This window comes from Homalodisca vitripennis, chromosome 5 (assembly GCF_021130785.1).
Source record: "Homalodisca vitripennis isolate AUS2020 chromosome 5, UT_GWSS_2.1, whole genome shotgun sequence".
NCBI lineage: Eukaryota > Metazoa > Arthropoda > Insecta > Hemiptera > Cicadellidae > Homalodisca > Homalodisca vitripennis.
In genome coordinates this window covers 111,383,600-111,455,688 of record NC_060211.1, presented here as the reverse complement: position 1 = coordinate 111,455,688, position 72,089 = coordinate 111,383,600, and the positions used below count along the sequence as shown (strand labels likewise).

The following is a 72,089-nucleotide window of genomic DNA, read 5'->3' as shown; positions in this document are numbered from 1 at the left end:
AGCTGTACACGTTTGTACGTGGCCGTCCTGATCTACCAACTTTTCCAGATTTAAAGGTTCCCGTCTCGCTTAGCCTTCTATGAATGGAAGAAAACATTTTATGAGTCGGTAACTGTCTATGAGGAAAATGTTCCTGATAGAGTCGTCTAGCCTGACGGCTGTTGCAATGTGCAAGACCGTACATTAAATGCATGTCTGCCATTTCACCATTAGTGTACATAATATGTCATATTACCTGCCATGATGAATAAGATATTATTAGCTATCAAAAATTAACTTCAACGGCACTCGCACTAACTTGTATTAAAGTACAGATCAACACACGCACTTAATGAGCAATGGAAAAATAGCTGCTTGTAATGTTTATTTAAATTATTATAAACAATGTTACATTGTTAAAACATATGTTTTTAAATAGAAATTATTTTGTTTCTCAATCAAATATTTTATATAAAACAGCTGTTTTTAATTTCAATATTACATTTGTAGAGAGCTTAACAGATTTTGTCTATTTTTCATGCGTTTTGTATGTAATTAAGGATTATTTTTTAAAGTTTGCGTTTGTCTATTATAGACTTATTTTACATCTTTCTCTTCGAAATTTAAATTTTCTACAAGTACCGTGAAAAAATATTTTGTGTGTTTATTGTACATTTAACATAGTAAATCTGCTTCAAAAACCTAAATGTAACTTGTTTTTCGGGACCAAGTTTCGCGTATTTCGTCACATATCTTAAAAATTACTGTAGCTACAGGTCTGGAAACGGTTTTATTCAATTTTTCAGTTCATTTTACATAAAGTACGCTAAATTGTACATCTTAATTAACAGCCAACAAATACCCGTAGGGCTTCGTTGCAGCAGGGGAACTTGAAAATTCAGACGAAATCTTTCACCCTGTATAACTTGGTAACTAAGCATTTTCGGACCTATGTTAATTAGACCTTTTTTTCTTATTTTGATGTGAGGAATCACGCCCTGACTTATGGGCAACCTTTTTCAGAACACCCTGTATAAAGTACAAAATCTAGTTAGCGAAATCGATAGTGAAATTTCAATTAAAGTAGAAATCGATCATTCGCTTTAGTTATGCTGTGAGTTGAAATGGGAACGTAAAAAGGATAAAAATACCAGATTAATGATACAATTTTTTCGTACTTAACACGTGGCTTAACACACGTAACTGTCAGACAAGTTGTGTGTTAAGACATAATGGTCGGCCGTTCCACCTCAACCGGGAAGAAACCGGAAAAGACCTCAAAAGTTAGCATTTTCAGTCTCATATGGATTGATATCCAGTGAAAATTAATGGTATAGCGGAATTAACAGCAGCTGCTGGTAAAAGTAAGAGTTTTGTTTTGGCTGGCACAGTATTTACATTTACCAAGATGTAAACTCAATGATGCCAATTATAAATTAAATCCTGAAGTTAGTATTACGTTTTCAACTCGATCACACAGTAATAGAGTGGGAAGGAAAACATTCTCTCACTTCCGCTTGCATAATGTATTCTCGCACGTCACTCCAGTCACTGTTATCTCTAACACAGATTCACTTCCTGTTCTGACCTGAAACAACCAATAGTGTCCACAGGATTTCTATAATACAATGAATTATTAGCAGGCCATCTTTATTTTAGTTCCATAAGAACAATGTTAAACTTCTTTGATGACTTGATTTCTAGTTGTACAATCATGTGGGATGTCTCATTTTAAACATATACCGAATATGGATTCAAACTACTTTCAGTTTTCTCAATTTTTTTATTGAGAAGTCATTCATAAAAATAATCTCATAGCCTACTGTTTAGTTCTTAGTAGTTTCAATGCTCAACAAGTATGGATTTGACAAGAAAAATCAAAGCCTTTGTATTTGCGTGTTAATCATATCTTTAAAGTGAGATATTTCTCTTGATTCTAAGGTTATGGCGTAAAAGTGTTTGAAGTTTAACATTACTCTTATAGCGTAATGCTCAAGATAGCTTCATTACAGCCTGCACACAGTCGAGTTTTCAAGGATAATTCAATAAAAAGGAGCTCACAGCAGACAGTGTACAATAATTTGTTAGAGTAGTAAACCCTTCACTTGTGTACCGTGTTACCATCTGATTTTTTTACAAACCTGCAAATTAATCGTTATGTAACTTGTGTTTTTATCTGTCAGTCGAATGTTTCTTTAGGACCTGTTGGGTTGGAAATACCCGCAATTAAGATGGCGATCGACGGCGGCTGCTCGGAGTGGCGTGGCGTGGCGCAGCTTCCAAGGTGAGCATCTATTCTCGGGTGAAAGGAGATCAGAACAACTACTAACTGCAAGAATATATACCTTATATAGGTGCTATAGATAGCTTTGATTTGTAACGATTCCAGTGCCCTTGAAGGCTTCTAATGAAGTTTCCATAACAGTAATCCAACTTTTGTCTGGCCTGTGTCGGGGACTGTAGAGTGATGTACAGATTAAAAGGGAGCAATACCTGAAAATGATCTTTTAGTGAAATATTTTAGATTCTACGTTACTCTTAGCGAGTGAGAAAAAGGGGGTTTGAATAAATCATTACGTGTCTGAAAAAATGTATATAAAAATAAAAATTCAATGTTTGTTTCGATACTAGTAATACAGTTTTGAAAGGATAATAGGATTTCGAGCGTTTGATAACGCTATATTATGTTACTTTTGGTAACAGTCAGATACGATATACGTATTTTCTTTAGTAGCAGTCCATTACCAATTTTTGATTTAAGTGCATATGAATGTATTAAGTTTTTAAAATACCTTAATACAAGGGGAAATTTCAATCCTCAAAACGTAGTGTTATGTAACATATCAAGATGACAAAATTCCGAATCATATTTTCCTTACAAGCCATCCATCGAAAATAACAAGCATGAAACAAGGAATACATTTTGTTACCTAGCAGTTTTTTTTTGTTCACGGATCTTCTTTAGGGTTTCTAACTCGTTGTGGCAGCGTAAATATGGTCAAAAATGATGAACTTAGATTCATAGTATTGAACAAGGGGCGAAAGATACATTTGAACTATTACATAACTTAAATTAGTTTAGCTGACTTATACCAGGAAAGAGAAGCAAATATTTATGGAATAGACTGTTTTTTTGTAACAGTGGGTTATCCTCAAGTGAAGTTTGAAATATAGTTTGCCAAGGTGGTTCATTAACATTTGGTTATGGTATCAATAACATGCCGGCAATTCTACCAAGAATGCAAATAACAGGTCACCAAAAATAACGTACAACTCAATATTGTTGTCTTGGCACAATTCTATTCCATCTTTAAACTACGTGATTTAGGTCTAAATTCTATGATAGCATATGTATAACACCATAATAGGTTTTTATAATAAATAGTTTTGACGTGAATGCTGAGTTTTGCTCTAGTTTACCTTTCTCTTAGTGCAGCGTCTAATCTGATAAACGTCTGATTTATCCATTATGAATCAGACACTGTGACAGACTTTACTCCTGAAATCTGGAGTCATGTTGGTCTGAAGAGATCTTAGAGGTTTGGCGACGAAGAAGCTGAAAATGAACTCTTTACATTGTTTGAATATCAGATCCACATAGTCTATAACGTATAAAAATACAGTGTAATCTTAGTGAAGAGGCGTTCTCACTGCCTTATCAGGTGGAGAGTTGAGTGCACTGAGATGTTTCTGAGACGACCTCAGAGCACGGTGGAGCAGCCGAGTTGTTTACACATAACGTAGCTATAGTAGGAAGGGTTTATTTAATGTGAATGTCGAGTTTAGCTCCAGTTCACTTCTCTCTAAGCGCACAGTCTGGAGTCTGACGCTGTCACAAACTTGACTCCTGAAATCTGGAGTCATGTTCGTCTGAAGAGACCTCACAAACATGACTCTTGTGCTGACATTGACGTCATATATTCAAACTTATATTCAATTCTTTTAAAATAAGTTTGAAAACGTTGAGATATATGTCGACGTATTTGCAACGAAGCTGGTGTGATCCCAATCCAGTAATTGAGGAGTTAACCGTGAAGAGGTAAATTCCCGGTCCGAACTTCAGGTTTGCGTTGTAAGGTTATTGTTGAAGATGTGAATTCCCAATCCAGTCTCCAGCTGGCGAGATAGTGTAATCTGTGTAGAAATTGCATTCTCGATGCCCCCTTCAGTCTGATAAGGTTGTCAACGAAGTCGTTGTATTTCCAATGTCAGTGCTAGACTTGTGAAATGAACTTGTGTTGGATTTAACTCTAGAGCTCGTGTTTTAGTATTGCAGACGTGAGTCTAGCAACACAAAGTTTCCAGTGAAGACGTTGTTTGGTCATTATTAATCTGAAAAATGAAACCCCTGATGAACAATAAGTTTGAACAAAAGTTATCAAAACCTGATTACCTCTACTTTTATCAGACTTAATAATGTGGTTTAATATAAATTAATAAAGTTTGACAATGTGATGAATACTTGCTCAATTTCAATCTGATAATTTTCCCTAGTTCTATAATTTTGAACAATTTGATCGTAACCTTTGATTAACGAAATTTTGCCGGTATATACGGTATATTTCCAATACCACCGCGATTCTGGTGGGATTGGTTTGGTGGTCAGTGTATTTAAAATATCATCTGTTGAGAAAGTTTGTTGTATGATATTAACTATTATGGTATAATATACCAAATTGTCTTTAAAGTGCCGAAATGTGTATGTGGATTCAGTATGCCCAGTACAATTTTGATTTGAAATAGAAAGGTATCCGGCAAAGTTCATGTATTCTATAACCTCATTTTTGTAATTACTTCCTACAGGCTGAAACTTTTCAAAAGGATTATGTATGCTAAGTGAGGTATAACCGAGAGAGTTGAAGGAATTTGTTTTAGTTAGCTTATTAGAAATGCCTCAAACTCTACTGAAATACCTTTATTTATTGCCTCAGGTTCAATGTAAGGGTTGATTCCGTTTAACAGTGTCATTTATTTATTTTCGCCAAAGATTTAGATGTTGGCCACCAGAAAAAAGCTGACATGTATAAAAACACACGTATTAGGGAAGTAAATAACTTAATACAAGTAAACCAACTCATTGAGAAAAAAAAAAAAAAAAAAAAAAAAAAAAAAAAAAACAGTTTTCACATTATTTCCAAGGGAATTATTCGAAATGTATGACAATTCTGTTTACTGTGATTGATTTCTGTTTTATAATTCTAATCTTCGTTCTGAATATGTTGAAATATTAGTGATACAATGGATTGGGTTGCAATGCATCTTTAATCAAATCAAATGCATCTTTAATAGATCCATACATTTAAAACATCACAGGATCACTTATGATCATAACATATTCATAATCCATAGTTTAAATAATAATAATAATACAAACAAACAATGAACGTTCAATTACCATGCTTTGTGAAGTAAATAACAACTCGTATTCCAATTAAATATACATTTTTATTCATATTGCTTTAGTATTATCGTATTTATGAACAGTGCTATTGGTATTAAAACAGCTACTTAATCATTTAATTATATTGAAACAAATTAGTATACTCTATGAAAAAATTATACAATTGAGTTTATTATTTTGTATCAGTACTACGAGAATATATATTACACACACACACACACACACACACACATATATATATATATATATATATATATATATATATATATATGTAATCAGTATAAGTATAGCATAAACTGTTTTGCTAACAATTATTTAAAACACCCATTCCTTAAAGAGGACGATTCACAAGTTGGAAAAACGCTGTGAGAAATATATAACATAAACCCCACCAATAAGAATGTCCAGCGTATCTATTTCCAGTCCATACGTATTTAATGATGTTTTTGTAGCACCAGAGTCAAAATCATTTACTATAATACTACTATAGTTGTTGTTGGATGGATCTTAATAAAAATTTGAATGCACGTTCTACATGACACAATTTTACCCTGGATGGGATTTCCATAAGTTCTTTTTTTTAGATAAAGGGGTGGAGCCCTAGTTTGAAAAATATTTTATAAACAATTTACGCTAAATGTCTTGTAATTGAACGGATTTCAGTAAAAACTGGCATGAATTCCATAAAACAAGTAACAAACAAGTACAGCACATAACAGACATAAACGACTTTGAGCCTAAGAGGCGAAACCGTCAAGCCAAACTCCTTACATGCACAACCACTATAATAGACGTATTTTAGTTCCACACAATCCTTTTAGTATTTTAACCTTAACTGGTACGAGCATTCTTTATTATAAATGTTAACTAAGGTTGGTTGTAGGGAGGCCTACAATCAAGTCTTATAATATGTAAAATTATTCTGAAAACTTGTAATTCGATGGATTTTACCTCGAATTAACATAAACATTCTATAGAATAAATTGGAGCTAGCTTTGGAGCTAAGAAGGTGGAGGCATAGATTGTTTTATACACATATACTATAAATGTATTGGCGGCTGGATATATTTTAACAAAAAATAGCAATTTGTTGATAATCATCAAACAAGGTTGTGTCAGCGCCTTGAGACAAGAGGGCGGAGCCCTGGGGACAATTCTGCTATATGTACAAATACTTTGAATGCCTTTTGGTTGGATCAATTTCAATCAAAGTTGGCACGTTATATATTATAAATGGTAACCGAGTATGGATTTTTGGCATTCTATGTCAGCGAAATGGAGTCATAGAATACAACTATATTGTACATATGTTTAATCTAAACGCTTCGTGATCGGCTAATTACTCCTACAAGAGGGCTGACAGTGGCCGGAAACTGCAAGGGGACGATAGTGTGAGGGCTTCCACCAGAGTCCGAGAGTTGCCCGAGTCCTCGACTTGACAGCGGGAGGTGGGGTGGCAGAGGCCAAGAAATCCTAGAGATCAAGAGTTCCCATTACTCGAGATATGTTAGAGGCCTGAAGGTTCTAGAAAGAGAGACCTTAAGAGACCGGGAGTATGGCAGGGGCCTACCATAAGCTTAAAAGCTGAAACTTTTCAAGAGGCAGTAGCTGCAAATGGTGATATCCTTTAGATGCCTTGGGCTGTTTTTCCAGAAGCCGGGAGGTCCTAGAGGCTTAGAGCTCCCAAAGGCCAGAAAGTGCAAAATGTGAGAAGCCGGGACCTGTCAGAGATCTGGGGCTGTCTAAAACCGAGATTTGCCAGGGGATGCAAGGGTCTAGGGGGTGAGAGCTCCCAGATGCCGAGAGGTACCAGATCCCGGACTTGCTAGAGGACCTACCTGAGGTCAGGAGCTTATAGAGGCTGAGAGGTCTTGAAGTTCCAAAATTATGAAATTGACAGAGAGCGTAAGCTCTCAAAAGTCTCTACTGTGTTTCAGAGTTAGTTAATGAAATGAAAAATGTCTTTATTGAATACAACGAAAAATATACTCAATTGGCGAGTTTAGGACTATTAAGTCCTTTCTTACACCTAACCATAAATTAATAAACTATACTATTAGTGTAAAACAAGAGTCACAATATAGTCTACATTAGTATTTTACATTAAAAAATTATAATCTATATTTATATAAAATAATAAAATGAAATAAAGATTCTATATGAAACTAAAAATAAATAAATAAAATAAAACTTACAAGGAAATTAAGAGACATTTACCCATCACCATTCATACAAAGCCATCGTCCCATACCCTACGCCACGATATCGTCAACCCGACGCGGCCTGAAACAGATGGTCTCTAAGCATCCCTGAAACCGCTCCCGACTACGAATACCTCTGATATGATCCGGGAGATAATTCCAGAGTTAACAAGCAGAGACTGTGAATGGTTCCCTGTAAATAGAAGATCTATGAACAGGAATAGACAACAGAGAGGCTCCACGTCGAGTATTCCAATTGGTTGTTTCAGAAATGAAAGAAAAGCGTTCAGACAGATAAGAAGGGGAATAATCGTTATACAAATAATCATTAATGTACATTCTTGTGACTTTTACGGAGCCAAGTAATTTAGTGTTCTATTTTTATTATCCCAGCCTTATGAACTGCAACGGAAATCTATCTAAATCAAAATCTTGTGCCCGGTAAGGCAAAACTTGTTGGTATTTATGTTTGTCTTATGTGTATCAGGGATACATAAAGTAATATGGTTACGCAGTGTATAATGGATTAATTATTTGGTAATTAATACACTTCGCAATAAAACAATCTAAATACAAGTTTTGTATTCTTATAATTCAAATAAATTGATATAGATACGATATAACTATAATAAAACTAGTTTAGTTAGCATATAAAGTTATTGTATTGAGCATTTCCATTATTATTTACTACGGTGTGGTATTTGTAATATTCTTGTTTGCTCGAGATTCGTGTGATGTTTTTAGATTAAGTTTTTTGCGTATAGAATAACGAATTCCAATTAAAATGTAAATATTTCAGTGAGAAAGCTTGAAAATACAAACTTTTTAAAACCAACTTCATTGCATTTCGTCAAAAGATTGAATTCGTGGACTGCCTGTCAGCACCTGTGTTTGAATACAAAGCTTCCGTTTTCATATTTAAACCTGTAATTCCATTATTCCTTATCGAACACCTTTTTAATCAAACTTCAGTATTGGAAATAAAAGTTTGTCCAAAGTAAGTTTATTTATGTTTGTAAATTAACTAAGAAAACTTTTAATACGGAGTTGTCTCTTTAATTATTTATGGTTATATAAGAACTTTTTATGTGATATGGATAATACCTATAATATTGTGGACAATACTGAACTGAGAACACAGTATGTACAACTACAAACAATTTAAATACAAATATAGTTCATCCTTTATAAATGAACAAAGTACACAGTAATGTGTTATTAAACCATTAAAGAGGTAATATTATAAGACAATTATTATATAGCCCACGTATTAATTTTGAACTTAAAACCCAAGTGATTATATTAATTAACTAATTGTGTGTGTGTGTGTGTGTGTGTGTGTGTGTGTGTGTGTGTGTTTTTTTTTTTAGAAGGATCCGGCAGGTCCTTCTTAAAATCATGTCATTGTCCGTGTGTACAAGAATTCTTGATAAAAGGGCCCTAGATACGTGAACTTTGATACATGGGTTCCTATCAGTACAAGAAAAACCCCTGTTGATTTTTTGGCAGTCTATCTCTTCTAGGAAAGACTATAGGCCTATATACGCTATATCGTTGTCTCTTTGGTAACGCTTTAGTCTAAATTATTAATTTTTATCTTTGCTGAATTTTATAAGAAATAATACTATACAAATGTAATGACTGATTTCTAGTAAGGATACAAATATATTTTCCTGGTCCCTTGAATATATTTTAGGACGGTGATATAAACATCATGAGTTCGTATTCGTGGCTGAAGCCTTTAGTACGGAATTTATTTTTTTCTTATAGTTATTATGGAGAATTATTACACATTTTAAGGAAATAAGCAGTTTTTTTATCAAAATTAACAAAATAATTTTGAACTAGAAGCAATCAAATGTGTACGGATAGGTGATTTGATTCCCCTGCCTTCCGCACGACAGGAGAAACTAATACCATTAGACCACTGAGCGCAGTGCCGAGAGTGAACTCGGTGATTTTCACCGCTTTACCGTTGCTCTCGTAATTGTTGCAGTGGACTCGTCCATCCATCAAATCTCACTGAAATTTTAGAGAATTTAGGTGCTTTAAAATTAACACGGTCATAATGGAATTCCAGCAGTCTGTTATCACTCTTAGTGTGTGTTTCCATCAGCCAGGCTCCTAAGTAGAGAAAGATTCGAAAGTTTTAGAGCGGACAGGGAATATATAGTTTAGCCACTGGGTTTGCGAGCTCAGACTGCCGTTGATCATGTTAGTGGTACAGTTGAAATCAGGAAAACCAAGTTTGGTGAAGTGAACATGTAGAACGTAATGATTAGAACAACAATGGATATACATGAGTGATGGGATCGTTAACATGTAATAGATTATTGTTAGTTCGCCAAGTTCATAAACATGTAATAGGTTTCTATTTAGGAACAGTAAATGCTAAGCTATGTTCGATTACAATTAAAGGATATCACTACTCGCTTTGTATCCTACCCAGGCTAGAACCAAGATACAATACTACTGGTTTTGTGGCTTAACCCAGGCACGAAGAAAGAGACAATGCTACCCATTTTGCAGCCCTATAAACACTCGAAATAAGAGACAATACTGCCCATTTTGCAGCAGAACCCAGGCTTTAAACAAGAGACAGTACTCCCCGCTTTTCATCTAACCTATTCTAGAACCGAGATACATTACTGGCCGTTTTGTGGTAACACTGGGTTGTACCAAGAGACAATAATGTTCAGTTTGTAACAAATCCAGGCTAAAATCAAGAGACGATACTGCCCGTTTTGAGACCCAACACAAGCTTGAACCAAGAGATAATAATAACCACCTTACGTTAGGTATGATGTGGAACTACCAAATAAAGCTCTCTCAGTGAGCTATCGGCTCTTCGATAAAATAGTTTTAGCTGTTGGAATATACAGGATGTTATAGGAGTAAAGGGTCGTGAGCTATAAACTCGAAAAGTTTAAATGTAATCACTGTCCTACTAAGCACGAATGTGATAACTACAAAACTATTATTTTACAGAGACCTACTTTTGTTTTTGAACTGTTGCCTTTATTGGTAAAATGTAAATGTTTAAACTGCATATGGCGTATTATTTTTCACTAAATTATTTGTGTATCCTTTATTTGTAAAACATATAACACATAAGTAAACGTTTTATGATTGTGTCTTATGTTGAGCCCGAAAATCCCAAGCTTTAATATTGAATCTTTTTTGGATTTTATCTTCTGCATGTATATTTGCGAGGACCATATCTTGGATGAAAACTTGCCAATTAATTTTATTTTACAAAAAATATTGTATCTGCTTTATACGAAGCAAAACCTGTGGTAATTCCATAGATATAACAATTTTGCTTAGTAAAATAAAGATACGTTATTTGAGTACAGCAAAAGACCTATAACTGAGTTAAATTAGACCATATACTTTCAAATGCTAAACCAGAAATAACAATAATACTGATACATTATTTGTATATGACAACAAGAAGAATGCAAATATAAAATATATTGCCTTATGGTTGTACATTTCTATGTTCATTTAGTACTTGGCATGAATAAGTCTGAGTATGAATTATATTAGATAATAAAAAACTTATACAAAACATTTTCATATTATTTATTTCTTTAATTTAGTAACTCTTAACTAACAGAATCAAATCTATTATTACAACAATCATAAAAATAGTTTCTGTGAAAAGTCTGAGAGTTGTGATAACAACAGAAAACTAAAGTTAAGTTATAACTACTATTAGTATTCTTCTACATGCTCCTTTGATATATTTACTTCAACTAGGTCAGGGAACTTTCAGACAATTCATGAAAAGGATTTTCAATATCCAACTTCTATTGAGACATATATTTGCGAACTTCTATCCCTTTACCTGACAACTAAGGTAAGTACTCAGCATAACTTGTAACGAAGGTTCTATTAAACATATCATAGAATTATGTTCTTATTGAACGATTGAGTAATTCTGCCAATAAGGTATTACGTTTCCTCTACCTTTAGAAACATTTTTTTTAGAAAAGGTAGGTTTGATAAAGAAACCCACTTTATAAAGATAATTCACGTTATAATATATCTCGATATTACATCACTCACGCCATAGAAAGAATAGAGGCTTAGGGTTCCGGTTGTGTGACTCCACCCAGTAGAGTTAATGGGTTATTAATGCTTATTTTACAATTATGGAAGTGAATTATGTGCCACTCAGGCGGTCGGTTAAAGCTGCGCAACACAGATCAGGACAGATGTTAATAAACAACAAAAGAAACAAACTGGAGACTAGAAGGACCCCTGCATCGAACAAGATTCTCAGAATACACTAAATACAGAATACACTAGAGGATCAAATGATACTCTAGAAAAATGCTAAACCAATCATAGATGGCCAAATTTTAGATGGCGATTCTAAAAAGTAGGAATTTATCCAGTGAATAAAACTAAGGGAACATCCAAAACTGGTAGCTTGCTAAAAAGGTGTGGAGAAAGTATGTTAAACACTTTTGGGGGTCAATTTGTGTGAAGATGAACAATCGCTCAACTACAGGATCAGCATCTGCTCGATGACTGACTTGCTTACACGAAGAAGACTGCATACAATCTCTTTGAGTATTTTTTGTAAGATGAGTAAAATATAATTTGGTTTTGAATTAGAATTTGGGAGCCTTTTCTTGGGGTCAGCATGACTGTGATAGTTGTTTGGAAGGAAGGAAACTGTCTTCTCAATAAAATCTAAACTTTTAAAGAAACGCGGGAGCAACAACATCGCATAACTTTGATAGTAAATAAAAACATTACATTCCACGTGATAAAGTAGCTTTTTATTATTTTGGACACACCGGACTGCGTTAACCGATACGGTAGACGTGTTCAGTTATTGATCTTCATGCTGATTTTTACCAGGAGTACCAGATGACCGTTCATAACCGCAGCAATACCATGAACCATTTTAATATTGAGTTTTCGCTCACACTATTTAATCGACCTGTCAAAAAATAAGTAACTAAATCAACAACACCAATAGTACCTGAATGACCTTGAAAGCGTAGCTCCTTTTCAGTGACGTCATTTCGTGCAAAAATCTTTTATGGATTTTGAAGATTTTACGAATGAAAACAACTAGGGGAAGTGAGACAAACTACCTGCGCTTCATGTCACTAACTGTCTTTAGTCTTTTGATATGTGTTTCCTTTTGAAAGTTATACTATACCAGGTCTTGGATTCCTAAATTACTTATGACTCGAGGATCATATTCATTCTTTAAATGAAAATCTCTTAAATGGCAAAAAGAGTCGAATTTATTGATTCTGCAGAAATAATTTAGCAGTGGCGTCAGAATATATGAAAAGCTTTCTAGATCTTCTATTCTAAGAGCCGAGAGGCAATTTGGGTTTTATAAGTACACAAACTTGTTTTTGATGAGACCGATAGGGGATCTTTCTTATAAAATACAACGTTTTCAGCCACAATAACTTTGGTATAGCTCAAAATGGGAGATTATAAATGGGTTGGTAAGTGAAAATTCTTCTTAGATTATATTTTTCTTAGTTTGATATATTTCAAACAGACCGTCAGACACAAAAGTAGTGAAGTAGAGATAATAAAAAAAGAGGATAAACCTAATACAAACAGTAAAATATAAAAGTTAACCTTATCACTCAAAAACTAATTTAATTACAGAAACTGATCAGCCTCAAGAAATGAGCATCCCTTCTGAACGTCGGAATATCAAAATATAACATCACCAATATAATCAATGAAGCATAAAAATCTCTTTATCAACTGATTCGATCGTTGTTTTATGGTAAAATACATTTTATACGTTGCATTATTATGTCCTACAAACTATAAAAAAATTGGAAATTGTACAAGATTTACATTTATACAAAACTAGCTGTTAGTTACACCATACATACTTAGTTAAATCAATTATAATTGTGTTCCATTATATTTTCAAATAGCATAAGTTAGATACACATTATTTAAGTATTCATGGTTAAGGGACGAGGTTAAGAGGTTAAGGGACTAACTCATATATCATATTTTGATCTTATAGAAGCATCCCTGGTTTGAATGATTTATATTTCCGATGGCCTTAGTTTGCCTTGTTGCCGTTCAAGAAACTCAAACATAGGTTTCAAAAACCTAATTCTGTAAAAACCCGTTTTTCCAGCTCTTATAATTTACTTTTAATCCGACGTTTCCATTGCCATAGTTGAGATTGCCTCGTTGTCAAATGTATGGAGAAAATACATTTACCTACTTTGGACTGAGAAGCTTATTTTGGCCAAAAAGTGTCTATAACCAGGTGATTAAATTCACTTGTACTATAATCTATCTATGGCGTCAAATTTGCGAGTGCCTAATTGTTTAGACCAAATATATATTTTGATCTTATAGAAGCATCCCTGGTTTGAATGATTTATATTTCCGATGGCCTTAGTTTGCCTTGTTGCCGTTCAAGAAACTCAAACATAGGTTTTAAAAACCTAATTCTGTAAAAACCCGTTTTTCCAGCTCTTATAATTTACTTTTAATCCGACGTTTCCATTGCCATAGTTGAGATTGCCTCGTTGTCAAATGTATGGAGAAAATACATTTACCTACTTTGGACTGAGAAGCTTATTTTGGCCAAAAAGTGTCTATATCCAGGTGATTAAATTCACTTGTACTATAATCTATCTATGGCGTCAAATTTGCGAGTGCCTAATTGTTTAGACCAAATATATATATATATCTATATTTATTTAGATATCAGAAAAGCAGTTCCAGCTCTTGAAAACTTCTTTTATTCTATCATATTTTCAGTGCCATACTTGAGTTGCCTTATTATTCTTATGAAGAAAATATACATACATACTTAGGAATGAGAAGCCTTCTAAGGTAAAAAATATACTTCTACTAGAAGGAGAAATCCTTTTTAAGTTAATGCAATAGTTCAAAAGAACCGTTTTCAATAGATTTTAAGTTATAGTTTGTACAATGGAAGTATTATAATGGCTTTGTGTTATATAAGTACAAACAATGGAAATTGTTTTTAAGACTGTTGTATAGGAATACATGGCAAGTTAAGGAATGTAACGTTCATTCCTCTGTTTTTCTCCTCTGTAAAAAATGCAATGTCAAAGAAGCTAACTTGTTTTGAGCATCTTATGTGTAAAAATTCACAGCTATGCTCGTTAAGGTGGGTTTTATAATAGTGTTTTAACAGTATTTTCAAAAACAAATCTTTTAACAAAGTATTTGAAATACATGTCTTTGAATTCGTCCTATGCACAACAAATCTTGAATAATAGTTATATTGCAGTCTTGTATTTTTTTATTACACTACTGACCAAGCACTCTGTACTTAATATTTTATAAAATTAAACTGTAAACAAATGTTTCAGTTTCTTTGTCGAACTTCAGTTCAAACGTAGAAGAAATTTTAAAAGGGTCAAGGATTATTTGTCATAATTCCAGTGTTACGGTTAAAAAAAAACTCAGAAAATCTTTTCTGATTTGAATCTTTATGTAAACCCCCATTAGGCTTGAACAAATATTAAAAAAATAGCCAAGTTCGACCAACCGTTCTTGAAATTAGCGCATAGAAACATATCCAAGGACTTATTTTTATTTTCAAGATAAGAATATAATGGAAAATAATAATTAAAAAAATAATATACGAGAACGTGATGTGAGTTAAGAATCACCAGATGTAAATCTACGCAACATTATATTATCTATAAGACAGTTAAACCAGATTGTGTTGATGTATTTAACATATCTATCTCATTTTACTAAGTTTAGAATTTTTTTACTTGTAGGTAACATAGTCCATTTTAAATACTAAGGAAGTTTAACGTCAACATCCAACGTCTAACAACACCACAACAATGCGTTACTAGCGTTCTGTTTATTTCAGGGAAGAGACATTTATAAAGTCCTGATACGAATATTTAATTCGTGATTAAAATTTTTGTATTTTCTTTTCTTTTTAGTTTTTTTAGAGTGCTACATACGTTAGGTCAAAAGTTACCACTGTAGATTCCTAGTTTCCTTATCATAGTGGTAACTAAACAGCGTGGCGCGGCGCGGCGGTTGGTTGCAGTCAACTGGTTGTGGTGGCAGGACTGGTGCCGTGTGTTTCTTTCTGGGTCGCCAGCCGCATTCGGTCGTGAGCCTCTGTCAGAGTAGGACGTGTATTACACGTTTTTCTTATCTTTATTTATATTTATTTATTTATGTGAGTTTGCTGGTATCGTGCACTAAGATGACCGACACTGTTGAAACGGTAAGTCTCATATACACGTACATTCATTCTGTTAGGGGACGTGTGGTGTTCCTTGGTTTTTGAGTAGTGTTATATGGATTTAGTAAATTCCCAAAACAAGTTGGTTTAATTTGTTGTTTTCAAGTTTTTATTTTGTTCTCTAATTCGTTTATATTTTTCGTCTGATAATTTATGCGTGCTACAATTTATGTTTAAAATCTTGATGTATGTGTGTGTCTAGAATGCTTAAAACAACATGATCGATAGATGTATTAATATAATAACACAAAATTTATAATGTGTATATATATATATATATATATATATATATATATATATATATATATATATATATATATATAAAATTTGGAACAGGTTTGAATGTTAGTGGTAGCAGTATAATCTTTCTCTCCTGGATAAATTTAGTAACTTGTTATTTATTGACACGTTTCCATTACTACCATGCGTCGATGTCTTTCTTTCGTTGTGAGGACCCATGGATTGGCTTGTTTACTTTGTAAATAATGTTATCATTCAATGGTAAATCTTGTTTATATAACATTTTGTGCTATTCTGTATGGTTGAAGTATATACAGTAGGTGGATTATTTTGTAACATCGACCTTCTAAAACTATGTTGATGCCTAATACTCCACTCTGTTCCCAGATTTTGTTGGATAACATAGGTTTTATGATAGCAAATTGGTAGCAGATACATCATTGTATATTTTAAAATGAATGAGTTAATCGACATCAGTTTTCATTATGTGGTATGCTTCTTTCTAGATAAAGTTGTATTTAGCTAAGTGAAAATCCATCATAGCACTTTAATACAAAACATGAACAAATTTATAATACATAGATTCACTTTCAAAACTAAATATGTGGTTCAAACAAGAAAATATTCCAAATATCTATTAAAAAGTATGAAAGGAATATTTAAAATGTTACCTATTAAAATTGTAAGATGATTGATATATTATTGTTTACTTCGGTAATGTAGGGTGTAACTTGAAACTCATCGGATGAAATTCTGTTCCTGTTCAATGTTTTAGCCTTAGCAACGTTAATAAAACAAATGTCTTGTATTTGAATTTTGAACACTGATGCCTCTAGTACTGCAAGGGCAATCGTTAAGTTATAAAATAAATTATGGAACCCTAAGGTAGTTGTGACGCATAAAGTTGTGGTTTCGCCTTAGTGGCATGAGTTGGCAAATACAAGGCCAACAGGCTTATATTAACGTTTTAGCCGTTGGTTCTGATAGTGCTGCAAGGACTTTCCAGAACCTTTATCAAGATTTGAGTTTGGTAATATCCAGGAATTTAATAATTAGGATATTAATACACGTGACACGTAATAGTCGCTTTTCCACTAGCAACATGAGTTGGTCTTACAAGGCAATCGGTTCTAAGTATATTGTCAGAGAATTTAGCATGATTAAAGAATTTAATATAGGTTTGGCACTGCTGCACACTACCCATAACACTACCCATACCAGCACGAGCTCATCAAATGATGCTTTCAGTCATGTTATTTTAAACGTGTCTGATAGAGCTGTAAGGACCTCTTCAAGGATGATCAACGTATGCATTTGAAAAGATGGAGGAAATTAATGTGGCTGGGACACTAACACACTTATTGTTCTTCCTTTAGCAGCGTGAGTTGGCACTATAACGTTATCACTACAGTTATTGTAAACATCAATCTTGATAGCTCTGCAAGCACCTTTTCAGGGGTTATCGAATATCAGTTTGGCAAAAGTGTGGAGTTCAGTATAGCTGAGCGTGACACATGATACATTTATTTTTTCCCACTAGCAGCAACAGTGGCCACTAAAGGGTTATCACTACAGTTATTGCATACATTAATAAATTATCATTAATAATCATCATTAATAAATCAATCTTCTGCTTGTTTAGAAGAAGTAACAATAATATAGATGTGACCAATAACACACTAGTTGCTTTTCTCTAAGCAGTTCGAGTTAGCCTAAGATGAACAATATTGTTATTGTAAACATAGGGTTTTCAGTGTTACAAAAAACTTGTTCGGGCCTAACAACTAATAGCTTTGGTTGCCTAAATCATGGAATGTAACATATCCGTGACAAATAATCTACTTATTGTTACCTCTTCATTACATGAAATCGCATACAGAAAAATTGAATGACACTAAGGAGATGTTTTATTTTCTTTTATTTTACTTCACAGAACATTTTGCAAGATTATGAAAATACCACTATGGCAAGATTATAGCCATCTTGCTCTTGAATACTTAAACGGTTTCTTCCAAACGAAAACCCAGAATGTTAGCTGCCTCATCGTTTTTGAACATGCGTTTATTTCCCCAGTTAGATGCATTAGGGACTAGGCAGTCCATTGTACTATCAACTGATAAAGTAACATAAAAAGGCACAATAAATGAATACAGAACATTTACTCATAATAATTATTACTAACCTGTTACTACGTTTAAAGATATATAGTTAGTAAATATTGTTGGATATTAGTTTTTGTTTGCGAGATTAATCATTGTATTACTGCAGAAATTTCAAAAAAGATTTATACTAGAGAATCTTTGATTGTTGTAGACTGCCGAAATAGTTTCTTCTTGTTGGACGTAATTCTGGAACTCGGATATTTGTACTTACAGGAGACCTATATATGAGACCCTGATGGACGTGCTCTGTTTCTGTCATATCTATAACTATTTAACCGAGATTGTAACTAACTAATTGTTACTCAGCTTCCTTCAAATTCTTGGAAATTAATAAAAATAGTAGCAATAAATAAACTTGATCATTTATTTAAACAAACACTGTCTAGCATTATCAGTACGTAGGCTGTAAGTAATATATTGGAATGATTAATAAAGATAATAGAAAACTACATAAAAGCTATCATGTGTTTTTGCTACTGTGTTATTACTGAGTCCAGGTGAGATGTAATGTTGCAACACTGCCTAATAGCCGTGTCGGCAGCTAGCAGCAGTCGGCTTGTGTTTATGTCGAACCATCTTTCCTCTTTCCTCGTAGGGACAGTTTTCCTGCATGAAAATATCTCATAGTTTTATTTTCCCATCAAGAATTTCCTCAATAAATCAATTTATTTTTAGCCTTAGCATAGAAAACCATTTGAGTTTTCCTATATTGCAACAACACACCATTATGTTGGCCAATAAAATACTTATAGAGAAAATATGATGAAAATATTGATATTTGAATAGAAGTATTGCAAGCGAATATAAATGTTACTAAAGCTGAGGTATAATTACTGTTTTGTATATAAGTTATAAAATAATTATGGTCCATTCTTAAGTATATTTGTGACATTCAAAGAACAAATATGCAACTTTACGTGTAAACATTTCTGATTTAAAATTGCTTTATGTAACACTGCAAGTATGACTTATCATCACCTCTTCAGAGAGCTGCCCGTGTAGAACTCGATCTCAAATTAATCATAAGTCAAGACTAAGTAACCGTTAAATTTTACGATATTTTTCGTATCAAGAAAATAAATAATGTTCTATTCTTGCTGGCATACAAAATAAGTCAAAAATAACTGAAGGTGATACAAACTAAGGAATTATATGAATTTTGTATAATTACCTAATACAGTATAATTGCTTTCAAGTACAGCATAAAACATTATAATGGGTGATACAAGCAATCTTAATGAATAATAAATAAATAAATAAAGTAATTAAGCCGCGTCTTTATTAAAACTCAAGTCCACTTTCTATAACCTTAGCATAATACACAAGAAAAGATAAATCCTTTATTCGGGATACAATATTGTCAACAAATTACAATGAAGTAAACGTCTACGAGTAATACTATGTCTCGTATACGTGAGCCACAGTATTACTAGTTTATAAAAAACAAATTTGTACTAATTGTTATAGAGATTATTATTAAATAGTCAATATATATCCCTATCATAGAGAAGGGCAATGGTGCAATTGATTTTTTATTTCGAAGAATATTTGTTCACTAATTTCGTAGCCCTTTAAGATACATTTGAATACAGAAAAAATTGGAAAAAAACCATTTTTATCACCCCACGTGAAATTATGCACATGAGGTAGGAAATGTTGGGAAATTTGTTATCAGGCTCAAATAACAACGGATTTTAAAGGATTTTGCTTTGACACTCCTTTGATTTATCATTCAGAGGTTTGTAAAATAAATAACTGTAAATGTACACCTTTAGAAAAAGTAAATTCATTTAAGTATCTGGGGATTATTTTAGATGAGAAAGTTACATGGGAAAAACATATATTTGAACTTCACAACAAGATTAAATTCTCGATTAGAAAGTTTTTTTATCTAAGAAATTTTTGTGATCCATCCTGATTGAGAAATTTATACTTTGCGTTAAAACATTCTCGTTTACAATACGGTATAAGTTGTTGGGGTGGAACTTTTAAAGTGCATATAGATAAACTAAGAATATCACAAAATAAACTTATACGCGTCATAGCAAGTAAAAGCTTCAGAGAGAGTTCTTTTCCTCTTTATTCGCAACTAACAATTTTGCCAATACAACATCTTTATGTTTTTAAAGTTTTGAGGGAGTTTTACTTGAGAAGTGGTAATAGAGGTAACAATTTAATTTATTCTACCAGAAGTATAAATCTTAAACTGTTTAGGTTACCAAAAGTCAATAAATCACAATTCAGACAATCTTTTTCCTACGCTGGTCCAAAAATATTTAATCAGTTGCCTTTGCACATTAAGCAGATAGAAAACTTTAAGGCATTCTGTGCACAAGTAAAAAAGTGGCTTTTTAGAAAACCAGAATTAAGTTGTTTATTTAGAATACTATCATAACTATATCAGTAAACTTTTGACATGTTAATAACTGTATAATTTAATATATTTTAATTAGATATCAAGAAAAATTAGTGTAAATAATTAACTATTAGTAAAATATAATAATTGATTTAAGTTCGAAGAATGGTTGTGGACGCTGCAGAAGCTCATATTTTTAGATATGTTTTAAGAAGCTAGACATAGAAATTTATTTTGTTTTAAACCTGTAAATAGGATATTAATTGTTGTATATATTTTAGATTTTAATTTTTTTTCTCTCTCGCTGACCTCACTACTTGTAAAAGAGGTCAGTGTATTTTTCCTATCATTAAGTTAATTCAATTTTGTAAGTTTATAGGAAAATAAATCATTTATTCATTTAGATAAAAATTATAATTTTTACAATATGTACATGAGTATGAATGAGAGTTATAGATTCTGGGATTGACATGGATTTTATTAATTTATGACTTATGAAAAGTATTATTTTAAGCAATAAAATTTAAGGAGTTGAAATAATCTAAAGTTTTACTCTAAAGAAAATATATTTTTATCTCAAGCCACTTTTAATTGTTCCTGATTACAAAATTACCTTCACTTCTCATTTTAAATGCCAGTATTTCACTTCCAATTATCAAAACAAAAATATTGTTTCTATTTTATTTGTACTTAAAAGTGTTATCTTAAATGGCTATCAACTTAAAATAAAATAGTATTTCCGAAACTCAAAATCGATTATAGCACCTTTTAATGCGACGGTTCGTTCCTTCTAGTGAACACAAAATACGATGGAGGGGGTACTGACGTAAGCAGGGTGGAATCAGCTGCTTGCTGGCAAATTGTAATATGTACCACAATCTCAGTGGAGCATTATGCACAGCGCTATCCGACGGATAGACCTAGGACCTACATTAGCCGCACGTAGCCAATTACTAGCGAATTCTATTGACTGGTTCTGTTCACTAACTTCATTGTTACATCTGGTTTGGTATAGTCGTTGCTCACAATGTTTTATATCTTTAAAGCTGAAATGAAATATCCAACTATAGTTTAAAATGTCCTTCTGTACTTTAGTACATAATAATAGAATATTAAACAAGTTAAAACAATTCATTTATAACACTAAAAGTGTGGTAATGTTTTTTGTCCGCCAGGAAAGTTTTTAAGCGGCAAGTGCGAGATAAATGAAATAAATTGAATTTGTCATCTCGTAAACTTCTATCTAAAACGTGTTACCTTCGAAAGCCGAGCCTTTGAAGGAAATCATTTAATGTTGCCATTTCCGCAGGCCGTGTCACTGTGGTATCAGGAGATACACCGCTGACGCTGTGTCATATATCCCAGACTACTTCGACACATTTTAGAGAATGTAATTTAACTTCAAAACAAAATGTCATTTGAAAATCGCGTTTCTATAACTCGTATTCGTGTTCACACAATTATATACTTTATAATACATGACATGCTTTGTTGCTCTTCAATACAAAAATATAATATTTTTAATTTGAATAAAACGTGACTTTATTTAATAGTAGTAATTAAAATTATTACTTACTGGTTTGTTACATAAAAAAAAACTTTCATGGATCGAATTCAATTTGCGAGATGCATGAATAAGTGGTTTAGAATGTGTCAAAGTGAGAAATGAAAGTCCATTCTTTTGAATGAAAGTAAGTATATTGGAAAAGAGATGACGGATAAGTCTATAAAGGGAAATCTCAATATTCCAAAGATTACATCGCTTTGAGTTCTGCATATGTGTCACAGGATAAGAAACGGTAAATATACTTCCTTCTCAAGCATTATTTTCAGTAATTTCTTCTGGTTCGATAGTCAACTCTTTGGATAGTTTTAATATACATTTTCAACTTTATATAGATATAATTTAATTAAAACAAATCGTTCAATTGTGTTGAATGTTAAAGGCTCTCTAGGATTTTTCTGCTCAGTTCTTCTTAAAATTATTAATAACGTATTGATCGTGACAGTGAAAAGTTGTTGGGGTAACAACGAACAGGAATTACATATTTTATATTGCATGGGAAATTAATACGCATTATTTGAAACGTAACCTCTAAATTGATACATTCGGAATTATAATCTGGAATTTTAAACGCTTTTATACTAATTTTTACATAAACAGGTTTTTATGAACCCTCCAGTAATATTTTGGGAATTTGTTCTTCATGTCAACAAAATGGGTCAGAAATGCTTAATTTGCCGTCTGTCTGTATTTATGTGTTATTTAGATGTTATTTTTATTTAAAAAACCAGTAAATATTAAAAAAACTAAGATTTGGCACAATTATTATTCTTGAAGTCTAAAATTAAACGAAAATTAGCATTATATTACGACATAACGTTTCAAGATGGCTATTGGTTGAACTTTTTAAGCTTAAAACCTTAAAAAATAATAAATTATGAATATTTGTACAAATTTATGAAAGTTGCTAACACATAATTTAACGTTTTGACACATAAATATTAAAAAAATAGTCGGTAAATAATGTAGATGTAAGATTTTAACTGTTGTAATACATGTTTACTAAAGCCGTAAACATGTAGAGAATGGAAATCTTGCACTTCAACAGTTGAAAGCGTGACATAAATTTATTTCTTGACGGGTTTTATGTGTTGGGTGTCAAAATGTATTTAATAATATGTATACACTTTTATTATACTATCTATATTTTAATAATTGTGTTTGTTGTTATGTTATCAATATTTAATGCTTCAACTGACCACCATCTTGAAACATGATATTACAATTAAATATTAATGTTTTATCTAATTTGAGACTTCTAGAATAATAATTGTTCCAAATGTGAAATTTGATTTTTACTGGTTTCTGGAAAGAAAAAAAAAACATGTAGGCAGTATTAGTGAACCATGTTTATATTACATGTTTTATTTACCTTGAGCCGAAGAACAAATCGCCAAAATATTGTTGGAGAGTTCGTAAACACCTTGTAAGTGTTTTAAATTTTCTCTTCTTTGTTGTTTTTTTTTTCTTTTAAAATAATACATTGAATGTAGTAGATGTTTGTCAAAACTCAGTGCTACACGGTATGGAATATTATGAGCAGCAGGTGATCTGAACCTCAGAGTAAGGAAAGCGTCGACTATACGTTGCCGCTGCCGCCTCACCACGAACCTCTGGGTGAAAGTACGCCGTCATCGTGTCTGCCGTCGAGCATATAACGGCAACTCTAGGGCTTCCTTCTTACGCGAATCATTTGACAAACAATTGATGATTGTGCAGACGGGTTTGGAGATTCACAGGTTTGGAGCGTCCGATTTACAAACCACAGCTGAGAACGGGAAACAATGAACTCAGGGTACACATAAAGGCCCGAGCTGGACACAAACAAAGTTATAATTTTTTCTTAAAAATTTGCTGTGGCCATCTCGATTTTAGACCCGTAATGACAATGTTAAAATTTAGTGTTGCAAGTCTTGACTACCTCATTAGCCATACAATTATGGAAGTTGTCTCATTTTAAACACATGACTAATCGCATCGAACCGCCGTTTTGTTATTTGGAGTTTTGGAGAAAAACAATTCTAAACTGTTTGTACTGTCTCGTTTCTTTATTATAAAGTATACATTAAAAAAATACAAAAAGCCTTTAGATGCGTATTATCCTATCTTTAAAATTAGAAATCTATAATTTTACGAAATAAAAAAGGCATCCAAGTGTTTGAAGTTTAGCATTGTTTTTATTTTGTAGATATCAAGGTAATTTCATTACGGCCTGCTCTTAACGACGGCGTAGAGTTCTGTGTCCAGTTACACACTATACATCGTTAATAATATATTCAAACAAAGAACAGACACAAAGTTAGTAACTAATTTAGTGGTATAAATAAATAATCAGAAAAAGTTGTGTTACTTAGAATTTCAAAGAAAATTAAAACTGGACCCACTGCTTACCTCACACACGCAAGTGATGGTTAAGTCAGATTGCATTAATTGTTACTGTTAATTGGTTGAGCGGTGAGACCATGAGTGGCGCTGGTTGCCGAACATGTAACGCATATTTATAAACTCCATCACGGCTCTCTGAAATTGATGGCGTAATTAAAATAGTCGTGATTGAGTCGGGCTAAAGACAGCACAAAGAATCGTGAGGTGGCCTTAACATCGGAGGCCGCCCGGTACAGTCGCTACCACAACTCTCGACGCCCGTCGTGACCTTGACAGTCACTGGAGCTGATAGTGTGCTGATAGTGCGGCTCTCCCGCCTCAGAGCTTGATATATGTGCTGACCACATGTTTTAGTAGATGTGACCTTGAGAACCGTTATGTACACTCTTATCTTACCGCTGCACCCCTTATGCAGATAGCAAGCAAGAAATCCGCGCTTGAATAATCGGGTTGCCTCACGAAGTCAAGTTTGTCTGGCAGCAATTGAAGTTATAAAAAAACAACGTCTTGTATCTCAGAAATGTTTGAGTATTTCGAACGAATATAAGGATTCTAATAGGTTCCCAGAATACACCCATTCCTGCGCTATATAACAGCTGCTTCACCTTGTATATGGCACAATTAGCAATTCTGGGATGATTTCTGATCATTGTAAAATACTTACATGTTGAAAAATCGTCTTAAATCATTGAATGAGATAGGATTTATGGCAATTATTTATGGTTGCCACATTAGCATTTCCTCGCTAATCAAATTTGTAAACGTCTTTATATATGTGTCTCCCAGTCCCTTAAAAGTCAAACGTATAACAATTTGCTGGGAATTAACAAATCGTCGCCTTAAAAAGTATGTATAGGTCATAAAATAGGTTTTAATATTATTATTTTTAAATTTTATTTTATTTTGCATACACATCAGAATTAAACGCTTGATTATATTCGATGATATTAGAAGATTGAAACAATAGACTTACAACCAGTACTGTATTATTGTCTGGGATCAAGTTCTGATTTTCGTCTGATCGTTTTTCCATACCAACTTGATCGATTCTATTGTACCAACTCCAACAGTACTCTTTTATTACGCTTGTTGCAAAAGATCTGCCCCTAAAACTTCGGGTATAACAGGATTAAAGGATGTTGTCCTCAAACTAAAATAATCCTTAAGCATCAGCCCAGCAGCAGGAAAATAACGATAAGAATAATTTCGGAGACTGTTCCTACTGGTTACAGTAGTTGCAGGGGTGGCGAAAATTTTAAATAATCATAAAATTGAAATTTTGTATCTTATAATTACATCAGGTAGCATTAACTACTTATCATAATATGTATTTTGTATATTTTGTACTTTTTAACGGTTCGATAGTGAATCTGATTTCACAGTAATTCTTATATGTTTATGTCGGTTAAACGTGGGTGAAAACTTTAAGGAACTTTCCGCAACTATGAGGAAGGAAGGGGATTTTTACCTGTCTCCTGTGAGAAACTCTTGGCCCAGACTGTACTCGTTAACCACATCGCAATAATGTGGCCTTGACATCTACAACTCCATGACGTGATAGAGTACACTGATAATAAGCTGGTTACACTCTTTCGCTGCGCTCAGTGCCTATAAAACTTCGGTAGACAGATTGTATTACAGGTAAAAACATAACTTACATAATATTCCATTCGGTAGATTCTATCGAGTGACACAGTGTAAGGATAGTAAGAGATACAACTAAGTTATTGAATATTGTGGACCCAGGTGCATTAAAGGAAGCCCTGCCTCTCTGACTTCGCAGTATAACTTAGACAAGTTCTCCAAAATTGATTCAAACTTTCCGCTGATTATAACTTTCGCTAATTAACTTTTTTATATTACGTCGTATTTTTAATAAGGTTTGTAATTATGGTATCACAATGTATTAAAAGTATTAGGAATAACTCTGTGTATTAATAGGTTTAGACTATCGCGTTATTATTATAACGTGCAAAAACGGGATATTTTGTTTACATTGTAAGGGTCTTTAGTAGAAATTATCCCTACAGTTATAAAACGCTTGTAACAAGGTTATAATCAAATAAATGCAATATTTTAATACAAGGAATTGGAAGATTATGTCTTCGAATCAAGATTATTTTAACCCTCAGCGCAGTAAATATTCTCTTCGTATTTGAATTTTTTTGATTCCGAGGAGCCAACGATAAGAGACCCGACTCGACAGGTTTCTCGTTACAACAAAATGTAAGTTAGGTGTTTTTGCAAACGAATAAAAAAGTACCGTAATTCCTGTAAACACTTTTCAATAGTGGCAGGACTCTGTTGTCAAAGACATAATTATACTATATTTCTTCATCTGGAATTTAAGTTACAGCCTAAAGTGATCATATTTTATAGTTTAGTATGGTGTAGATAATCATAAGATAAATTTTCTGGCTTCTCTACTCACTAGTGCTCATAATATGATTCTTAAATATTACCAATATTACTCATGGGCGTAGTTAAATACCAATCTAAAGTAAAAGAGCTTTTATTATATTACAAAGCAATAAAGTCCTAACACAGGAGACATAACACAATTGAGTCACTTTCTTAGATAGAATCTCTCTTAGACAGTTTCAAGCTGTTACGTAGATTGCAGATACACTTCTTCTATCCTATTACTGTAATTGATAAGAAGGGGCGAAATATATAGGTCTACAGAGCGTAACATAAAACAACAGTATCTTGTTAATTCATAGATATATATGCGTATATTTCAATCCCAAATTGTCCAAGAAAACCAAGTTTTTAGCTAGTAATACAATCATAGAGTACATTGTAAGCACAGCAGAGCTCGCTTTTCAGAGTAATACAATTTAGAGAGTACATTCTAAGTACATCAGCTCTAGAGTTAAACCAATGATAGAAGTCGACACTCAGAGATAACACTGTAGTACATCAGCCCTCGCTTTCCAGAGTAATACAATCAGAGTCTTTGTAAGTACATCTGAACTCGTTTTCCAGAGTAATACAATCAAAATAAGACTTGTAAGTACATCAGCCCTCTCGCTTTCCAGAAAAATACAATCAGAGAGTACATCGTGAACACATCATCCCTGGATGCTCAGAGTGCTGGTACACTCAGAAAATCGTAAGCAACATTCACAAGCTTTGTCTTACAATTGATTATAGCTACGCCGTACACTTTGCCTCTTGTGGGCCAGTTTATACTCAGTGTATTCGTTCCTTTCCTCTCCTTAGGATTTTCTCATCTCCTTACGTGTTTAAGGCTTATATCGATTTTGAAGTTTCCCAAACATCGAAAGCCCGGAGATCAAATTATATGGTATCAAATTTATTCTGAACTTGCCATCGTAAACGGATGTCTTTAATGTTTTCCATCAGTAATAATGACAAAAACTGCAGCTGACGTAGTTTGATGATGTATGGCTTTAATTCAATGTATGTAGGCATACACATCAGTGTATAAGAAGGAAGACTCAGTGTTGTAGTGAGCGGCGAACGGCACAGTGCGCAGTGCGCAGGTCTAGGGAATGCTGTGGCCTAGATTTGCGAGTAACGGTACTTACGCTCCTCCCAGCATCCTGCCTCTACCGCGGCCTTGTCTGTCTCGTGGCTGAGGTTATCATAGTATCTAAAAACTGGGATGGTCTTGCCCATTAAACAAACTAAACTATAAGTAAATACAATGTCAAGTTATATGCTGTCAATTACTTTTGTAGCGTTTTACAATTTAGAAATTTGCACTAATTAAATGGGTTCATCCTTAACGTTAATACATATTATTGTAGTTTAACTGTAAAAGTTCTAGAATAAATAAATTCGTTTTTTTAAGTTGCCACAGCGAATGTATGCCTACTTAATGAAATACGTAGGTATTTCAGAACAAACCAAAGCTATTAGATTTTAACACCTGCTTTAGATTTTAGAACAAATCAAGTATTTAAATAATCGACCACGCCAGTGTCACAGTTTTGGATAGATTTTAAAGCCTACTAGTGCTTAGCAAATTAACTGATTCGACTGAATTCAGCATTAGTGGTGAGGAATAGTGGGTAGGGGATTGGGTGAGCACTAAGTTTGTGTACCGATCGGGTCAAATAATACGTAATTGAATTATACAATTTTCTTTGTCCACTCTCAATTAAGGTTTGGTTTATGAAGATCGAAAAAAAAAACCATTTTCAGAAAAACTATACTTAAAAGTAGATATTAAGAAATGTTTACAAAAATAATACGTTTATGAAGATGAAAAATGTTAATAGTAATTTATTTGTTGACATTACTCATATTGAGGCAATCAAATATGTTTTCCTTTAATTAAGCTACTGAATACGTAATTTTAATGCTGTTTAATATTTATTTAATTCACTTTTAAGAATAGGTCATGGAAAAGTTTCGAGATATCCTTAAAATAGACTTTGGAAAAACTGATTAAAGAATGTGAAGAATTGGGTTTTCCAGGTGCATAGCGATTTTATCAAAAATAATTAATGTTTATAATATTAACTTTGAAAAGTATTTTATGTAAGTCTACTATCCAATTTTGTGGGTAAAATAAATATGAACACTGAAGGTAGTAGCGAATTTTAGATCTTTTAAAAACGACCACAGTTTTAGGCCGTCAGCACTGCTGCAGGTCGCCATCACAGATACGCATTGTTGCCTATTTTTATTGTTTTCCTTCCTTCAACAAAAAACTATTAATACAACCCAACTAGGCAAAGTACCCGGCGACAATTGGAAAATACACACAGTTATTTCAAATAATACCAAAAAGGAGATGTTAATAAAGAACCTAAAACATAATATACGTTCTAAGCTGTTATGCATCATAATGGGGAAAATTTACTGTGCTAATATTTTCTGTGTTGGTAAGCTGCTTTGTCTCTTAAACAGTAACACCTCTTTTGTGTGTTGTGGTTTTTAATACACAACATGTGACGTGTAACAGAGTCAGGTACATTTGCACCTCTTGTCCATTAATTCTTTTCTTGCTATGCAATAATAATTTTAACTGTAAGATATATGGTAATTAGAAAGTAACTTTGTTAAAGAATCCCACAAAAAATTCATTTAATCGACTTTATAAAATATACATTTCTTTAGCGATTTCAAAGTCCTATTACATTAGAGTAAAAACATTCATATCTCATTATAGATTTTAATCTTAAACAAGAAAAAAATTACTTATACTGCCAGCAACATAAAAGGAGAAAGGAGAAATGGGAATTGGACAGTAATAGGAAAGGAATGACGTGATAAGAAAGGCTCTGCTACCCACAATGCTCACTTCTTTATAATTCATCCCACTTCAACAAGAGGAATGGCTGAATGGGCTACTCGGCTCTGCAAAGCCTTGCCTTTCTAGTAGCCACCTGTTACACATAGAAAATACATATCATTACCGCAGAGAATTCCAACGGCAATTCCCTGAGCAACCAGAACGTGAGACCAAAATTGACGGATGAACTTAGTTCTCTGATAATTGTCTTTGTGCGTGACGAGGTGACAACTTGTCAGTTTCTTTGCTGTACTCTTAAGATAAAGCCAGCCTCCAAGTTTAGTTATACTCACTTCCTGAGACTCAAAACACACAGGTCGTCGCATATTTAGGTTTAAGATGTCCCTATTCTATGTGAATCAAACGTTCTTGTGCTACTGTCCAGCCCGCATAAAATACAGCCAACATCAGAGTCATTCAATGTCACGACAGCCAAAATAATCAGAGCCCAGCGAACATAAGATAAGGCCTAGTTTAGAGTCCAGCCAACATCATATACAGCCAAATCTAAGTCCAATCAACATCTGAGTCCAACAAAAATAATGTGCATCCTAGTCAAGGTCCAACCAAATCATAGTGAAGCCAAAATTAAATACAGCCAACATGAGAGCCAGTCCATATCAGATGAACCAACATAATTAGAGTCCAGCCTACATTAGATACATCCAACAATACAGTCCAGCCAACATCATGTACAGCCAAATAAAAGTCCAGCCAACATGAATTAAAGCCAATATCGGATACAGCAACAGTAAATACAGCCAACATGGATTCATAAGGATTGTAACATTATAAACCACATAACTGTGTAGCATCCTTATTATTATGACTTATTACATTATTCCTTTGTTTATTCGGTATTAATAAACGAGCTTGTGCTCCATCTAGTTGCGTCATCAGGGCGTGAATTACAGGCTGTGTGTACAAGCGGGGGTTTAGGAATAGAATTGTGGGAGAGCGACAAATCGAGTGTCTGTTCCTGCTACATCTGGTGGACAAGTGATGAATAAATGGCCGCCTCCACGCGTACTGGTATCATTAATAACGTTTTTGTGTATTGACGTCCTCTTGCCTGTAGCGGCACTGCCTGCCAAACGCGGAATATTAACCGCAGATACGCGCGTTTGTTTACGTTTGCAATATCTGGATTTTCGGATAATTGATCGTATAGGATTAAACTATACACTCTGGCTGTGTTGTGTAACATTGTGCTAAGCTGCTTTGACTCTGGCTGTAGTGGAGTGTATACTTGGTAACGAGTGAAGTCACTTTGCAGGTTTTAACAGTGTAGAGAATATTCACCAGATTTTGTCAGAGCTTTTGCTTTAAATAATTCACTTGAATTAGTAATTCTATCTTCCTACTCGGCATTTAGATGCCGGCTAAATAAAGAGACGCTTGAATAAAACTGATACAGAGAAATACTAAATGTTATAACAGCAATAAAGCTTTAAGTTTTCCTGAATAAAATACTTTTAACTTATACGACTGCATTTAATATATTTCATGACTATTGAGAACTGTTGTAATAAAGGAAAAATGTAAATGTAGATACATATCTTCCATCGTTAAATATGTGAATGCGAGGTTAAAACAGAATAGACTAATATCTCTTAAGGAGCAACAACAAGTTTCTATCAATCGGAAAGTTTCCGTGTGTTACTCAAGCGAAGATATCAGGTCGTCCATTTCGGGCACTCTACAGTTACAAATCGATGTGGTTCAATACAGAACCAAACAATAGATGAAGGTTTTATAATATTATCCATTGTTGGAGAAGCATAACTGGTGAGAAACATTAAAATGACACGATGCAATAAACACATTTACGTATATAGCGGATACAGTACGTGGAAGCACATCACCAGTGGCAATATGTGTAGGTGTATGCACTTGTGCTTGGAATGACAAACAGGTCGTGAGTGCAGTTGAGTGCATTGCATTGAAGTTCATATTCTGTCACTAAGAATGTTTTCGCTTGTTCCGTTGGAATAGTTAACATTACCATAAGCTGCTAGAATATTTTTATGTTATCTCCTTTTATAAATCTTGAAATATTCCTAATTTTAATTGAAATACTTAAAACTCTTCCTTTTAAATTCACTCGTGCATTCTAAATTCCTTAATTAGGTTTTATGACGTGGTTTTACGAAATTAATTCAAACACAAACTTGAATATGAATCATGAATATTTAACCAAAATCAAATCATCCCATTTTAGTTCATAATCCAATCTGAAAACTGGAAATATTGTTTGATATAATGTTGTTATAATGGCGTCATATATACACTATATTAAGATAATAACTTTTATACTGTAAAGATTATTTATTAGGAGTTATCTCCGAGCAGATTACCAAAAGTATTAAAATGTTTATTATAATTCTTAAATATAAAAACCAAATCTCAATATTATTATTATAATTGTATTTTTGATAACCTAACAAAATAGGACAATTGCATTATACATCTCAATAATTTTATACTGTGGTGAACTGCAATGGGCATTTACTGCTCAAATGTTACAGACAAAAACATAAATGAAATCAACAAAATTCTTGGTTACATTGTATTTCTATTTGGAACAATCGTGCATACACGGACTGACTAAAGATTGTATAGACTTTTTGAAATATTTACACGAGAAACCTTCTTCACTTGCTTTTAAATCCACACCAATGAAAGTTCAAAGTAGCTTTTACATTGATAGCTTGGCTGAGATTTAGATACCTTTTGGCCTTTCGAACTGGGTGTAGAGTGTTACGTAACGTGTGGCTTATAGCCGTTAGGAAATTTAATTTGAATATATGTAAACAAGGCGCTGTATTGGCAATGAAAGTCTCTATTGGAAATATAACTATAATAACCTCAGCGAGGAAAAAACGTGATCATGAAAGAAATCTCTCATATTTATGTACTGTCATCTATTACTGCGCAATAATAGTATCCTGTGTCATTCTTTTATATATTTATCATTTATTTGTTTATGCATTTCGTTCATGAACCTAATAGGTTGGAACCTTTTACTATGTGAAACATGTCGTTGCCTGTACATAAACATAAATGGTAGGCTATGTTATGACAAATAAAGTTTTGGATGAATACAATAGGAATCTTAAAGTCTCCTAGGTGGAGAATATTGCCTTACAACTTCTGTCGGTAAACAATATAGCTTGTGATACGAGTCTAGAATTTGTATCACACTCAAACACAAGACTTAGTTGTTTATGAGACAAGGTTCCACTGGATGTGGCGAGAGTTCTGCGACTAACGTTGTAAACTGTGTGACACATGGCGTAGTAAACTCCGCAGAGCACTGAAACTCGAGAAGGGTGTAACTCCGTAAATATGCTAAGGGATTTATGTGAGTGAAACGTGTGTTGTCAGCCCTATAGGACGTGATACGAACTTGCAACCGCCGAATTCACTCACGTTCTCGGCAATATTCCGCCCTTTGACAACACAACCTCGTGCTTGACGAATTGGCGACTTTCTATTTCCTTCATAAAAGACAGCGGCAAGGAACTGTTTTTCACGGTGGGAGTTACGTGGTGTTGTGAAACGCAAAGACAAGACGCAGGTGGTGAAAGTGAGCGGTGAGGTGGGTCTCCTCACCGAGAGGCGCTAATGTAGAACTACGTCATCTACAAGATGGCCGCCACAGCGTCGCCGTCCAGGTTTGTTAATTATACGATAATAACCACTCACACTCCCTCATTGTACCTGCCCATCCATTATGGGATAACCAATTCATACCCTCCTTCTGTATGGAAATCTTAAAGATTGTTAACGTAACACAGCGAAAGTGGCGATTTACTCTTGCTTTAAACCACAGATACCTTCGGATATCAAAGACACCTCACGTATCAAAATTTCAATTCTCATTTCGACATACGCCCATGAGTATTCTGCGCAGAGCCACCACAAGGCAACTACAGGAAGCATAGTGTTACACTACTGTGTAGGAGCCCTCCAGATATTCTACGTTATGTTATACAGATGATAAGCCCTTAATACTTTTTCATACGTTTAAGCCTCAATTTAAAGTAAACACTATTACAAAACATTCCAGGAAAAATTATGGAATAAAGTGGTTTGAGGTTGATCTTTCAGAATAAAACAGAAAATGGCTGCCAAGGGCAGCAGTGTTTAGAATTTGTTTTACAAGACATGAATAAGGTACTCTATAACAAAATGTTTACTATCAATCAGTAAGTAACTAGCAAGAGTCCGTTAAAAAAGATTTTTTGAAAGTTTTTTTCTGTTAGACATGTATTTGCACTTGATATGGCAGAGACGAAGAAAACAATTCGTGTCGAAAGAAATTATTTATTTGAATATATCTACATATTATGAGTTTTAATCTTGTATGAGGCATGCATACTGATTTCATTAGATAAAATAAATGCATAAAAATATGTTTTTATTTTTTGGTCTAGATGCATAACTAAATCTTGTATTAAATGTTTTCACTGAATTAATGATTTAAATAAATAAAGTTTTGAATTATCCCAATTCCTCATTTTCAAATCTTCTTTACACGTTTTCCTGTTCGTAGAAAACGAAAAGTGTCCGGTCTTAAGTGAATATATTTAGAATCAGCAATACGTAATACATGCTGAAAGTGTGAAGACTATTTATTTTTCAAGAGTACTTTTTAGCAACGTTAATTATTTACTTCAAACATTTCAATAGCTCTTCAGAGAGTGTTACAAATAAAAGACTACATTACACAGTTTAGGTGTTAAAAGAAATGTAAATCATACAATATTTAGGTGAAAGTGAAGTGTGAACTCCTGGTCATTCATAACATACATAATTCGAATTCCGCTCAATAAGTAGTGTCAAAACATAATAATCATATATGCATACGGCCCAAGGATTTCCAAAGATAGAACATTACAGTGTTTTACGAATAATATTGTAACTTGTCATAAAATAGTGTAAGTAGGTCTACATAAATTATTCTGTATTTTAAAGGCACTTTCAGTATTCTGTCAAGACACGCTATAGGCATATAGTATAATACTCTTATAATACAAGTATCTTCAACGGTACGTAAAAACACTTCTCAAAGAATTTTGAAAATATTGCTCTCTATTCTGATTTCTAGAAATTTTAAGAGTTTTGTGTATGGTAAGAAAGAATAGATGCAATACAAAACGTACCTTTAGGTAATTTCCGCCTTCTACCATGCATAAAGGTGTAGTAAACATCTGATCCAACAATTCTGTTCAGTTTTATGTTTGAAGGGCTGTAAAGTTTACATGAGTAGGTTCGAGTGTGTAGAGAAGCGGGTTTCGTGGCGCTGTAATGTCCTTCTTTTCTTTCATACCTTATTTATACTATTTGCCTACTCATATCCGTTAATTTGTATCGAGAGCGTTTAAAATAAATTATTGAAAATACACTGGTAAATATTAGTACAAAATGTCAAGTAACAGTGTTACAAACTGAACACTAAACAGTAAATTGAGATCTTCCCGTAATGAGTTTTACTTTAATTATTCGTTCACATAAACGTTTATCCTGTTGGTCATTACCGAAGTTGTAAGTCTCCTTTAACGAGTTTTACTTTAATTACTAGTTTAAATAAACTTTGAACTTTTAGGGTGTTGTTGAAGACATAAATGAATTAAACGCCCTTTCAATGCCAATAAATAATGCCCATGAAATGGGAAAGATTTTTAATAACGCCTTAATGAAATGAAACTGCAATTTATGGCTGCATAAGTGGTAGTATAATGAGAAAGTAGTATGGGTACTTAATTTCACCAAGTGATAAATCTAACTAGTAGCTAGTGCTAGTTAATAAGATGTAAATTTAATGTAGTCGTAGATGTCTTGAAATTTGAATGACTAAACAAACATAAAATAAATTATAAAGTTTAACAAGTACCATGATCAACCATACAAAGATGTGAAATTGTATTCTTATTTTTTATAGACATTAAATAAGCATTAAATATTTATATAGACATTAAACATTTGTGGATAGTTATAGATGGGTAATACGAACAAGAACGAGGTGTATATTTCAGTGAATGAATTTTGTATTATGAAAGTTAGCAGATCTGTGTGAATATATGTATGAATATGAGATTGAGTGTAGAAAGATCTGATGTACGTGTGCAGAGTATAATCCTTTGCATCTTGTCTCGGCGATACGACCCTAGTAAGATTGTTTAAATTCCTCTTACTCACACGTGAGTGTAAGCTTGACTGGAATTTAGGTAGGAAAAAGGTAAAATAGCGGCTAGCGGCTAAATAAAGTGGAAGTTGGAAAAAAGTTATTCTTCATTTTTAGCTTAAAATCACACATTAAATCTGAAAGTGCATAGCAAGCACAACCTTTTTATTACACTCTGTATATTCATATACTCATATCTGACGCGAATGTCTAGCTAATAAATATATATTTAATAACAATTTATATTCCCTACCGATTTTGGAATTCCGCAACACCGTATGCAAACAATATTAATGGCTATTGAATGAAACTTTACTTAGTAATGCAAGAAACATCTCGGGGAGATCAAGTGGAAGCCTACTGAATCCTCCGAATTGCTATTGGCTGCTGAGTGATGACATCAGAGCCGAGATATGACGTCAGAGATGACTATTGCCTCACTCTGGTGGTTGAATGCAGAACTAATATATATATATCCTTGACATTAGATTGGATGGTTATGTACGAGAAGAGAAACGTAAAGCACATTACAGAGATACAGGAGGGAATTACTGTAATTGTTAAGGTTAATTGTACACTTAGTAATGTAAGGTTGTTGTGATATTCAGAATAATGTTTTTTATAATATTTTAGTCGGATGTGGGCATGTATAAACTGATATAGTAAATGAAGCTTGCAATTAAATAATCCAGATGTTCAAATCGGATCGTACCTCATTATGAGCGCTTCATTAGTTGTGATTATAACAACATGTTAGTTTAAACCATGATAATTTAACTGGATTAATTAGGTAACAACTATTAGGATTTGTTGAAATTCGGACAATATTTCAATGACAATATACACTTTTACTACTGAATTTTCAGTTTATTATTCAAACTTACATTTATTACAGAGCTTAGCTTGATGTAAGCCAAATTTGATGAGATGTCAATTTTGATGAGGACCCCTCGTTGCTGCGCCTATTGATGTAGGTCAAATTTGATGCGAGTGTAAATTTGATGAGAGTCCCAGGTAATAACACCAATTTGCTATGTGTCACTCCCACGTTGGTTACGATAATTTGCTGAAAGTCAGTTCTTTAGAATTATTCACTCACCATGTAGTTGTACGCGCCTTGTCACCAGTGGCACGTTGATATACCATGTTGTTCATCATAGTATCGGTCGCCATCTTGCCCAATGCTAGATGTATTTCCTCGTATTACTCAAAAATTATTAGATTTGAATGTCTCTGGTGTTATCACCAGAGACAAGTCTGTGTGTATGTCAGGGTTCCAAAATATATTAAGTAATAATTACAAAATTTAACATCACTCCACACTTTTTGTAAAAGGGATATTTAAAGAAAGTCAAAGCAAGTGACCACGAGATTAGTTTATTAAATGTCACACTCTCAACAATATTATAAACTCACTCACCTTGCAGTGCTTTGATAATTTTAAAAGTCTAAACAATATCCCATCCTTGATTAAATTTCAATATACTATACAACAGATCATTACTTTCCAAGGGGAACTAACACAACCTCCTTGCTTCGAGTCTGATGGTAGAAGAACGAATCTCCGTATAATACGACGGATACTGATTCAAAACAACACTCATCACTTCTCTCGTTCAAATCAGCGTCTTCACGAATAAATTTAATTTAATTCTTTCTTATAATTGTCGAAATTTATCACGTTTACTATAATTAATCAATTTAAGTATTTCTATTTTCTTTTTATTAATTTTTCAAAGCTTTTTATTTAAATTTTTAGCAACATGTGCTTTATGACGTCATAAATTTACAAGTCATTCATACCACAATTGGCTCTTCTGCGTAATTCTATTTAATGTTTTTGTAAAACACGAATTTTGGTTATATTTACTTCATTTTAATTAATCAAATCTTTTCCCGTATAAAGTTCAATAAATGTCTTCGTTATTAAATAAATCTCAATTCCGACAACATGTGATTCACTGATGTCACAGTCTGCCGATTCATTGACGTCACAGTCTGCCAATTCCCCGCGAATATTCAAATGTCGTAATTTGACCTGTTACAAGCTACACAGTTAAACAATATTGTTATTACTCAGTCTTCTACACGTAACACGGTGAGAAGGTCTGATTCAGTGCGAATGTTGGTGTAGCTTTAATTCACCTTCGTCTTATGTGCTGCATCTGAAATCTGATGGTTTTCCAGACTTGATTCCTGAAATCTGGATTCATGTTCGTCTGAAGGGATCCAAAAATAGTTGGTGACGTAGGACGAAGGAACTCTAAATGGACCTCCCGCATCGTTTTAATTTATTACCATGTGACAAATACAATTATATGACAGGGATATGCTTCAGTACGGTAATATATTCTTCATTTTACAGATTTTTGCCATGAAAGTATTCCCCCTTTTGCGAGTGAGTCACATTTACAATAAGCTATCGAAAGTGGTACAGTAATACTACTGCAACCATATTGAGTGGTACAAAGTATTTGGGAGGTTAATTATTATGGTAATAACGGAACAAACACCTCTTTCGTTTTGCGTATTGCATTTGAGGTAATAACAAAACAGCCACGACAAAAGCCCCATGCTCCATTAATTTATTATACAATTAATTGTTTCATGTGTGTTTCGAGAATATTAGACCTACTACACATACGCTGTTCCAGCCAATGGGTGAAACTCTTGAATAACATTAATCATGTGTTAAATGGCCAACAAATTAATTATGGTGCAGCAAAACATTACTTAATTGCTATAATTGCTCATTTTAATTAATAACAATTCCACCTGTGGCAGCATTAAATTACGTACATATGAAGTGTTTGTGAACGTCGAATCATCCAGGTATCACTACCACTACAAACCACCGTGACATTCGAGGAACTGTTTCATTGTCACCGGTTTAGACAATTATCAGGCTGTATCTCAAACATACAATTTTAATTTATAATCTTGCCGAAGTTGTTTTATTTTATATTCTCACAACACATACATTGTTGGGTGACTGTGTCATGACTGTAACATCTGATAGAACTGTTCCATTGTCACTGCTTTAGGTCAAATGTCACCGCTAGATCACAGTTACCTTAGTATTTCCAGAATGGTTCGTCCTGTAGTATTTGAACCCATTTTTGTTTTTTCATTCGAGTGCAAGGTAATTACGAACGAATGGATGGAACCGTTATTTGACATTGCTTCTGAGACACGCGTCGCTGTTATCACACAAATAATTTGTGACTGTTTTGTACACTCAGGACAAGAAGAGAGACAAAGAAGTTAATTGCTTTAAGAGAAGAATGATACTCAAGATGGTTAAGGTTGGAACTGTGGGCCGCCTGTTTTCGAGATCCTATGTAGAGAGTAACGGGTACTGTCTTATGCCATGACACATTGGAAGAATGGGAGCCGAGCGCTAACCAGCTTCTTCAGGTCGAAGCGGCCACAGGATAACATTCCCTAGCGTAGCAACAGCCCATAATATTAAAGGAGCCCCACGCACTTCAATAGACATCCTCAGTATTCAACTAGATATATCGACAAGCTATTTTACCCTGATGTATCGTCATTTGTGGTTAGTGATGTGCCACTCCCGGAAATATATACAGGTAGGGCTACCAAAATGTGACACATTGAGTTTTGCAGTGCCCAGTGAAAGTTGAAAAAGGAAGGTATAAATAAGTCAGAAGTGAATCCTTTTGGAGAACTTATAACAGTGAGGGTGGAATCGGTTGGACAGATGACCGCTGTCATAAAATATCAACAACGTATAGAACTGTTACATTTACTGAAACTGTTACATTGTCATGCTATCATCAGAAATTACATTTAATTGGTTGCACATGTCACTCTAGATTCTACTGAATATCGGACACGTCGAGTGGCGATATCATGATATTGCATGCAGATACAGTATACGGTATATCTGTAATTGTACAAATGTCAACGAAACATTCTGACAGTTTGGGCGCTGTACTTGTGTTACGGCACGACAGGTATCTTACCCTACGGACAATTTAGGTAAACATAAGTGGTAAACCTATATTGTTGTAATTAATAAATAAATTTAAAGAAAAAAGTACGTATATTGATTTACAACTATTAAAATCATTGTCTGATATGTATGTATTCAATATTTGATTTTGTTGCAAATACTTTTTTTTAAGAGTGAGATATAGATTGTTTAAATGTCTACACATGCCTTTGGTTAGTTACCTATAATTATAAAACAAGTAACATTTTATTTTACATATTTTATCACAGTTCAAAATCAAGTATAACGAAGACAATGATAACTAGAAGTTAATTATTCATATTAGTACAAATAATAAAACTATTTATAAAACGATAGCAACTACATGAAAATCTAGTTTCACTCAAGGATTTCAATACTGCACAAATTCTCATGTATAAAAATGATGTACATACATACTGTTGCCTGGCGTTCAACCTTGATATACGTGTCATTATCACGTGTTTTACAACAAATAAATGCATTGGATTAGGTTTTAAGCACAAGCTATGAACACTGATCCAATATGTACCTGTATATGCATAATTTAGCCAACAAAAAGAGATAAACCTAACTTTTGTTTATAGATGATACTATGGCAATGCTTTAGGTAATGCAAGACAAAAACTTGTGTCAAAACTTCTCTGTGTACGAAGGGTAGGAAATCATATAGTACAAAAACGATATTAAATACTAGAATCGTAACATAATCACAACGCACATAAGTACTTGCAACAAACAGAGATAGATAAGTTGTTACCGGATGGTGGGATTTACTTTAACATTAGTAAAACAATAGTTGATCTATCCAGTGTGTTTATTACCCTGCCATCAGTTCATTTCCAGTTTGAAGGAGGGAGTAATTTATCCCAGTGACTGTTCCTGGAATATCATCAGCATAACGAGCTTTATAAATATGGATAACGATGCTGAGCAATTAGGAAACCGGGAAACACCTGCAGAAAACTTCAAGGTGTACGTTGGCTTTCGTAATCGGCAATTGTACAATACAGCTGTGCTTGTTCAGTGACGTCAGTGGTGACGTTATAGCGGTTGAGAGTACACCTTCATCAGCTGTTCAATCCATACTCTGGGTGTGTTCAGTTCTCCGTCAGGACTATTCTGACGTACTGACCATTGACGCTGGGCTCCGTCACTCTCTTGACGTTTATTTCCCTTGATGACGTTTAACTTCTCCGAAGGCTGGTTCTGGAAGCAACAAATAAAGATTTGCACAGCACATGTACACTCTGCATCAATGGAGGCTCTCCTCATGACGCAGTTCCTCTCGTTGTTGTCCTTTATGACGTCCCATGACAACTCAGCAAACTCGTTGTAAATAAACGTTATTCCGAGGTGTATACGGAATAAACAGAGTAATACCGTCTTAAACATTATAGCAACTATCTCTTGTACTTACGCTGTTCTACGCTGTTCTTTTCATAACAAAATATTCTCTATTAATACTAATATTTTAAAGATATTAAAAGCAGTGTTATTAACAAATAACGAACACTTTTATTAATTCTGCTGCAAACCAACTTTGGCCATGACGTAACTCGAATACCTAAGATGCTATAGATGAGTACTAAAACTAGGCTCTCAACAAAGATTTACAGTAAAATAATTGATATGAGATATCTATTTATATCTCATTATTTTTATAGTTTATAGATAATAAAGTTTTCAAAAATATTACGCATAGTCTGTAATTTAGTCGTAAAAGATATAATGATATTTTATAATCTAAGACGTATTAAATATAAAGACTCGTAATTGTCTTATAATATTGAAGATAAACAATCAATAAATATGGTATTTCTGTAGTCAATGTATACATTATTATTATTAAGGTAATATTTAAAATTTGATTTAGATATAATGTATTACGTTACGAAACAGATTTTATAGATTGTTTTTGATAATTATTTATTCGGACCAAATCTGATAATTTACTGTGTTTGCTGTTATTTGTAACCGGGAATCCTTATTCCCCCTTTTATTCTAATCTAAGCTGTAACTGTGGTAAACAATGGGTATACATTTTGCTAAAAACTGTAAATATTAAAGTAGTAAACTTGTGTTTAGATGTTAGTTGAGTAATAATTGTTACGTAATTAAGTAAGATTTTAATAGTCCTTATACATCTCAGTCGGACAGATGAAAGTGAGCTTGTTCTTGTTACATAATTTACAAAAGCCATAAATTTGATGTAGAGTAATTAAAGTTGATTCGGAAGGAGAAAAGTGTTATAATGGCGTTCCTATAGATTCTAGCTTTGATGGATAACTTTCATCTCCGGTCTGAAATAATAATTATGTTGAAACAAAATAAATAACACCTTAATAGATGGTCTGCAGACACTGTCAATATTATTTGGCGTTGGTTTTATTTTGCTATGGAAAGTTCTTTTCCTTTGAAAACCCATTTAAAGTTCTAGATGCTCAAATTAGTTTTTGCTTATTAACAGAAATAAACACTTTATTATTTATTTATATATGATTATTTATAGAGCGGCAAGGTCGGGTTCTTTCAACTTGGCCATAACCATCATTGAATGACGTCACTTTTAGTATAAACACATGTAGACATTATTATCTAATGATAATCGTAACATAGTTTTTCTGTTTTTATAATTTCAAGTTTTTTATTGGATAAAAAAAATAATTTTGAAATTCAGCTTTCTTAACCCAGAAACTGATATTATGATCTTTGAATCTTGTTATCGTTAAGAGTGTTAAGATAAAAATCAAACGCAGTAATTCGCAGTCGATTGTTTATAATCGCGTCTACTTGAGTACGGGTTTATCTTTTTACAAAAGACATCGTAAAGAATATATATTTAGCCCCAAAAGTACATCATGTAGCCATCTATAATAAATATAAGTCAACAAAGAATGCATTATCAACATAATATGTAGAATCTTAAAATAGTTACTTCAGTGTAATTTTCGGCATTAAAACAACGAATACTGTTCTCCAATGGATATCATATACGTCACTAAAAAATAATTTAAATAAGTGAGTATACGTATAACATAAAATCCATATATTTTTACGTCTTAAAAGAGACAATCAAATTAAATGTAATGTTGTTTTAATAGTTTTACACTTCAAAGTGTATCAATTTAAAAAGTGTAAAAAAGAGTTATAAAGAGATACAACAGAGTTCCTGTTGAAACACAGCAGTCAAGAAAGATCTCCCAACTTCCAACTCCACAATTACCGACACGCTCTATAGATTGAACGTGAATGACGTCACCTTACAAGAGACTAAGTACATGTCAGTATGGGTAACTCCACTCTATAGAAAACCATACCGAAGACAGATGGGTGTTACAGTGCAACAGTCGGGGGAGGGGTGGGGAAGACCGTGTAACAATGAACCCTTTATAATGGAAGATTACGTGAACGGGAAAGCCCGGAGGAGGCGGTGAGGAGTGAGTGAATGGCGGCGCTCGACCTTGGCTGGCCGACCAATAATGGTGCGCGCCGAAATCACCGCACAAAGAAGGCTACAGGTTAGTTTTATATTCACCGTCAGCAGGGCCGGTTCAAAATTTAATCGCTCATACTTCAATCAATGTGATCAGTGTCGGGTGCCGCGGGACCTCAAGGCGAGTCTAACTTACATACTAGGCCTGCTTATAGTGGATATAACTCTCACAAACCTTCACTACCATTGTTACTACACAACACCACAAATAGCGTACTTTATTACTTGGGGACACTTACACTTTTCACTTGTAACTCTATTACTATCTGTAATTAACCGTTACTATCTAAACTTTGATAAATAATTGACAAATTAAAATACTTAACTACATTAACTATTCAAACAATGAAATTATTCCGGAAAAATTTGAAATCAAAGAAACGAGGGTGTGGTGGAGCTTTATCGAACTGGTAAGTTAGAGTTAACTTTTTCATTAGTTAATGATTGTTGTCATCAATAATAACGCTTTCATTACTTAGAGAGGTAAACGTCTCAGGGCCTGGGGGAGTGTCGTTAAGTCCAGATGGTAAACAAATTAGTCCACCCACCTTGCCTCACGCACGCTCGCACGCACATCACCACGACAATCACCACCACAACCCTACTTCTCTCACTGCCATCCAACACTTCAGCTAGTTACTATGCATGTGTCACGCAATCATACAATTATTGTTTTTATGTTCTAGTATAATAGTTGATCTCCATTGTATAATATAAATGATGAAGTTGCACATATTTAAATTCCTCATGTTTGATTGTAAATTTAAGTAATTTGAATTAGTAAACAAAAAGTTTGATTAATATGATAATGGCTAATATTGTCAGCATAATGTTATTACATTTGTGATGAAATGATATAAAGAATGCGTTTTTTGTTGTTTATGTAATCTTCCTTTTTAAAAGCTTTTTAAGGCTATTAAATATTTTAAAAATTATAGGAATGCTGTCACTGATTAAAATTCATTGTGTTTCATTTTTATTTTAAAACTGTAATATCAGTCTCTTCAAAACGTTTTATTAAAATGATGTAATACACTTCAAATATAAACTCCTGGTTTGGTATTAAATATACATTTTAAGCACATTTATATTTAATTCACATGTTAGCTGGTGTGTTGACTTAAGGTAATTTAATTATGCTGTACATTGTCAAAATGGTCCGTTAACATAAGTTTTGACAACTTCAATTTGGGTAAAATAACTAAATACAACGTCACTTAATATTATAACCACCTTGTTGGCAAAAGCATAGAACACAAATATTTCACAAACAAACACAAACCAAAGTTGGATAATATATATTATGATTCTTAATTACAATTTACTCTTGTTACAGTGAATACTAAGCACGATAAAAAGTTACCAAATAATATTTATGTTTTTTACGGCCAATTAGGTTATAGATTTGTTGTGGATAGTAAAAAATTGTGTATCTAACATAAATTTTACCCAACGCTTACGAGAAAATTAGGAGCAGCTGGTTGATTGATTCTTGATTGATTGAACGCTCTCCAATATTTAATGCGAACACCTGAGCCCCTTTACGTTCTCAGCGTCTTTCGACACAGACGATTTAAAATATTTTATAAAAGCTTTTGAATAAAATATTGGAGACGATTAACTGATCGTTTAAATGACTTAAATGGAAGTGACCATCCGATACAATTGTTCTCTTTTATTTTTCCCCTGAAAATATTATTTTACCACTGAATGTATTAAATCTATTTTCGTATTATTTGTTTTCATAACAGTCCAAATATTGACGAGTATTGTAACCACTAAATAACATCTACTTCTAGTATTGATTATTTGTTGCAACAATAATAATTATTGTATATTTTAAGCCTAGGTATTCATCCCGTCATTTTACATAAAGGAAGAAAGCTGATATAGAATAAAGGTGTACGATTTAAAAATCGTTCTGTTACAACACAACATACCTATCACAGTCCTGAGAAAAGGACAAGTACAGTAGAATAATAGACAATGACAGTCTGTACAGTCTCTATCACGTGGCACGTAGCGTGGCGTCACGTAGCAAAAACAAACATCTCCTATGAGAACACATCTGCCGTCAGTCGCGAGACTGGGCATGACGTCAGAGCCCAGCCGCTAGTCTATAAAACCCGTCTTCTACAATCCTCAAGATCACTATTGGTTATAAACGTCAAAAATCAATCATCATTATCAATTGAAGCACGTATCCTTATAAATTGGTGTGTACTTGTGTAAGTCCTCATATCATGCAATGAATAGCTGAATGAAATGATCAGATTGATTAAACGGTAACGTTATCTGTTTCAGATGCCACAAACTGTTCCATCTCTCTCCTTGGGATTCTCTTCCGTGTGCGACTACAGCGTCGCCTTCGCTGCAGATTTCGACCTCTCATTGTTGCCGACCTGCGACAGCGAAGTGCCCTTTTCCCCTCAGAGCCATCAGCAGCTACTCAGCTTCTACTACGACACCACTTCGCCGCCACCCATGTTCCATTCCCCCTCTGAAGACGAGTTGTTCAAGAATAAGGACGAATACATTCTCAAGAACATCAAGGAAGAGCCTTTCCCCGCGACCCTTGACTTGGGTTATCAGAGTTGGGAGTCGTCTCCGACCCATTCTAACTACTCGTCTCCTGTGTACTGTCCTTCCCCCCAAGAGTCATTCCATCCGGATCAGGTCTCCAAGATCAAACAGGAGATTACAATCGACCTCGAGGAGATTTTGCAAGAGTCCAAGTACCTGCAAGACATCTGCTTCCCGGAACAGAGGAAGAAGGATTCTATAATAAGAAACATCCTTGAGAAGAACGATCTCAAACAAGAGAAGAAGCCGGATTGTGATCATCGACTACTGAGGGAAGTACTGAAGGACACGAGCTTCCAGCGAAAGTACAATTTGAAACCTTTCGATATCGGGGAATTGGGTACGGCCTTCAAGAGTGACGTGAAGATGGAGACAGGAGAGGGTGGGAAGGGCGAGAATTCTGGGGCTGCAGCGGGAGCGGCGGCGGCTGGAGCTGAGGGCGGCGTCTGCGGGGTAGACATTGCTCAAGAGAGGATAGAACCTATGTTGTCTCTGGCCATTGAGCAGCTGAAGGAGGATCTCAATAACACTTGCACAGTGCTCGGCATTGCCATGGGTGAGTCTAGAATTAAGTTTTATGATGAGACATAATTCTTAGAAGTACTATATCATATACTTCAAAGATATCAATTGCACATTTTAATTCTTAACATGGTCAAGAAATGACTGCATAGAAATAAAGTTTCAGAAATTTGTACTAATATACCCTGTTGCATTTGTCATATTATTTTTGTTAGTTTTTCATTATAAGTCCTTAGAACGACGTGTGAGGAACCCATTAAGCTTTTTTCGGATATCAGTGAATAAATCTATATTCATAAATCTCATTTGAATAAATGCTGATGAAAAAATCCCACCTTATGTAACCATAATATTAATTTTTACATTATTTAATGTGGATTTATTGCACATAATTTGATAAACCAGTAAAATCACTTCATTTTCAACGTTCTTATTTTTTTAAAGAATAAAATTCAAATTCATTCTATAAAGGTTGGTTTTTACAGCTGAAGGGTAATTACCATACATACTATATATTAATAAGTAGAAATATAATAAAATCCTTTCCCACATCATTAGGACCTGCCCATTAAATAATCATTGCAAATGCTGCCCAGAAGTTCACCTTGCCTCACGGATCCTTGCCACAGATCGGCCGAGCCTTGGTGGTTGGCAGCCAGTCAAGTCTGCAGGACTTTCCCACCGACCAACTCCACATCTGCATTGCTAAACAACGCGCGTATTTGCAGAAACACAAGATAATACTGCATTACTGATAGCCTGTAACAAGCTCGAAGCTTGTAGTCGCGTTTTTACCCTTTGTTTCGAAGAAAACAATTTCTTATCGTGTCACACAATGTCAAAGACAAGTCCTTATTACCATTCGCTATATTTCCTGAACTCATTCAGTATAGTAGTGTGGATAGCTGGACGACTGTCAGAAGTAGGGTCTTGGAATATTTTGTTTTTATAACATATTGAGTTTCATTCGCGACTACTAACTGATTTCGTGTTTATAAAATATGCCTTGCAGTTTTATTTTTACTTTTAATACATACAGTATTAGTATGCAGTGTCTTTTATTATTAACTTTGATTATTGGATAACAAAACTCCATACAATATTTATTTAAAAACTATAATAAAACCAATATCTGTTCGTAGTTGGAAAGTGTTCAAAGGATGCAGGAATACATTAATTGAACAGCTTGAAGGATGGCAAATTAATTTGTGATTGACAAATAAATACTTCATGAATATTCAGAGCTTTCATGTGGTTTTTGTTATAAGACGTAAAATTGGCTGAGCACGAATATTCTTTTTACGCTTCAAGTGCCTTCTGACTGTAATATGGTTCGATAGACACAAGGAATAAAATTACTTCGTAATTTATTGGGAAGCTCTTGTTTTCTGAAATAACTTAAGTTTTTTATTTCACAGATATTGTTGCTAGCTGCGTTGAAACAATTGAAAAGTAACAAACTTTTAGTATTCGACGTACTTAAGTTATAACAGATTTAAGTTAAGGCAATAGCCTATTGTACATTAGGAACTCACATATCTATCCAACTTTCTCTGAAGACGATTAATATTTATTCTTGTAACCATACGACCGCAGATGTGCAAAATCCTGTTATCTTTTCAAACCATTAATTGTCAATAACACATTTCAAACAAAGAAAACATAAATATTTTAATATTGGTCATGATTTATACTCCATACGTTTATTTCAACACAAATTTTTCTCCGTATACTTATTTTTATTTAAGTAATTCTTTGTCACTTTGTGATTCTTTAACTCCTCCTATTTAATTGTTGAGTAACAATTGGTATAATTTTATTTTGCGCCTTTTATTCTTTTAACCATGTACTTTCTATCCATACTTATAGATGTAACCGGAATGTACTAATAGGTTGCATAGTGTGTTCGTTATCCTTATTTACTCTAGCCAAGCTCCAGCACTATTCCACCTAATATTCTCTTACATGCTAGATAAATGTTGGATTATATCATGTATTAAGAAGTTACTAAGGAAATTTCTTATTTCTTCGCTTGCTCATTTTCCCACCCTGGATATTACAAATTTCACTATTTACTTGTAGGATGGTGTATGGTGTTTTACACTGAAATTTCAGAAGCATCTTTCTAATTCAAAACATAAGTTTAACTTTTAAATTTAAAACCAATTAATGAGAATTAATAATAAAGAATCAGGTAATAGTTGAAATAATAAACCTCGTTTATAATATTATTTATAAACTAAGGAATAAAAGAAGTGATGGTTAGATTTTTGGCTTTAAACGAATACAACAGAAAGATTCTTATTAAGACTTATAATTATTAATGATCTCAAAACTGTGATACCTAACAGATTTACAATTTTATTACTTATATTTCATAGTTAGTTCGTATAAACTATTCAACTAAATGCTGGAGTATAACGTCTTCGTAGTTTCTTACAATTAACTCTCTGGAGCAAATCTTGACATAATCAGTCTACTCAGTTTCAAGATCGGGCAAGCTGAAATGAAACCTTTGACGCGTTTCTAGGAACGGTAAAATCAATAACGTAATCTCCTTCATTTTTCGTCAGCATGAAATATAAACGCCAGCCAATCGATCAATTAAATGAATTAGAAAGTAAAGCTGACGGAGGGATAACGGTTTGGTCAACCAGTCCTAGCCTGTCCGAAGGAAAGTGGGACAAGTAGGCAGTGAAGCCGTCAAGCCAGTCTGCAGTGTGACCAACTGTCCAGCATTGTAGAGGTTGTTTGGGTCAGCCGATTGTGATCACTATTCGGTTGTTGCGTACACAAAACTATTATATTCACCATATTGGTAGTTGGATTTCCAATGTAGGTGTTGAAATGGATATGATTTCTATCACTCCATTGTATCAACACTAATGCAAATTATTTCTAATACTTCAGTCGGATCTATTTTATTAGTGTACGGAATACCTTGCAAAGTCGTATATACAACTCTTTAATAGTAAATAATGGGATTTTGTATTCTGCTGAAAAAGTTTAATTATCCTTTTTTACGAGAATGGGGGTTGGGTAATGGTCATATCTTGTCGTATCTACAAATGCCTACTGTCATCGATGCGGCAGTACCTTTGATGCTTCCCCGTTCTAATGGCGATGAAAGAAACACATTTAAATAAAGCCAGAACTCGTAACAGAATAAAATTGTAATTATGATATCAAATGACTGACAGCAATTAAATATTAGAATGCGTACAAACCTATAGAAAACATTTTATTAGTTCAGTGTGGGGTAAAAATAAGGCCTCTTAACTTTTTACAGTTATTGCCTAAATTTATTTCAGTGCATTTGGTAATGTTAGAACTGGAGGAAACACGACTTGTTGTAAATAACAAAGAGATTTAAGAAGTACGATGGAAGAAGCGGTATAATGTTTACCTCTCATACAAAGAGTAATGAGCTACATGTAACAGGCTTGTAAGAAACACTCTCGTGTTGTTTTCACAAAACATTCAAAAACTCTTCTCTTGTATTTTAAGACATTGCTTTACAATGTCATAAAGAATAAAAAGTGGTTTTCTTTTATGCATGAGCCAGGCAAGTTCGAACTAAACTTCTTTTAGTTTTCTATGCCGATTATTTTTGATGTTGTTACTGTCCATTGCCGTTTTACACATTTTCAGTTAAATCCTTTTTAATGACGTAATGTATCGTTATTGGATCTGGCAGTGTTACTTTACAGATTGAAACCAGTACCGATATTTGTAATTACATCAATTCATAACTACACTTACCTTCATATAGGAATCCTCAGATTTGTAGTTATATGAAATACCATTACAGTCTTAGTAAATGAGTAGCCTAATTCTTCCATCATGAATAAAAAAACGTTTTAAACAATTATTGGGTATACATCAATTTTTCCAAAATTCTTTATCTCGTCAACCTAAACAAACGCCTATTTTATCCGTGCTTTGGTTGGATTTAATTTTAGTTTTCACATGTTTTAAAGGGTAAAGGGTCGAAATCTGTTATGTGTTCGCAACTCTTACACTTTTTCAAATACAGTCATTTAACGCTAACTCAATTTTACAAATTGTTTTACCTTAATAACTACGGCGTTCCCAGCGAACCATCAAATCTCTTATCACTATAAAGATAACGAAATGGGAATTAGCAAGCCGAACTTCGAGGTCCAGCTTTTCTGATAGCCCTCTCAGATATTATGATAGGACTCTCTAAAATTATCTATTCTCTCTTTATTCTGCTATTTTATCTCGAAGGGTGTTTTTTATTCGTTGCAATCGGTGTCAGATCTAAAACTACTGAAATAGTAATTAAAACCAAGCAAGCAGTTTTTATGATTGTTCAGATAAGATTAGAAATCAGAAGATCACAACTGCCTGAAAAACATTGTTTTATAGTGTGTAGAGTCTAATAGTGGGCACATAAGACTTTTAACCAGGTAAAAATATTAAATCCTAATTGATGCATCGTAACCTAAAGTAACCTGAGTAAGAACTCCAAACTCAGTGGAGGACACCACGAAATTAGTGATCGCATGCTGATCTGGAAGGTCAGATTAGGGCTCCCAAACAGGCTTACCGACTATCAAAATGCTTGATGAAGGAATGCTGACAGTCAAGGTGAACAAAATGGCCGCCAAAGCCACCGAGCGAGATGGGACACCTACTCGTGGCCCAAGGACGACCACGCCTGTCTGGTCAGAACGGGTGAACAATAGAAGGACATTAGCAGTAAGACCTTTGTGTACTCGTATGACGACAGCCACCACCCCGCCTGATCTCATCAGGGCGATGCGGAAGCCGTGCATGAGTCCCAGGCATTGTTCAAGCGTTGTTGTGTACTGTGAAAGACTATAATACTCTTAAAACATCATTATCTATTGAATAAATTGTTTATGTGGCTTGAATGTGTGAGTAATTTGAAAACGTCCGTCATCCTCGCACGGTTAATCCTTTTGAAACAATAACAAATCATCGATGCACACATTGTAAACGACATTTCCGTATCTACGTATTAGTTGGGTATTCTGAAAATCGTGTATGGTATTTATATGGTATTATATGTGCCAACAATATTAATACTGTTGCTATTAATACTAAAATCGTAAGTAGTCTGCTCTCTCTCGCTCTCTGACCTGTACATCAATCCAAATTCTCAATGTAAAATTGGTCCTCATCGATTTTATAAAGGAAATCACTAGGATATAGGTTTAATGTTAAATTTAACTCACATCAGATAAACTTAAAGTTATTGTTATTCGACAAAAATATGAAGCTTAGATTTTGAAGTAATAAACAATAGTTTTATACCAACGTCGATTCTTAAAAAATAGTACACGCCGAATTCTAGATAATACCAAACACAGATAAAACCTGGGGCAGGATTAGCATATCCTAAATTTAAATGGCTCTCTAAGTTCGTCTACATTTTTACTCTTAATATTTATATGAAATTAAACAGTTTCTATCACCCTCCAGTTCCTTATTTCGCTGAACATAAAACAAACTTTGAATTATTTACAGATCCCGTTCAGTGGTCTGTGGAGGATGTGAAGTCTTGGCTGGTGTTCAACCTGCAGCAATACAACTTACCTATGTCTCACTGAACATAGAACAAACTCTGGGTTATTTACAGATCCCGTTCAGTGGTCTGTGGAGGATGTGAAGTCTTGGCTGGTGTTCAACCTGCAGCAATACAACTTACCTATGTCTCACTGAACATAGAACCAACTCTGGGTTATTTACAGATCCCGTTCAGTGGTCTGTGGAGGATGTGAAGTCTTGGCTGGTGTTCAACCTGCAGCAATACAACTTACCTATGTCTCACTGAACATAGAACCAACTCTGGGTTATTTACAGATCCCGTTCAGTGGTCTGTGGAGGATGTGAAGTCTTGGCTGGTGTTCAACCTGCAGCAATACAACTTACCTATGTCTCACTGAACATAGAACCAACTCTGGGTTATTTACAGATCCCGTTCAGTGGTCTGTGGAGGATGTGAAGTCTTGGCTGGTGTTCAACCTGCAGCAATACAACTTACCTATGTCGGTGGTCGAGTACTTCAACATGTCGGGCAGTCAGTTAGCTCAACTCACCGAGGAGGAGTTTCACCAGAGAGCCCCACAGGTATGTACTACACATACTCATTTTTAGGTTATTAAAGTCCATGTGCCATTGAACAAGATGACGGGGTGGTCAGAATAAATATGGTGTATATAAATGGAATGTCAGAACATAACATAGTTCAATCAAAACGTGTAAAGTCCTATACATGTAAATCCTCAGTTATCCCACAAAAAGTTAGTTGTTATTTAATGTAACAAAATATCATTTTAAAAATTTAATATTTCGGGTTATTTGTGTGTGAAAAAAATACACAAACCCACCTTAGATATTTTGGTTGGTTAATATCCGATGCTTCTGTACCAGAGTGATTTTGAATGTTGCCTGTAATATTAAAGTTGTTAAATGAAAATTAAAGTGGTATAGAATATAATCTTTATTTAAATATTCGTTAAGTCAATAAAAAACTACAAATATTGACATTTTAACTTAGTTTGTTACAAGTTGTTTTTGAAAATAATAACTTAAAGTTGAGACCCGGACAGGACGAGGTTTACCAGACTCGGGCAGTCATGACACTTTGATGCTTGGGCTGACGTTTTGTCACTGGAACACTCAATGTTCTCAAGAACCGTCACTAATAACCACATTTTAATTAACTCTTATCACGAGTGTTGCAAAATACAATACTGCAATATTATATATATTTTAAAATTTATTAAAAAGTATTGAGATACGAAGCGTTATACGAGTATAACGATACTTTTTATATTATAGTAAAATAATAATTCAGTCATAAAATATCATTCAGCTACAGATCCACGTTTTAAAAGTATTGCACTGAATATTTAGTTAAATTTTAGTAAATTATATCTGGTTAAGATCAAAGTATATTATATGACTATTTGACCATTTATTACACAAAATAAAGTTAAAACGGTTTCTGACCCCAAGTTGAGCAGCAACTTAAACATCTCCCAGGGACCTAATATTGGAAAGCTAGGTGTTGTTGCTAGTAAATAGATTTGCAAGAATGTATAAAAGTAGAATTACACTAATAGTTCTATTGTTATGTTGATTAAGAGGTAATCAATAGTTCTATTCAATATTTTTGGAGAATGAAATGAAAAATGTCTTTATTATAGAGGTGAAGTCCTCATTTCCAAGCGCCTTTCTTTCTCTTCTCAGTTCTCACAAAAAGTTGAAAAAAAGTAATCAGTTCTACATAGTATCGTTCAATTTATGTGGTTATAGCTTTTCTTTGGTGATAAAATTTCAATTGTTGAGAGCAAATTTCTCACCCTTTTGTTTATGGTGTCTTTCAAGGAGCATTTATTATTACAAATTCTTCTATTCGAGCAACTACTTGCCACTTTGTGCGATGTAGTCACTCGCTTATTCATCGTCAAGGAAGACACTTAACCGTAACCTCCAGTAAAATTCCGTCCTTGGGGGATTGCACCACACGAGGAAAGGCGGGTCAAAGACACACATCCAGGGCACCTCGGACCTGGACCCGAGCCTGGGCCACTTTCTAAGACTTTCTCCTCAAGGCCTTCGGCTCGTCAGTCGACTCGCACCCAGCATACAGTATTATGCAATTTGGAAATAGTGTTATGAATTAACCTTGCATTCCTTCCATTGACCTTCACCATTGAAGAAAACAGATCGTAAAGGAAAATTAGTTTTAGAAGCTGATAGAAAGTGAAGAATATGCAATTGTGTAGAAATCTCAATATATGAATGTCATTGTAGAGATTTCGTCACACAACGGAATGTAATCTACAACACAACTTACAACATTGGATTCTTTACCTGGAATGAATATACTAATTAAAACATTATTATATTAGTCTTGAGATATCATAGTAGATATATACATACATACATATACGTATATATTTTTTATTTATTTATTAGAGATGCAATACTTCGTTGTTCATATTATCTCTCATCCATTTACATGCATAAGTCACAACACATCTCTCCAGAATCGGAGAATTTCAGATGCGAAAAAGAACACTTTGTAGAACTGTATCCCCGTTTCATTATTATCAAAGGAAGCTGAATACTAATTCCAGTTAGCGGGTTGCTTTCAGTTCCCTTTGTTGCCTTTGCTGGATTACCAACAAAACCGAATTACTCTGCTTCACGGATGACACATTTTGTAATCTGCAGAACAGCTCTTTCAAAGCGAATTTTTTTATCAGTAATTATTCCAAAGTTGCAACTTATTCTTCAGTTCTATTCACTATCCTGAGACTTTATAATTATTCTATATGTGATGTTACAGTGCGGCAGTCTTCTCCATGCTCAGCTGGAGATCTGGAAGGCTGCTTGTGTCCAGGGACCCAGTGTTGACGTAAGCGGCCTGCTGGAAACCTCCACCCAGTCTAGCAGCTCCTGCGGGGATGCCTCTGAAGGTAAATAAGGTGTAATACAGATTATATAGTTTCCATAAAAATGTAAACAACAATTTTATAATATTTATTTCCTGTGGGCGTATGGCGTTCTCGTACTATATTATTTTTCGTTATTAAGGATCCTACAGTGCCTGTTTAACTCTTCATAGAAATATGCTAGAGACTTAAACTTTGATACATCAGTTCCTCTCGGTCTAAAAAGGATTTCTACTGAGTGTGAGATCTTAAGGTCAAAAAGGTAAAAACAAAATTCCAACATTAGTCTTATAGGTAACCCATAACTGTGGTAAATTGAAGAGTAAACAAACTGAATCATATGACATTTTACCATATACCATGATAATACATGTGATGATGTTGCTTTGGAAAGGATTCTGTCATGTTCTGGCGAATCATATGGTTCTTTATTGTACCGCTTTATTGATTCTAGAATATGTATGTTTGATTTTTCTAAGTATAATGTCTTACTTAATCATACCGATTTATTCCACATGAGCAGTTTGAATTTCGACACCACCTTTAAAATAAATTCTAATAGTATGATACTGTTGAAACAATAACAAAGAGAAACTGTCCATTGAGTACGACGCAACCACAATCAGTAGTGCAAGGCTGTTGTAGCTCCACCCTTGCAGTAGATGTTAAAAATAATAAAATAAGTTATTGATGCTATTAATAGCGGCGTGTACAAGGCCGAGTGGCGGTAGTTACTCTCAAGGTCGAGAGTGGGTGTACAGGTAGAACCCAACCACCTTGAGTGTTCACTCCGCCTCACTCAACTCTACGATAGATCTTGTCGTGACTGGACTCGCTCAGGCTCAGATCCAGTTCTGAATACCAAATTGACGACTCGGGCGTGTCTCAAATTCCCCTCTTGTCACTCGGATCAGAAGAGAATTTTAAGTGGGACTTCCCCAGCATTTATCGTATGAACACACCTTCGGGAGTTGTCTTGTGTATTCATGATGTATTGTGCCATTACAATCAAAGATAATGGTACGATCGGAGTAATGACTGAATAAATCGTAATTATTAAATGCGAGTTCCTACAGGGACGGTCACGTGATGTCAGGAGTACAGTGTACTTATTACCCAAAGACATGTCCTTTTTTTAAAATAATATTACTATTTTTGAATATGCGACTAGTTTAGTCATCAAGCCTGTGTTATATTATGAACTTTAAATTGTAGCTATGACATGAACACTTCAATTGCTACAAAATATATTACGTAAAATAAAAAATCCTTTATTGAAAATTCTTTTTGATACACAATATTTTAGAGTGCAAGTAAATGAATCCAACTTTAGCATTCAGGAAATTTAACTACAGCACGTCTGTTGAATAATAAAAGAATTTACTAAAATATACGTAAATGTATAAGCTGTAAGGGTAGTATAGTAATTCACTTACTGTAAAATTCAGTGAGTTAAATCTTAATCGCATATAAAGTTTTTACCATTTTTCGAAAAGCCTTTGAGACCGAGTTTGGATTACACTGTTAAGCTTAACATCTTTAAGTTGCCAATTGCTTAATATTGTATGTCACTGTATGCTTTAATTAATTTAATATTTTTTCCGAGAGCATACACTATGATCGATGTTGTTACGAGCACCTATATTTGAATTTGTATAATTTTGGAATAAGCTGCGCTTAAACAAAGCTATGGATTGGTGTTACAAATTTTACCGCACGAAAACCCAAACATTTGGCTTGAAATTAATTGTTAAATTGTTTCAAATAACGGCTGTAGTTAGAGATAAACGTTCGGGGTTTGTCGATACGTCCTACCAATTAAATCATAGTTGATTAATTTTTGTAATTGATTTAAAAGTATGTGTGTTAGTGGACACTATTGAGTTAGGGGTTTTGATGTTTGGCTGAATATAGTTAGTAAAGTGTCAGCCTTCTGCACGTGTATATTGTAACCATTACCTTAATTGAAGCATTTCAATAAGTTCAATTACACTTATTGAATGTAAATAAATTGAATATACGATGCAGTAGGAATATGTAGTAGGTAATCACACTATAGAAATGTGAAATGATGCAATTTCTGAATATTCATTATATTTTCATATAACTAAATTCTTATTATTTCTACAATAAATAATTATATATAATAGTAAAATAATTACTTTAATTCTAAGTTTTTTGTAGTGACCAGTAATCAGAATTACGAACATTTCACAAAGTTATTTGTTACAATAATATAAACACGACGTTTTGATATCTGGTATTTACTTTACTCTAAATGTAAATTCCTAAGATATGCTATGAAATGAAAAGAGTGATTGCTTATTTTTCTCATACTTAACTTTTTAGAAGGGTTTGTCGTGTTAAATATAAAACAGATACCAGTTTTTGGAACGTCATGTTCGTACAATTGCAATACGTAACGATGGCAAACAACTGTAATCCTTTTATACTAATAATGGTTCATGGTTAGATTTTAAAGGCTATTGGTTGTTCTCTGTGCAGATGACGAGGATGAAGATATCGCCGACTCCCCCCACACGTCTAGCTCCTCTCCGCAGCCGAAAGGGCGAGGCGGGTCGCACATCCATCTGTGGCAGTTTCTGAAGGAGTTGTTGGCGAACCCCCAGGCGAATGGCGCCTGTATACGCTGGCTGGACAGGGGTAATGGCGTGTTCAAGATTGAGGACTCGGTGAGGGTGGCCCGACTCTGGGGGAAACGCAAGAACAGGCCCGCCATGAACTACGATAAACTGTCCCGATCCATCAGGCAGTACTACAAGAAGGGCATCATGAAGAAAACCGAGAGGTCGCAGAGGCTGGTGTACCAGTTCTGCCACCCTTACTGCCTTTAAGAAAATCAACATTCCTTAACATCCCTTGTTCAATTGGTACATTATCAAAAATATTACCAACAGAGCAGAAAAAAATTTAATGGATTCTTCAGTAAATACTAGTCGACTGGAAAATCGATAAAAGTTTTTTCTCCGCTGATAATTCCAACTTCTCGTCGCCAGTTGCAGTTAGCAATAGTGACAGAGGGGTTTGTATGTAGTAGTTGTAGCAATACTATATTCTGCCGGATACTGGGTGATTTGGCCACTTGTTTCAAGTGTTGCTGTAATCATTTCAGTACCTGTAGAAATCCGTGTATGCCGATTTGGCAATAATTTATATTTAATATGTTGCTGTGTACAGTTTTGTTAACAATATGGAAGGTAATTTCCAGATTGTAAGTGTTTTATTTCATTGTCATGTGTTATGTTTGCTGACTAAGTACGTCGGAGGTTGTGGTTTGGTCGAGTCGCTAGATATATCTGCTAATCTGAACTTATAATTAAACATTAAATATATCAAAAATATCCGCTATACATAAATACGTAAGTTATTTTAAAACTTACTTATTCACCCCAATAAAAGCTCTTTAAATAAATTTTAAAAACTCACACCTAAACCACAAATTAATATAACTTGCTAATCTATGCCATTCAACCGATAATACCACAACCATGAGACGGAAAGGTCAGTGATTTTGGTCCCATATATCTATGATATATACTTAATGTAAGTTCTATGAACAAATGATATAATACTCTTTGTGTATCTATGTTTTTTTGTGCTTTGATACTTTGTGTGTGTATATATTTATTTTAGTAGTTTTAGGAAGAGTCTTAAATTAATATTTTATGTTGTATTTTGTTAAACTTAATTGTGTATTGTTACCAAAAGAATATTATTATAGTTTTATTTAATAGTTTCTATGTTTTAATATCATGATATTTTATTTGCCATAATACGAACAATAACTTTTATTACACTCATTAGGTGATTTGGTCGTTAAATATTACTTTTATACTCAATAATATATTTTTTATATGATTTTAATTGTTAACATAGGTTTAAATATTTAACTGGAGTAGTATTGTTTTTAACATAATGGAACGAAAAATAAAAATATTGTCTTATTTTTTATTGTATTTAGGCACAAAAAGTGTTTTCCACTAATAGACAAGTATTGAATTTATACTTTAGAAGAAAGAGCTCTCTTCTGAAATACACATTCAATATTATGCTATTAACTAAAAATAATGTTTATTCTAATAAAGAAGTATATATTGCGTTATATACAGATGTTTAGAATGTTCTTACCATCTGTCTAAGGGTTTTATTTGAAAAATATGTTAGGAAGTTAGCTTTATCGATTCCTGTAAAAGCAATAAATTGATGCATAATTAGGACAAATGGTTCCAGCAATTAATCTTCGTTGCTCAAATATTTTGCAATTGTAAAGGAATAAAAATAAAATATATTTTTCCCTTATTCTGTCCGTTTTTTCCTGAACCCTAAAATATACCCTGCTGATTCAGTGTAACAAGTATAACGTTATAAACTTGGGATGTGTAACAGTAAACTTTGCATAGTTTACTAAGTTGTTTGCCTTGTAATAGGAGGAAGATGAAAGCTACTGCATATTCATAAGGTAGCGAGAACACGCCGGCTAATCATTTATCCACCGATTTACTTCGCAAATCGCTTTAAATAAATTCCCAAAATAATCAAGAAACTTCATTCATTCAAAATTTAAATGACTTTGAAGAATTAATATTAACTAGTTAGACTGATAATATTTTTACTATTTTCGACAATGTAGTTCTATTATTGTTGTTGGCGTTCTTATCCATCAACAGGTGGTTGGTTTAATAAACCGCTGTCGTAATGAAGTAGGTGTATTGAAGGGGTTACAACGTCCTCCCCTTAAAAGTACAGTTGAACTGAAAAAAGTATTGGAATAGTGTTCAAATTTGAAGTGAACTAAACATTTAATTTATACTTGATTAACTCATTATTAATGGATTTTTCTGAAGTTGTTCTACTCTGGAAATATATACTACAAAACTCCCCCTCTTCCCTGCCTAGGAACCTTTCTAACTGTTAGTATTAACAATAAAAATCTACTAGTAGGAAATGTATCTGTTAAAAGGTTTTATATTCCAATTTAGAAAATATGTACATATATATATATATATATATATATATATATATATATATATATACATGTATATGTATAACAAGTTCTACGTTTTGGTTACAAACTTCAAAATTTAAAATAGAAAATATTATTTGTTATGTGTTTTTCCCCTCAAACTTCAGTAACAAATCAAACAGAAATCAAAACCTTTGGTTGACGTTAGTTAGACTAATTCCAGTTTTATTTTGAACCACTCTCGTATTTTTACATTTGTCAAAAAAGTTGAATTGTTGGGTGGGGGGGGGGATACTGAAAATGTTTTACAATCCGATATAAAAGGCAATCTAATCTTATAGCTCATTACATGAAAGACCATATATAACACTTATAACAAAAAATAATTCATGTTTACAATATAAAAGAAACTGTGGTAATTAAAAAAACGGTACTATACAATGTTTTATAGTTGTGGCAAAATTTGAAAGTTATTATACGATAAAAAGTTGTACAGTGCTCTCCAAAACAAGAGTTATTGAAAATATTTGCTTGAACACATCAAAATAAAATACCTATGAGTGCATACACACTATTTTATTCGATATAATACGACATGTAAAGGATTGAAATGGTTGTACTCTGTCCCATTTCATTCTAGTCCCTAATTTGATGTTTCATTTGCGGTTTTCACCGAAGGGCGGAAATCACAAAATGCTTTACATTCCCTCACCGTGACTCAGATGGAAACCAGACCGAAGAGGTCACGGCCTTTGTTTTTACTCCGAAGGGACAGGCCCTAAGCGGAGTCTAATGCTTTATATTACAACGTTTTCAGAATCAGAACTCTCTTGATGGATCACGACTACAAAGAAATGTATGAAGTAGTCACAAAAATACGAAATTACTTTTTAATACTTTGAGAATAATTTTATCGGCAAAGTAACTTGGTAAACTTACAAGCAAAACAGTAAATGAACTTATCTTATTTGCAGCTGAAGAAATTTTCGAAGTGGTTCAAATGTAAAATACTTATTTACTTCAAATAAGTTCCTTAGGAGACTACCATGAGTAATACCCGAGAGCTAATTCGCACTATGTAAGCACTAAACTTAGTTTTTTCTTTAAACAAAGAAGAATTTGTTTCTAGGAAATAACTCAATTGTTTGCCGTTTTTATATTAGAGAAGGTATCAAAAGGGTTAAAATGTGAATCGAAAGTTTTTTTATCAGTTTATAATTATTCTGTCTTCCTTCACTAAAAAGACCTATAAATAATAGTTAGAAAAAGAGATAAAGGGTTTAAAAGGCTCTGATATAACGTTTATTTACGTGTCTGATGTTTGCATTTTGCTGTGTCAAGCTAAAACGTATTATCTGAGAAAAAACAAATAAATACACGTATAGTAAACAAAATAAAGAGCAAAGCTATAAAAAACATGAATAGCGTATATTTATATAGGATAAAATTGCAAAAGTACATTTACTAGATATTTTCAAATCGATTTAAAAAACGAAATACAAAATAGAAACCACATATTTGTTTACACCACATACATGGCTTTGACTGGTTGCATGTTAAATTTCAAATCTATACATCTTATAGATATTCTGTGGACGTATAGATGGACATACAATCATACAGAAAATAAATGTTTACATCCCTACGGCAGACAAATTTGTGTTAGCCTATTGATTGATAGGCTTCCATAGTTCGTAGATTCCATGGTTAGAAACGCATTATAGAACTCATTCTTATGTATGTAGAAATGAATTTTCATGTACAATTCAAAGTGTACAGATGAAATCTTTCTTTGATATCTTTCAGAGATATCTTGCCATATGATACATTTATATTTTTTCTCACTAAGTTAGATTTGATTTATTATTCTATTTTCTCGTTAGCTTCGTGGTTACCCATTAAACCAATGTAGAAATATTCGGTAACACTTAACCAAATCCCTTGGGAAGGCAGCCAACGTAATCGAAATAGGTATTGTTGATAATAGCAATGAAGCCTCATGCAGAATTTCGTCTGTAGGTCAGTTCGTTTGAGAGATGTCGTGTGGAGACATTGACAGACAGACTGAAAGAAATGAAATTTCCAGTCCTTCGAGTGATAGGCTTCGCTAACTCTCAGCCAACAAGAATGAGTTATTTGATCGTGCATGTCAAAATATGGAATTTAGTGAACGTCGTTTTAGTCTATCACTCACTAGACTGCCACAATTCCTCTTTGTCTGCCAACGAATTGTCAAAAGTAATTTTATACATGATCTGTCTGTCAGCAGGGCATTTCGAGAATGAAATGATCTACAGAGTCTAATTTGTGCACGCAACCTCTCCGAAGCATATTACGCTAAATGAGGTGCGGAGTACTCATACATTTAAATAAAAATATAGTTTTTAATATATTAAAAGTTTTTAGTTACAGGCTATAAAATAAAATTAGAAATATGTGTAGCTTTAAGTAAATTCCTTCCAATTATATTTTAAAATTGTTCATAGACTAGCTGTTACCCGCGGCTTAGCACGCAATTTTTAGAACCGAAGTCTTTATAAAAAGCTAATATGATGGGAGTCCTACAAACATTTTAAAACGTAAGTAGGCATACATCAGGTATATATTATTAAGTTCATTGTAAATAGTATCAGAGTTTAACTTAATTATTATATCATGTTTGGCACGTGTAGGAGCATTTCTAGTTCTAATTAATTATTGTAATCCCGATCAAGAAAACAGAAATCTCGGATCTTACAGGTTTCGGAAACTTACTTCGGTCAAAAAGCGTATATTTTCAGTCCTTGTCATATATTTCAGGTCTATGATATTTCCAGTAGCATAGTAGAGTTTGCTTTGTTGTTCTGACGAAGGAAAAATATATATACTTACGTAGGACCGAGATGCCTTCTTCGGTTAAAATGTTCCTACTTAAGACCGTTTAAATTCACTTACCTACTATGTCACAGTTTAGCTCTCCGTATTGCCTCGTTTAAAATACTCGTGTTGGCATAGTTGAGTTTGCTAGGACTGAAAAGCCTATTACGATCTAGGGGGAAGTCCTACCTACTTCTTATGTACTTCTGGTATAAGGGGGAATCCTTATTAAGGTTATGCAACATTCCAAAATAATCGTATTAAAGTTTTGCGTTACACTTGTTTTTTGGACTGTAGACAGGGAAAGAATGAATCGTTAAGGTATGTTAGTATTCATTTCTCTGTTTTTCCGTAAGCCATTGTTAAAATGTAATATCATAATGTCAAGGAAGCCCACCAGTTTAAAGTAACTTATGTGAAAACATTCATAACTTTGTTCATTAAGGTTAGTTTTATAACAGTATTTAATGCATTAGATGATTTTAATTCGTTACTGGCGCAATCTGGAGTAAAATTTATATATTAATGTTTTAATTACTATCTGCATTACGCTACCGATCAAGCACTGTTTACTTATTATTGATACAATTTAAATGTAAACAGATGTTTCAGAAAGTTTGTCGAATTATAGCTGTTAACAGATGTTTAGTGCCAGTTTAATTAGAATTATGAAACGTTATTACGTTTAGTTCTTATCATAATATTCGAATGTAAACAAACTAATTTTTCAATTTGAATTCGACTTTATTTGGCGAAATGAATGTGTTATGAATGGTAAAAAGCACTCTAACTGTTAATTCAGACCAAAAGCTATACCTGTTCCAAATTTCAGCACAATCCGTATAGCAGTTTCAGCGTGATTCGAGGACAAACCTCCAAACATCTAAACATACAAACATACAAACATCCAAATATCCAAACATCCAAACATCAAACTTTCGCATTTATAATATTAGTGGGATTAACTACTTGTAAATGAAATACGAAATTCTGAATAAAACTAAGGCAAGTTCATTTATGTCCAATAAAGGTTGGAATAATGTGTGCGAATAATTACTAGTATCTTTGGCTGTTAAAATTACATTCTAATGAGCTTAAGATTTTTAAAGGGAGCATTGTAAAAAGACTTACTTGATCAGAAATCAGTAAAGTAAAATAAAATTTGATGCCGCAATTTTGGGTGCACTATCACATTTGTTAGAGTTGGCCAGTTATGTTTTCTTTTACGTTTATGTGTGTGTATATATATATATATATATATATATATATATATATACACGTGTATATATATATATACACGTACGTAATTGGAATTTTCTTCCTTCAATTGGAATTTTGTTCAATTTAAATTGTCGATAAATATGAAGACCATTAGGAAATAAAGTACTACTCAAATACTTTTATTAAAGTATTGATTCAGTTTTGTAAATAGTCAAATCATCAAAATACAGGAAAAACGTATTCCTGTATTGTACATGCAACGTTTTTTGACAGTGATCAATGCAATACCGTCTTCGATAGCCAGTGACGCAATTATGGTACAGTGATTTGAGCGAAAACCATAATGAACTCTTGAAGGAGTTGTACAATTTACATGAGTCATTGGTTTGTAAGTTTAATGTAATTTAAAAAGAACAAGAAAAATATAACTGAAACTGAATATCACAAGAATCGCACTCTTTTTCAGCCGATACAAATTGGTAATGATTTTGGGTACCAGTACCAGCGTCTTTACCATATTTTTTGCATTAATAAAGCCTTTACCATTTAGTGTCCGTCAATCTTGTTATCAATGCTGAAAAATATAAGTTTTAGCGAAGTCGAGCAACGGATTAGATATAAGACCCAGCAGTAAGTCAAGGTCTAGGAAGGCTCTTGTTTTGAGGTCCAGAATTTACGCGTGTCTGTTTACTTGAAGTGCCTGGCCACCAGAGCCACTAGTATCCATGACTGTAACCTTCAGGAATCTAGGAAGCCTTATTATTCAGAGCTTCTCAACCTATGGATGCATGCTTTCTTCTGGGATACTCCATATCTATTTTAATAAACATACAATTCTTAAGTAACATTAAAGACAATGAACCTGATAACTTTAATATAGTTATGAGGCCATATAAGCCTAAGAACTAGAAATAAGGCAGTTTTGTTTGTTTCGTTAAAATCCATATTGGATCATTCACAGGATGACCAATGCCTCAGTCAAGTAGAAAACTTTTACAGTATGCTTAATCAATATTGGCTAACATTTTTTCTGAACAATGGTTATGCCAATTGTTTTTAAATACCACGGTCCAACTGTTTTAAAACTCTAAAAACTGTACTTTGAAGAAACATAGACAATCTTCGAAGCTCAACTACCAAGCATCCAAAGTAAAAGCTTAACTGCGTTAATCCTGTAGAGATTAATTTTATAAGATTTATTACCTTATCGTAGGAAATACTTCTTTCATAGCTTGGTGGATAACGCTGTTTTTGCTCATGGTCAGGCTGCTAGCTTGGAATCGTGTAGAAGTATCCTTTTTCGTCCCCTCCACAAAACATAAGTTTTTGACTTAGCTCTATACAGAAGAATTTTCAAAATCAAAGCTACATTTTGAAAAGCAAAAATTATGCAAACATCAAGGGTAACAATTGTTTGCATTTATGGTGTAAAAGAAACTCTTTATTTATTTACCCATTTAATAATATGAGTACATTAATTTTGCTCACAGATTCAATGCAATATCAAAGGGTTTTGAAAAATGAATAATTTAAGGCAATAAATATTTAAAAACTAAATAAACACGACAATATTAGTTAAAGACAGTTAAAGATGTAAATTTTCATCACAACCTATGCCAGTGTCAAGTCTTGTAAATTTTCATTACAACCTATGCCAGTGACAAGTCTTAAAGTATAATATTGATGTAACATGGTTCGTATTACTGGAATCGTTGGAGGAATTTCAGTCAAAGAAATACAAATGGTGCAGAGATATTTGATTTATTCAGTTGGTATTTATGTTAGTTCCCTGAAAACTTTATATATATATATATATATATATACCCGAATACAGGGTGTAAAAAAATCCGGCACGGGCTTGATAATTCCCGAACGATTACAAGTAAAGCAATACAACTTGGTTCATCTTTACTGAACCTATAAATCTACTTTTTGAAGAAACTACCATTTCTTTGTTATTTCAGGGGGATGGCTAGTAAGGAAATCTTAAATGAGAGCATAGGTCAAGTAGTACATCAAATTAAAGGAGTACAATGCCGCAAATCCGACCTCAAAGGGTTCACTCTTTAAACAATTACGCTGGTTTAAAGTTTGAAACATTTACATTGTAGGTCATGTTCTAGATGGTTTAATACTCTGGCTCAAGTTGTGAAAGTTAAACTTAGTAAATAAATACTGGACTTAAGAAATAGCAGTGGGGATGATCTATAAGGAGTTTTTAGAACAGTTTAACGCAAGCATACTTTAACGTTAAACTTGAAAACACAATGAAAACACAACATAATCAGAGAAAAACGAAACATTCTTGAAGGACATAATATTTATTTTATTTTAAACTGCTTTACCAATACTTTAACAATTTGGAAAAACACCCATTTAGAATTTTTAAGAAATTGCATGATTCATAGGCAGGGCTAGGCTCTCACGAAACAGCGCAATAGGCAGATTAGCAAGGGTGTGACAAAAACTGACAAGTGATCTTGACCCATATTAGTCATATGTCCTCTTGACTTCTTGGGTATCGTCATTATTGAGTTTCATCCAAAAAAATAGAGATAACTAATAGACCAGGACCGAGAGCCAATGTTTCTTGTATAAGTATACAACCTGGTTTTTATTGAAATCGCTAGAGAAATTTTCCCTAAGAAACTACTAAACCACGCTAGTTTTGGTGGAGGTTGAAGTGGATGGGCATTGAAAGAGTAAGAAATATAAAATAAAAATTCTTAGTTGATAAACATTTAACAACCATTAGGCACGTACATAAGTGTTAAATTAGCGTCAACTTTATGGTGTTAAACATATCCTTGAAGTGGCGACTTCTGTATCTCGTTTCCTGATATACTCGTAACTACTACACTTGTGTCTCTGAAGATTGGTTTAAAGTGCATAAAGTGAAAATCTTTTTTCATATATTTCATATATTAACCCTTTGAGTACCCTCCCGTTTCGACCTCTATTAAAACCAGCGGGGCTGAAAAATTCTCATAAATTAAAAAGCCGGATTATGGCCCAATTTGGCTATCATCTCTTACAATATAATATTTTATGTACTTAGCTATAGTTGGCCAGAAATCTAGAATTTTGGAAGAAGCGTGATATTTTTCGCCTATGACGCAGTTTGATATAAGCTCACTCTATGATATTAATACTATCTTCTATGAGCATGAAATTTCCATTGACAATATAATATACATATATATCGAAGAAGCTTATACCAATATCTTCCTACAAAACCTATCAAACCACGTTTTATTTTTATTCTTTTCGTGATAAAGCAGCAAAAATATCGTGTGCTTAAAAAAACTTTATAAGGTCTCAAAAATAAGAACAGTGGATTTGAACTATGCCAATATTTGATACAGTGATCAAATACATACAGTTCACTTCCCGAAAGTCTAGATTCTGACCTCGGTGAGGAAGAGTGATCCCTTTAGATTTGTTTGTTTAGTGACCAACGACCTGTTCAAAACATGGCTACTGGTGACTAACCATGAGTCATCATCTACTTTCACTTCGGCCCACGCAATCATAGTCCAGAGGCAGCGGCAGCGCAGCAGCCAGCTTTCTCTGCTTCTCGGAAAATCCATCTTGCATAACTTCCGGGGTCTGTGGCTGTTCTCAGGTCTATCGTTTTACCTCCCGGATTTCCGTAGAAAATTAATCAATGATCTCTAATCTGGAGGGAATATACGTATCTGGGCGACTGTTTGTAGAGCTAACACTATGTCGTTTACAGGAGAAAATGTTTTTTAAATTTGGATATACATCATTAAGACGTAGAAGCGGTCATCTTAACTTTAAATGGGATTAATAGAACATTATCTTTATTTGTTTGCAATAGTTGTATTTTTATGACATCCGAAAATAGATGCTATATTTCTTCCAAGAATTTCTGTCTGACTTTCACTCTCGCTCACATTAACGTTGGGAAAATTCCCAGACTGACAGACAGCTTTTATTATAAATACATTCGTTTCTGTAATAACGTTTTTTCAGTGCATTTTATAGTAACTTCATTGTATACTTGATTAAATTTGTCTGAAAATGATATTGTTTTCCTTTTTGGTCTTATTATACAATTTTTTAATTAATTAGTCACTTTATATTCACATTTAACAATATATTACTTTGATTCATCTAAAAAATACTACAATATAAAAACACATGATATATTTTGTATAAAACAGTCTAATGATATTTTTGTGACGGACATATGAACAAGTTTTCCATAGTTCATATCTTTAGTAAAATGTTTGTTTGGTGCCGATATTATACGTACGAATGTGTCTACGTATACAGAAGACTACATTTTTTAGGATTGTATTTATTTATGAACTTTATGCCGATTATTTTTATTTCACTACTATACAGTGTGTTCAAAATTGTATACACAATGAATAGATCTTGGGAATTATAAGGATACAGCAAAGATTTTATGGGCAATGGTGTGCATAATAACAAGACCATCAAACTAATGGAGGTAATTCAATTATTGGTTGTGCCTTTCACTCACTGCTGCCAAAAAACTTGTTTTCGAAATTTTCACAGCTCTCCTATTAATGCCTATAATAAAACGTGTTTTTGAATGATATCTGCATTAAATATAGTCTACCTTTTAAATATTATAATTTATTTACCATTCGATTTACCAACGATTTAAAAACCATCCATCAAGAGGTATACTTGATAGCCCATTTGCTTACTTAATTGAAAGAAAGTAGATTTTTTACTGATTTTAAAATTAACATGAATGTTATACTTTATTTATAAGTTACGTCAAATCATTTATAAAAACCCGAATTTTGGATGAGTGTTTTAAAGGAATGTTTATTAACCTATTCGGATGGTGTACCCGTCTGACTTTTTACAGCACATAGTGTAGGAATCTGCTGTTTAGTGAAACACAGAAATTATATAACAAGGTCAGTCTAAAAATTACTGTTACTGGAATATTTGTGTGATTATCAGACTAGGAATATTATACAATTTTGTAATCTTATAAGAAATAAAAATGACTATATAAAAAAATTTAACGTAATTAAATGTTTAATACACCTTTCTTGTAATGAAGTAAAGAATGGATTGTACTTAATAATTGACTTGAGTGTAACCACATTGCTTGCTGGTCTTGAAGAATTTGTCATTACATTATTTAAAAACGAAAAAGATATTTATGAATATTTCATATACAAAAAGTTTCATTATAGGTACTAATAAAAGAGCTGTGACAGTTTGATCAAAAAACGTTTTAGACCGCAGCGAGTGAGTGAACGACGCAGCCAATAACTAACTTAACCATATTGGTTTGTTGTTCTTGTGATGACCATTTAATATTTGCTGTGTCTCCTATAGTTTCCAAGATCCCTTTAGTGTGCATACAATTAGGAACGTACTGTATATTTTTGTTTACCGTATGCTCGTTAGGTTTAATAAATTGTTCGTTTATCATCTAAAGAGAGCAAATAAATGCCCATGAAACAATAATCTCGTCCTTTCCTTGGTCTTGGTAATTTAACGGTGTTTAACAACGTTTAAAACTTCTAGCGAATAATTGTCTCTAACTCTGGGTTATTCCAAGCAAAGGAAATTGTGAATAATCCAATACTCCTGTATTTGAAACTATGCAGAACATCAAATAGACTAGTTATTTATTTTACAGTGCATTTATTTTACTCAAGAATATCTTAATACAACTGGAGTATTTAGTTTTAAGTAAGAAAATTAGTTTGAAATAGATAGGACTTTTCAAATATAAAGTAGAAAATACTTTACTGAACATTGTAAGATTGTTTATTGTTAGTTCTTATTTAAAACATTAAGCCTTATACTTTGTTCCTCAGGTTTAAATGATCACTTATATATTTCATACCATTGAGCTATTTGCCTAGTTCAAATTCAAAACTCGGTAATTTTTAAATTCCAATTCATACAGTTTTTAATCATTTTTAATATGAAAATGTACAAATTAGGAGATAATGACAACATTTAAAACCAGATTTAGTGACCAAAAGCCCTTAATTAGGTCAGCAGTGGCTGTTGTAAGTGGATACCACAGTGTGCTTTCAGTATAATGAAATCACAGCGGATTTTAGTAGTTAGCTAGATTAAAATTTGATCTAGTTGTAGATGAGCTTTGAAGGTGTCTGGAAGTAGAGCAGATATACATAAAAATTTCATAACTACACCAAGAAATTATATTTTATAACAGAAGAACAATGTTTGCATTAATACAAGCTTACATTCCGTATTATTTATATGCGTTTTCTTAAGAGATAATTATTACACAAAGCTACTTCGTTATTATTGGTTTAATTTCAACAACGAAGCGCCAATAAATGTTATACTTTAAATTGAATGTAAAAAGCAGATCCTTAAAAATGTCTTTTAATAAGCCAAGTTGAATTTTTTGATCACATTTTTTCCAAAACGTTTTTTACATTTTAATAACACTAAAATATAGTACTAACCTTGAACCCGAGTATTTATGCTTGAGTTTAAATTAAAAATTTAATATAAATTATACACAATTAGTCATGAACTTTTCCTCCTCAATTTGATTAATAAATTGTTTACAATAATTTACAAAATACACCAACTATCAAAAATGAAAGTCCTATATAGGATAATGCACAGATGCATTATAAACCCACTGATATTTAAAAAGCAAGTGTAACAATTTGACACATCTCTGGTTGATTTAATTATAGTTCAATCTAAGGCATTGAATAAAAAAATTAAATAAAAATATGAAAGCAGGAAATTTTAAAATAACCGTAAAGTTTAAATTTACATGTTTTGTAGTGAAGTCTCTATTGTAAGTTTCTTTTATTTGTGCTTTTTATTGTTTCTTTTTTAAGATCCTTCTCTTGTGCTTTCAGAATTGTTGGCATGGATTAAAGTAACAATATGTACGAGTAGATAGATATCGTGTAACGTGAGAAAAAGTCTGTCTGTCTTAAGCCTTATTATCATTCGAAAACAAAAATAATTTTATACTTGGAAGATTTATTTCTATAAAAGTAAATCGAGTTCGATGATGATGCATGTCACTCCATGGCTGAACGTTACAATGTTTTACATTGGTCTTGTAAAAGCGATTTGCAGCCACCAAATTTTACTATCACCCCCCCCCCCCCGTATAATATTTTCCTCAACAATGTAGTACAAAAAGTCTATAGGTGAACCAAATAACTAAAAGTCACTAATAAATAATCGATTGCGAGAGTTGCAGGGATCTATTATAACATTTTATGAAATACTTTGCAAATCGTCTCCATTGTTTATATGTATATTATTTTCTAAATTCAGTTGGGTAATCACCACACATTAACATTTTGAATTATTCCATTTCAATGGTGAACTTGACATTCACGACTTACACTAAGAGTATATGCCTCTTGTATTCGGCAACCCCAATATGTCCACTAGATTCTCCAAGGTATTCACCATTCCAAGGCATTGTTATATTTAACGGCAAGTATTTTGATAATAGGCCATTTCCAATCGTAACTCGTATAAACTCATTTTTTGGCTATTTCGGTAATGTTAACTTTCCTTTATGGCATTGTTGTGTGTATACAATTCAATAATTATATGAAATAATCATATACAGGATGTGCATTTTTACTATGCCACGATTACATTCGCTAAACTGATATTGACACTTTATTACTGTATCTGGACACGATATTAAAAGTCCACTTAACAATAATGTATCTAGCTTATTTTAAGCTAATGACGTTACATCTGTAATTAATTAATATTTATTATATTGTTTTCAAAATAGAAATATGGTAAGATAAAACCAAACACGTTTATTGCGACGAAATATGTTTGAATTATATAATATAAGTAAACTTGTCTGTCACATATTTTGTCATAACAATGTATAGTACAGTATAACACATACGGTAAATGTTTTACTGTTTACGTATAAAATGTTGAGAAAAGGATTGTTATCG

The 72,089-nt window shown here is 33.3% G+C and overlaps 1 protein-coding gene across 4 annotated transcripts; it reads left to right on the top strand.

Moving 5' to 3' along the window:
- Positions 1–15,670: 15,670 nt before the first annotated feature.
- Positions 15,671–59,384, top strand: LOC124362700 (DNA-binding protein D-ETS-4-like). 4 transcript variants are annotated; one of them, XM_046817413.1, is made up of 5 exons: positions 15,671–15,826; positions 45,808–46,642; positions 52,574–52,728; positions 54,959–55,088; positions 57,570–59,384. In XM_046817413.1, the coding sequence occupies exons 1-5, from the start codon at positions 15,806–15,808 to the stop codon at positions 57,917–57,919; spliced, it is 1,491 nt and encodes a 496-aa protein (XP_046673369.1). In that variant the 5' UTR covers positions 15,671–15,805; the 3' UTR covers positions 57,920–59,384. The 4 variants fall into 4 exon arrangements, with proteins under 4 accessions (XP_046673369.1, XP_046673368.1, XP_046673371.1 ...); XM_046817412.1 differs by lacking the exon at positions 15,671–15,826 and adding an exon at positions 43,211–43,528; XM_046817415.1 differs by lacking the exon at positions 15,671–15,826 and adding an exon at positions 43,535–43,624.
- The last annotated feature ends 12,705 nt before the right edge of the window (positions 59,385–72,089 follow it).

Bases quoted from the DNA above. Each gene is read 5' to 3' on its own strand.
- LOC124362700 (XM_046817412.1), top strand. From the start codon at position 43,490: ATGGTGCGCGCCGAAATCACCGCACAAAGAAGGCTACAG. The intron at 43,529-45,807 runs GTTAGTTTTATA...TATCTGTTTCAG, and splicing joins CCGCACAAAGAAGGCTACAG to ATGCCACAAACTGTTCCATC. The intron at 46,643-52,573 runs GTGAGTCTAGAA...GGTTATTTACAG, and splicing joins AGTGCTCGGCATTGCCATGG to ATCCCGTTCAGTGGTCTGTG.